At 46.8% G+C, this 70,690-nt stretch overlaps 2 protein-coding genes across 3 annotated transcripts; one reads left to right on the top strand and one right to left on the bottom strand.

Annotated features, from left to right (window-relative positions):
• The first annotated feature begins 11,390 nt into the window (after positions 1–11,390).
• MPO (myeloperoxidase) lies at positions 11,391–22,453 on the top strand. Its single transcript, XM_032162840.1, has 12 exons — positions 11,391–11,721; positions 11,867–11,960; positions 12,316–12,491; positions 12,684–12,807; positions 12,905–13,034; positions 13,117–13,323; positions 14,187–14,505; positions 16,641–16,801; positions 18,638–18,893; positions 19,390–19,560; positions 20,417–20,654; positions 21,446–22,453. The coding sequence occupies exons 1-12, from the start codon at positions 11,568–11,570 to the stop codon at positions 21,651–21,653; spliced, it is 2,238 nt and encodes a 745-aa protein (XP_032018731.1). The 5' UTR covers positions 11,391–11,567; the 3' UTR covers positions 21,654–22,453.
• Positions 22,454–23,788: 1,335 nt separating this feature from the next.
• LPO (lactoperoxidase) lies at positions 23,789–54,143 on the bottom strand. Of its 2 annotated transcripts, XM_032162837.2 has the most exons (13): positions 53,988–54,143; positions 49,687–49,764; positions 48,661–48,748; positions 45,087–45,247; positions 43,545–43,662; positions 43,026–43,155; positions 42,100–42,306; positions 40,210–40,534; positions 37,812–37,972; positions 27,312–27,564; positions 25,977–26,150; positions 24,717–24,954; positions 23,789–24,516 (listed from the first exon to the last, which is right to left on the bottom strand). In XM_032162837.2, exons 2-13 carry the CDS (start codon positions 49,760–49,762, stop codon positions 24,309–24,311), a joined length of 2,139 nt encoding a protein of 712 aa, XP_032018728.1. In that variant the 5' UTR covers positions 49,763–49,764; positions 53,988–54,143; the 3' UTR covers positions 23,789–24,308. The 2 variants fall into 2 exon arrangements, with proteins under 2 accessions (XP_032018728.1, XP_032018730.1); XM_032162839.2 differs by lacking the exons at positions 45,087–45,247; positions 48,661–48,748.
• Positions 54,144–70,690: the final 16,547 nt, after the last annotated feature.

Genomic DNA, 70,690 nt, shown 5'->3' with positions numbered 1-70,690 from the left:
CCATAGATGCCCATATTGGGTTTTGGGCTGCATTGAGTTCAGGTTGGGGGATACCAGAGGAAAAAATACAGTAAACTCACTGCTACTCGGGTGGTATGTTCAAATATATTATTCTTCTCCAATCTGCCTGCGTTGATTTACTTTCAGAGTCTTCATATAGTTGCTCCATGCATTCTGTACAAAATTTATAGCTGCATTCATTGTGAGAGAGACAGACAGTGTGGAATGTGTTTATTCCATCTTACCTAGAACGGGAGCTTCTTATTAATATCTCAATTGCATTGAATTAGAGATCAATTTGGGAAGAATTGACATTTTCACAATATAGAGTCTGTTGACCTATCAAAAAGTATATCCTTCCATTTATTTAGGTCTCCTTTAATTTCTCTTAGCAATGTTTTGTTGTTTTCAGTATTAATCTTGTGTATCTTTTGTCAGATTTATCCCTAAGTGTTTCATATTTTCGATGCTTAATTGAAAGTGGTATTGTTATTTTTATTTCAATTTCTGATTGTTTGTTGCTAGTATATAGAAACACAGCTAATTTTTGTATTTTGGCCCTGTATAGTGCAACCTTCCTAAACTCACTTACTGATTCTACTAGATTTTACGTAGATTCCTTAGAATCATATATATATGTGTGTGTGTGTATCTCTGTGTGTGTATGTATATATGTGATCATATTGTATATAAGCAAAGACAGAATTCAAATTCTGATCCCTTTAATTTCCTTTTCTTGTCTCATTGTACAGCACAGACTCTCCAATACAATGCTGAATAGAAACGGCAGAAGCAGACATCCTTGCCTCATTCCCTGTCTAAGGGAGAATGCATTCAGTCTTTCACCATTAAGTATCATGCTAGTGATATCTTTGTTTGTAGATATCCTTTGTCAGGCTTGAGGAAGTTCCTTTTCTTCTTAGTTTGCAAAGAATGTTTTTGTTTGTTTGTTTTTGATTTCCATTTTTTGAGACAGAGTCTTACTCTGTCACCCAGGCTGGAGTGCAGTGGTTCAATTTCGGCTCACTGCAACCTCTGCCTTCCAGATTCAAGCAATTCTCATGCCTCAACCTCCTGAGTAGCTAGGATTACAAGTGTGCGCCAGCATGCCTGGCTAATTTTTATATTTTTAGTAAAGACAGAGGTCCGGGCATGGTGGCTCTTGCCTGTAATCCCAGCACTTTGGGAGGCCTAGATGGGCGGATCACCTGAGGTTGGGAGTTCGAGACCAGCCTGACCAACATGGAGAAACCCCATCTCTACTAAAAATACAGAAAAATTGGCCGGGCGTGGTGGTATGTGCCTGTAATCCCAGCTACTCGGGAGGCTGAGGCAGGAGAACCACTTGAATCCGGGAGGAGGAGGTTGTGGTGAGCCGAGATCGCACCATTGCACTCCAGCAGGGGCAACAAGAACGAAACTCTGTCTCAAAAAAAAAAAAAAAAAAGACGGAGGTTTGTCATATTGGCCAGGCTGGTCTCAAACTCCTGACCTCAAGTGATCCTCCTGCCTTGGCCTCCCAAAGTGCTGGGATTACAGGAGTGAGCCACCGCACCTGGCCCAATGCTACCACTTCAATCTTTGTTAGTGTCTGGCTTCATATTAGTAAGCCAATGTAAAAGTAATCCAAACCTACTGATTAAGTAAAACCAAAGTTTGCTACTTTGAGGGATTGTGGTGACGGAGAGATTTTTAGTTCTTTCATGATAAAATTATTATATTTTCCTTGTAAAACTTGGAGAAGAGCAATGAGTATGAAGCAAAAAGGTCTTGTTCCTCAGCCCCTTCAGCTTATTCCCCGGATGTAACCACTGTAAATAGGCTTTTGTGCCTGCTCTCGGAATCTTCATGTGTATGTAAACACTTCTGTGTGCATGTGTGTGGTGCCTATGCATGTATGTATGTCTGTGTGTTTTGTATGAATTGCAACATGCTGTATATAATGTTTTGTAACTAGTTATTTTCTTTTGGCAACGTTTCTTGCCATTTTGTTCTTTTTCTTCATTTTTTTTCCCAATCAATTTTCTCAGGTTGAATCTTGCCATTTTGCTACAAAGAGATGTCCCTCTGTTTTAAAGGCTGCATAAAACACATTTACCAGGATATACCACAACCTGGCAAAACTTTTCTGATGGACATTTGGCTTGCTTCCAGTCTTTTGGTTGTTGCAAATGAGGCGGAAATGAACACACTTGGGTAGGTATCTTTATGCTTTCCTAAGAATGTGTCTGAAAGATAAATTCCTACCTGGAAGTGGAATTGCTGAGTCAGAGCACTTTGGAGTTTGACTTACATTGTCAGATTGCCATCCCATGGCATAGGGCCAAGCTATGCTTTTTTTTTTTTCCACATCCTGACTGGCACTGGGTTTATCAGTCTTTTCTATTTTAACTAATCTTATTGGTGAAGATGCTGTTTAATTCTTGTTCTTTGAGTTTAATGTTTCTTATTTTTAGTGTCTTTTGTAGAACTTTGACTCATGGAAGCTTACCCCCTCCCCAAATAACCACAAGTATAAAGGGTGGAGTAACTGAAAAACCATTAAGCATTTGTAAAAATCACAGAATTTAACTTGTCTTAACTTTTACAGTATTGACCTAAACATATTTGAAAACCAAATTTGAAACTAAAAAATTTTTTAAATTAACTCTTTTTTTTTTTTTTTTTTTTTTGAGACGGAGTCTTGCTCTGTTGCCCAGGCTGGAGTGCAGTGGCGCAATCTCAGCTCAATGCAACCTCCGCCTCCTGGGTTCAAGCAATTCTCCTGCCTCAGCCTCCTAGGTAGCTGGGATTGCAGGTGCACACCACCATGCCAGGCTAATTTTTGTATTTTTTTTAGTAGAGAAGGGGTTTCGCCATGTTGGCCAGGCTGGTCTCAAACTCCTGACCTTGTGATCAGCCTGCCTCAGCCTCCCAAAGTGCTGGGATTACAGGTGTGAGCCACCATGCCAGCAAAAATTCACTCTTTAAAAAAATTATACCTTGGCCGGGCGCAGTGGCTTATGCCTGTAATCCCAGCACTTTGGGAGGCTGAGGCGGGTGGATCACAAGGTCAGGAGTTCGAGACCAGACTGACCAACATGGTGAAACCCTGCCTCTACTAAAAACACAAAAATTAGCATGGCATGGTGGGACATGCTTGTAATCCCAGCTACTTGGGAGGCTGAGGCAGGAGAATTGCTTGAACCCGGGAGATGGAGGTTGCAGTGAGCTGAGATCATGCCATTGTACTCCAGCCTAGGTGACAGAGGGAAACTCAGTCTCAAAACAAACAAACAAAACATTGTATCTTCATCAGATAGAGACTCTAACCTTTGTAGAAAGGTCGGTTAGAAATGTAGTGCTTTTCAGATAAATGAATCTACCTTCTATAGAAAATTAAAAGAGTAGAATCCCATTACCTTTCGTTTTCTTTAAGAATACTTACCTTTGCTGGGAACAGTGCACACACCTGTAGTCTCAGCTACTCAGGAGGCTGAAGCAGGAAGATCGCTTGAGCTAAGGAGTTCAAGGTTGTAGTGTGCAATGGCTGTGCCTGTGAATAGCCACTGTACCTCCAGCCTGGGCAACATAGTGAGATCCCGTCTCTATAAAAAAAAAAAAAAAGGGCCAGGCGCAGTGGCTCACGCCTGTAATCCCAGCACTTTGGGAGGCCGAGGTGGGTGGATCACGAAGTCAGGAGATCGAGACCATCTTAGCTAACATGGTGAAACCCCGTTTCTACTAAAAATACAAAAAATTGCTGGGCGTGGTGGCGGGTGCCTGTAGTCCCAGATACCTGGGAGGCTGAGGCAGGAGAATGGTGTGAGCCCGGGAGGCGGAGCTTGCAGTGAGCCGAGATCACGCCACTGCACTCCAGCCTGGGTGACAGAGCGAGACTCCATCTCAAAAAAAAAAAAAAAGAAAAGAAAAAAAGCTTACTTTGAATGTTTTTAAGGTTAAAAAAATACTTGTAAGATGTTGCAAGTTCTGTAGAGAAACTTAATGACCAAATTTACATTTTTCAAAAAGGAAGTGCTTAGGAACAAACCTAACAAGAAACAAACCTAACAGGAAACAAGCAAGCCCTATATGGGTAAAACAATAACATTTAAAGGAAAGATACGAAAGAAGACAAATGGAATGACACACTGAATTACTCAAGAATGTAAACTCCATGGGAACAAGTAATTGGTTAACTGCTGTATCCCCAGGACCCAGAACAGTGCTGGCGCATGGTAGGTGCTCAGTACATATATGTTGAGTGAATGAATGAATGTACAGGGATAGGAAGACAATATCATACAGATATCAATTGTTACCAAATTTATGTATAAATTGAATGCAATATCATTAAAAAACTCAACAGGATTTTTTATGGAACTAGACAAACATTCGGAAATTCTTAAGCAAGAGTAAATATGCTAAAATGCTAAAGATTATTTTTAAAAAGAATGAGGAAGGATAATTTATCTCACCAGTAATGAAAACATATTAGAAAGTTATAGTAATTGTAAGGATTGGGTATTGACGTAGGAATAGATAGACTACTAGGAAGGTAGAGTAGAACAATCAGAAATACACACACATTTATGGTAAGTGACAAAACTAGTATCTGAATTCAATGGAGACATGACAGATTATTCAATTAAAGGCATTGGGACAACTGATTATCTGTTTGGGAAAAAAAAAAAAAAGATGGCTCCCCACCTCATACCATTCACACACACAAAATTTCAGATGGATTTGAGACCTAAGTGTAAAAAGCAAAGTGTTAAAGTATTATAAGGATATACAGGAAAATATGTTTATAATCTTGAAGAAAGGAAGAGCCCCTTTAAAAAAAAAATCTGAAAGAGCGAAATCCAAAATAAATACATAAAACAAAAAGCAAAATCCATAAAAAAATTGATAAATTTGACCACCTTGAAATTAAGACACTATAAAAAACATAAATGAAAAGCGATGTACTAAAACGAAATTTGGAACATACATAACAACTGAAGGACTTTAGTGCTTACCCAGAATATAGAATACTTGTTACAAATCAATAAAAAGAGTGACAACACCATAGAAAAATTAACAAAACAAAACACAGGAAAGCTGCAGAAGATATAATTCAAATAAAAATATGCTCGACCTCACTATTAACCAAAGAAATAAAAGTTGAACCAATAATATGATTCCGTTCTTTGCTCAAGAGATTTTTACAAAGCTTGGAGGACAGTTTAGCAATATGTATCTGTTAAGATTTTATTTATTAGACACAGGGTCTTGCTCTGTCGCCCAGGCTGGAGTGCACTGGTGTGATCATAGCTCACTGTAACCCTGAACTCCTGGGCTGAAGTGATCCTCCTGCCTCAATCTCCCAAGTCGTTGGGACTACAGGAGCGTCGCTGCACTCAGCTAATTTTTTTTTTTTTTTTTTTGTAGAGACAGAGTCTCGTTATGTTGCTCAGGTTGATCCCAAACTACTGAGCTCAAGTGATCCTCCCACCTCAGCTTCCCAAAATATTGGGATTATAGGTGTGAGCTACTGTGCCAGGACTTAAATTTTTTTTTTTTTTTTTTTGAGATGGAGTCTTACACTATCATCCAAGCTGGAGTGCAGTGGTGCCATCTTAGCTCACTGCAACCTCCACCTCCCGAGTTCAAGCGATTCTTGTGCCTCAGCCTCCCAAGTAAACTGGGATTACAGGTGTGCACCACCACACCTGGCCAATTTTTGTATTTTTAGTAGAGATGGGGTTTCATCATGTTGGCCAGGCTGGTATCGAACTCCTGACCTCAGGTGATCTGCCCACCTCAGCCTCCCAAAGGGCTGGGATTATAGGAGTGAGCCACAGCACCCAATGTTTTTATTTTTATTTTTTTTTGAGAAAGAGTCTCGCTCTGTCACCCAGGCTGGAGTGCAGTCATGCAATCTCAGCTCACTGCAGCCTCGACCTCCCAGATTCAAATGATTTTCCCACCTCAGCCCCATGAGTAGCTGAGACTACAGGCATGTACCACCATGCCCAGCTAATTTTTGTATTTTTTGTAGAGATGGGGTTTCACCATGTTGCCCAGGCTGGTCTTGAACTCCTGACTTCAGGTGATCTGCCCGCCTTGGCCTCCCAAAGTGCCGGGGTTACAGGCATGAGCCACTGCATCTGGCCTTAAAAATTGTAAATGAACAAAACCTGTGGTCCACTTCTTCATTTGTACCACGGAGAACACTTGTGTGTATGTACAACAAGGCCTCTCAAGGTATTTTGTTTTGTTTGTTTGTTTGTTTGTTTGTTTGTTTGTTTTGAGATGGAGTTTCGCTCTTTGTTGCCCAGGCTGGAGTGCAGTGGCAGTGACATGATCTCAGCTCACTGCAACCTCCGCCTCCCAGGTTTGAGCGACTCTCCTGTCTCAGCCTTGGGATTACAGATGCCTGCCACCATGCCTGGCTAATTTTTTTATTTTTATAGAGACGGGGTTTCACCATGTTGGCCAGGCTGGTCTCAAACTCCTGACCTCAGGTGATTTGCCTGCCTTGGCCTCCCAAAACGTTGGGATTACAGGCATGAGCCACCGTGCCTGGCTGAGGGATTGTTTTTAATAGTGAAAAAAAATGTTAAAATGTCAGCTTCCATTAATAGAAGAATGGTCACAAAATGGAGAGACAGGCCAACTAAAGAATATCATGTAAGTTAAAAAAGTGTGATCCTACCCAGGAGGCTGAGTCAGGAGGATGGCTTGAGTCCAAGAGTTCCAGGCTGCAGTGTGTCACTGCACTCCAGCCTGGGCAGCAGAGTGAGGCCCTGTCTCTAAAAAATACCAAAAACCAAAAAACTTAAAAAAAAAAAAGTGACATCACGCTCTAAGATCACTTAGATCACAGATCTAAAGATGTGCTGAGTGAAAGAAACACATTGCAGAACAATACGTATAATGTTCATGTATGGAGAAAAACCAGGAAACAGAATATTTCTCACAGATCCATAAATATGAATGAATGTAAAGTATTACTAAAAGATTTGGAAGGTCAAATACAAAAATGTCAACAGTGTTTACATCTAAAGAGTGGAGGAAGGGGACTGGAACTGAGGATGATGCAACAACCTAATCTAAAAGGAGCTTTAGCCTGGCCTGTAATTTTAAATTTTATTCCAAATATATCCAGATATTACCTATAGAATTCAAAATTAATTAAAACAGTTGTACAGAGAGATAAAACAAGATCTATGGACTGGGTAAAACTGGTTTGTCTAAGCAGCCACTGCCTCTGCCATCTCCCCAGCTTCCATAGCCTTCTGGGGGTGCCTCTTTCTCTCCAACGACACACAGGAAATCTGGCTGAAATCCCAACTGAATTGTTTCCTAAACAGCATTAAGAAAGAACACGCTGTTTTGCAAGCAGTAGCAGAGAGGGTCCGTTATCCCACCAGCAGCTGGGCTTCACCCTGGGGGTGGGGATATTTGGGAAATCTAAGTGGGCAGAAGAGATGGCAGTGGGGTGTGAGTGTGTTGGAGGCGGGGAGCTCTCTCAAATGACTATAGTCTTGAGATGTAGCAGTTCCAGCAGTGCCCTCCAGAGGCTACCCCCAGGAAGGGGAGCTGGCGGGTAACTCACATGGGACAAGGCTTATTTGAAATCCCTCCCACCCCCTAGAGCTGCATTCTCCTGGTTACTCTGCATGCTGAGAAGCACTTTGAGCCTCAAACACACCTGGCCCGACAAATAGGGCCTAGATGAGGGAAGGACAGAGGTGCAGACAGGAGAGGCTGACCTCCTTGGGGTAACCTCAGGTGGGTCATTATTAATTGGTTGGAAACATGTCAAGTCATAGAACATCTCTAGCCCTGGCACACACATGTACACCCCCAGACTCACCCCAGGGCCAAAGGCAGGGGCTTTGGGGAATCCACATCTTGAGAGTGCTCTCACCTCTGTGTGGGTGGAGCACTCAGGGAGTTTAAACGTCATTCTTGGAAAAGTATTTTCAAACATTCCTGGCCTGATTGCTGCCTGTGAGGAAGCAGAGCAAGCTTCTTAACAGGTGAATTGCTGACATGCTGCCTGCCAGGTCTCCATGTCCGGGCCAGCCTTTCCAGCTCACTCTCCACACTGCAACTGGAGCAGGTGAGCTCTCTAAAGTAACTTGGACCATGCACTTCCACTTCACAGACCTCATGACTCCCTGGGGCTTCGGGACAATAATTTCTCAGTAGGTCTGTGAGAATGTTGCATCCTGGGCCTCTGCTTGGCCCACCAGCCTCACCCTGTCCACCCTCTCCCTGTGTTGGAACTGAGTGAAGCTGACAGTGTCATTCTCTGGGCCCAGAATGCTCTTCCTCTCTGTGTCTACTTGGTCAGCTTTGAGACATTCTTCGAGACAGTCTCCAGAATCAATTCCTCAAGAAAGCCTTCGTTGACCTCCCCCAGTTGATCCAAGTGCTGCTCTTCGCTGCTCCCTAAGGTCCCTGCATTGGTTCTGGGGGTGCCATTTGTTTGCCTTTCTGCTCCCCTCTGTGAGCTCCTTGAGGATAAGGCTCATGCTTTGCTTAGTGGAGAATGCCCAGTGCCCAGCGCAGCACCTGACAAGGGCTCAGTAAATACTTGCTGAAGGAATCATTGAATGACAAGCGCTCAGTAAATACTTGTTGAAGAAATCATTGAATGAAAGGTCAGGAACAGGTGTCCAGAGGCTACTGGGTAAAGAGCGCTGGTTTGGAAGTCAGGAGACTGGGCATGGAGATTATTCTGAACTGTGCCGCCCTGCTGACCTTGGTCAAGTCGTTTTCTTCCCTGGGCTCCTTCTTTCTCAGCTCTGCAATAAGGGGCTTGCATTAAATGTCTCTCCCCTGTTGAGCCTTGACAATTCCCTTAAGAGAGCAAAAGGACACTCAAGCATACTCAAGGTTGACAAGGGTGACAGGGGACAGGCGCTCTCATACATGGCTGATGGGAGGATGAGGTACAATCTTCAGCAGGCCATTTGACTATCAATATTAAAAAGCCCTAAAACACGCATACCCAAATATGCAGGAATTTTACTTCTTGCCTAAGGAAATAATTGATGATGTGGTGAGAGATTTAACTCCATGGATGCTTATCCTAGTACTACTTATAATAATGAAAATCAGAAACAACTCTAAGTATCTAATGAGATAGAATTAGTTAATAAATCATATAAAATAGTTATATGAAATATTATACAGACATAAAAATGAAGTAAACCTATATTTATTGACACAGGGAGATGCCCAGACTAGAATTGTTAAGTACTGAAAGTAGACGGTAAAACAATATTTAAAGTTCTTCTTATCAATATTTAAAAAGATATATTATTATGTCTACATATAGGATATCAAATTCTTAAATGAGGTATTGGTGAGTGGTGGGATTATGGGCAATTATTTTCCTTCCTACTCTTTATTTATGTGAAGACAATGATAAACCTTGAAAGAAAAAAGTACCCACAATCTCAATTGATGATGAGTAATTTTGATTTATTTTTATTTTTGCATACTCGTGTTCTCAAACTTTTCATCAATGAAAATTATATTACTTAAAGGATTGAAAAATCATTTCCGAAAGCCTCTAAAATTCTAGAGCCTGATTCACAAAGAGCCACTTGACCAACTTCACACATAGCAAGTCACTGGCAGGGCAAAAGCTTGTTCCCCTTCTCAGCAGGGGACAGAATCCCTGGACACACTGGGAAGATGTTCTGGGTGTTGCTGTCCCTTGTCCCTTGGCCGAGAGGTGGTCTGGGCATAGAAGACAAGAGTGGACTGGGCGCGGTGGCTCACGTGTGTAATCCCAACAGCCGGTGGATCAGGAGGAGGTCAGGAGTTTGAGACCAGCCTGGCCAACATGTTAAAACCCCATCTCTACTAAAAATACAAAATATTAGCTGGGTGTGGTGGTGGGTGCCTGTAATCCCAGCTACTCGGGAGGCTGAGGCAGGAGAATTGCTTGAACCCAGGAGGCAGAGGTTGCAGTGAGCCGAGATTGCACCACTGTACCCCAGCTCCACCAACAGTGAGAGACTCTATCTCAAAAAAAAAAAAAAAAAAAAAAAAAAAAGAGTGGGTGGCAGGAAGGTGGCTGAAGGTAGGAGGGGGAACCTAAATGGGACATGGGAGGCATGGTTGGCACGAGCTCAGCCTGACCAGGGCCTAGAGAGGTAGACTGATTCAGTCGAAAGTCGTAGTACTTTTCCTGCTGAGATTGGTGGCCCTTTTGCTGGGCTTTCTCAAGCAACAAATATCCTCTTCTATTTCAGAATGATTCTGAATCACTAACCCAAGCCCTCCCAACTGCACTGATCTTGTCCCAGAGAGGCCCTGGGCTGTGTCACCTAACTGATCACTAACCACAACCAGCTCTGCTCTCTCCTGGTTCCTGAAATCCAGGAGCAGATGGTGGTGGGGAGGAGGAGTTTGGAGACAGCCCTCTACCAGAAGCCAAGAAGAAAGGGGAGTGAGGAGGGATAGAGGAACTTATCTTGGTCCTGCGCCCACAGCCCCCAGGGTCTTCCTTCCTGTGAAGCCCAACGGTCTCCAGCCAGATTTCCTGTCCCCTTAGCCCCACCAAGAACCAGAGGCTGCCCATCGGGTGGCTGTAGGATGCAGGTTACTGTTGGAGTGGGGGATGGCCACCTGAGGCCAATTGGGTCATCTTTACTCCAGGTCTCCCTTTCATCCTCCTGTCTTCCCTGGGGGCACTCTATTCCCTGCAATTCCTTGGGATACCAGTTCCTGACTTTTGCTCCTTTCAAAGGAACCCTGGATAACCAGTGTAACCAGAACTTCAGAGGGGTTAGTTGTGTATCCCCTGAGGACAGCACTGGCATAGGCACACAATGGTGAGCTGAGAAATCTTGGGCTGGAAGTGCTAAATTCAAAGGGTGGGGACAGGCTGGGGCCAGTGGCTCATGCCTGTAATCCCAGCACTTTGGGAGGCTGAGGTGGGTGGATCGCTTGAGATCAGGAGTTCAAGACCAGCCTGGCCAACATGGTGAAACCCTGTATCTACTAAAAATACAAAAGTTAGCTTCTTGCCTAAGGAAAAATACAAAAATTACTTCTTGCCTAAGGAAATAATTGATGAAGTGGCTGGAGGCTAGGGCGTGGTGGCAGGCACCTGTAATCCCAGCTACTTGGGAGGTTGAGGCAGGAGAATTGCTTGAACCATTGCACATCAGCCTGGGCAACAGAGCAAGATAACATCTCAAAAAAAAAAAAAAAGGCTGGGGACAATGCTGGCCCCTCCTTTCCTGCCCCGTCCCCCCATTTCAGGGGCCCCTCTATGTGTACCTTCCAACCCCAGTGGGGGAGGAGAAAGAGTTCAGTCTCCAGGATCAGACCTTCCTCTGCCTCACCCCGCCCCCAGCTTAGAGGACATAAAAGCACAGATTGAGCTAAGAGGAGCTGACAGTATCAGGTGAGCTGTGGAGGTGGGGTCCTTGGAGGCTGGATGACAGCAGCTGGCAAGGGGATAAGGGTGCAGTGAGCCCCTCCCTCAAGGAGGTCTGGCTTTATCCATAGACAGGGCCCTCTGAGGTGGGGCTGAGGTACAAAGGGGGATTGAGCAGCCCAGGAGAAGAGAGATGGGGGTTCCCTTCTTCCCTTCTCTCAGATGCATGGTGGACTTAGGACCTTGCTGGGCTGGGGGTCTCACTGAAGAGATGAAGCTGCTTCTGGCCTTAGCAGGGCTCCTGGCCACTCTGGCCATGCCCCAGCCCTCTGAAGGTGCTGCTCCAGGTAACAGTTCCCAAGGTGGGAGAAGATGGTGTGTTGGGATGGTTGTGTTCCAGAGACCCCTTTTCTCAGAGCAGGGCTTCCTAGCTCTGGGGCCTGATAGGGGGTTGGGGCCCATTCCTGACTTTGTGATCCTTGCTCTGGGCAGCTGTCCTGGGGGAAGTGGACACCTCGTTGGTGCTGAGCTGCATGGAGGAGGCCAAGCAGCTGGTGGACAAGGCCTACAAGGAGCGGCGGGAAAGGTGGGGCACGAGGCACTGTCCCGCTCTGGGCAAGGATATCCCAGGCTTTTCAGAGAAGGAGCAGGTGGCAGGGAGCTTGAAGGTGGGAGAGGGGGACTACGGGGACCCATGTGGACTCCCTTTCTATCTATCTGTCTGTCCCTGTGTCTCTGGACGGGAGAGCAGCTTAAAAGCCATCCTTCCCAAAGCCTTGCCTCTGTCTGGACACCCAGGTCCATATCCTTTTTATAAAAGGAAGCCTTCCTCCCACCTGTGGGCCTGCCTGCATGGTCCTGCATGTCTGCCCCTGGGCTGGGACTCTGCTGGGTGGGTCTGCATCCCTTCTCTGGCCCTCACTCCTCCTTTCTCCAAGCAGCATCAAGCAGCGGCTTCGCAGTGGCTCAGCCAGCCCCATGGAACTCCTATCCTACTTCAAGCAGCCGGTGGCAGCCACCAGGACGGCGGTAAGGGCTGCTGACTACCTGCACGTGGCTCTAGACCTGCTGGAGAGGAAGCTGCGGTCCCTGTGGCGAGGGCCATTCAATGTCACTGGTACTGTTGCCCATCCCACGCCAGGTCCCTGCTCCACTAGTGACTCCTCCTAGGGACCCCAGCCGTCTCTCAGTGATCCCCTCAACTTCTTCTTCCAGGGAGTCTCAGGGGTCTCCAGGGCTCCTCAGCCTCAGGTTGCCTAGGATAGGAAGTGAAGCGGCTCAGCTCCCCCATTGTTCTTTCCCCCGGCAGATGTGCTGACGCCCGCCCAGCTGAATGTGTTGTCCAAGTCAAGCGGCTGCGCCTACCAGGACGTGGGGGTGACTTGCCCGGAGCAGGACAAATACCGCACCATCACCGGGATGTGCAACAACAGGTGCGGCTGGCGGGGAGTGGCTGCAGGAACCGGGCTCAGAGAGGCGTCCCGGGCGCCACAAGCCTCCAGGTATCAGCGCCCTGTCCTCCCCTTGCAGACGCAGCGCCACGCTGGGGGCCTCCAACCGTGCCTTTGTGCGCTGGCTGCCGGCAGAGTATGAGGACGGCTTCTCGCTTCCCTACGGCTGGACGCCCGGGGTCAAGCGCAACGGCTTCCCGGTGGCTCTGGTGAGCGCCGGCGGGCAGAGGGGTCGAGGCCCGGCCACGCGGTGCCCGGACCCAGGCGCCAGCTGACCTCCGTGTCCCGCAGGCTCGCGCGGTCTCCAACGCGATCGTGCGCTTCCCCACGGATCAGCTGACTCCAGACCAGGAGCGCTCGCTCATGTTCATGCAATGGGGCCAGCTGTTGGACCACGACCTCGACTTCACCCCTGAGCCGGCCGCCCGGGCCTCCTTCGTCACTGGCGTCAACTGCGAGACCAGCTGCGTGCAGCAGCCGCCCTGCTTCCCGCTCAAGGTGGCCCTGCTTCCCGCCCACTGCCTGGGTGGGGAGAGGGGAGATTGTTTCTGGAAGGGGCCATCTCCCTTCTGTGCCCAGGTTTCCTTTCCCAGCCGCTGAGGAAGGCTGGCCCTGCCTCCCTTGTGTCCAGAGGTACTGGCTGCTCAGCTATGACCTGTCTCCTTCCTGCGCCTGGGCTCAGCCAGCTGGCAGCCAGGGCCGTGCATTTGCTCACTGCCTCTCGCAGGCCAGGGGAGAGAGGGTTGTTCCTCCTTGGCTGACAGGAGTCCTGTTGGTGGAATCACTGGCTCTTTGTTAGGTTGGGAGAGGGTTCTGGGAGGAGACCTTTCCAGTGCCCCCCAAACCTCCATGCTCAGTCCTGTTCCCTCCCCACTGAGGGGGCAGCCCCAACCCCCATCACACAGAAAGAGAGAGCCTGGGGGTCTGGTGGGTGCCGTGGGACAGGGCTGGGAGTGGGCAGGGTGGTCGAGGCACTGCTGAGTAGGGAAGGAGGAGGAGAGACAGGAGAGAGCGCCTGAGAGAGGGAGAGACCGACAGGAGAATGTCAGGGCCAGAGGGAAAGCAGGCACAGAAGAGAGAAGGGGAGAGAGACAGGCGACGCTTTAGTGAGGAGGGGTCCGAGGCCTGGCAGTGCCCAGACCCAGGGGTTGCCCAGGTTCCCAGTTCAGTGTTCTGCTCATTAACCCTGCACCTCAGAGGCTGCTGCTGATGGCGCTCTAGGCAGCGATCTCGTTCGGGCCTCCAGACGCCTCTCTGCAGGTTGAGGGTACCAGAGGTCCTGAGGGCAGGGGGAGAGCCAGTTCTGCCTGGGCACCTTCCCCGCCCTCGGTGAGCCAGTCTAGCCTCTCTCTGTGCCTCAGATCCCGCCCAACGACCCCCGCATCAAGAACCAAGCCGACTGCATCCCGTTCTTCCGCTCCTGCCCGGCCTGCCCCGGGAGCAACATTACCATCCGCAACCAGATCAACGCGCTCACCTCCTTCGTGGACGCCAGCATGGTGTACGGCAGCGAGGAGCCCCTGGCCAGGAACCTGCGCAACATGTCCAACCAGCTGGGGCTGCTGGCCGTCAACCAGCGCTTCCAAGACAACGGGCGGGCCCTGCTGCCCTTCGACAACCTGCACGATGACCCCTGTCTCCTCACCAACCGCTCAGCGCGCATCCCCTGCTTCCTGGCAGGTCAGCTTTGGGGTGGGGACCAGGGGGTGGCATAGGAGGTGTTTCGTGTTGGAGCCACAGTGAGTCTGTTTGTGAGCAGCTTGTCGGTTTGTACAGAGACTGTCCTCACCAGCCATTACTATCAACTTCATGATATTAATCCAGTTGCCTTGGTAACAAGTCAGATGGAGCCAGAAAAGCAGAAAAGCAAACAACCTCTCCAGCCCTAAGATGGAGACCCAGGCATGGCCAAGGAGCCTCTGTCCATCAGTCCATTGCTTTCTCTGTCCCTCTTTTCCCTTCTGGACTCTGGAAGAGAGGAGAGTCGAATCCCTCAGGGGCGGGGAACTAAAGGACAGAGAGCGCTGTGGTGCCCTCACACTCTAGAGCGACACTATCCAACGTGGTAGCCTCTAGCTGCATGTGGCTATTTTAATTTTAGTTATTTTAAATTAAATAAACCCAGTTTCTCAGCAGTGCTAACCACATTTCAAATGCTCAATTGCCTTACAGTCTAGTGGCTCCCCCTATTGGGTGGCACAGATGTAAAATATTTTCATCATCTCGGAAGGTTGAGTTGGACCACACTGCTCCAAAATATCCCCTCCTGCGCATCTTAATTGCCCATAATAAGAGATGATGGGATTTTAAATGTAAACAATTGGCAGTTTTGGAGACACAATGGGGGCAGTGATGGCAGCCATGACCAGACATTTTCCAGTGTTTTTTTTTTTTTTTTTTTTTTTTTTTCTAAGACGGAGTCTCACTCTGTCACCCAGGCTGGAGCACAGTGGCACAGTCTCGGCTCACTGAAACCTCTGCCTCCTGGGTTTAAGCGATTCTTCTGCCTCAGCCTCCTGAGTAGCAGGGACTACAGGCGCCTGCCACCATGCTTGGCTAATTTTTTGTATTTTTAGTAGAGACGGGGTTTCACCATGTTGGCCAGGCTGGTCTCAAACTCCTGACCTCGTGATCTGCCCACCTTAGCCTCCCAAAGTGCTGGGATTACAGGTGTCAGCCACCACACCCAGCCATTTTCCAGTGTTTTTAAATGTAAACCCAATAGTGGACCTCAGGCCCTTTCCTCTGGCCTCCCTCTGTCTCCTCCTGATGGTTCCTGCTGGTCTCTCCCTGGCTGGGACCCTGGGAGGAGGATCCAGGTTGGACTTTCTGCAAGAGATGCCCGACCTCTTCTGGGCTGGTTAGGCAAGGGCAGCCCTCCTTCGCCAGACTCAGCTGCCCCCAGCCTAGCTTTGATGAGCCCCATGTCCCAAGCCTGGGTCATTATGACCTCTAGCTGCTCATGGATGGAGATGCTGCTCTCAGAGAATTTCCTTTCCACCAGCTTCTAGAGCTGGCAAGGACTGACCCTAGTGTCTTGACCCTAGCCCTCTGGTCCCTGCAGAGAAGGGTTGTGGGAGGCCTAGGGGAACCAGGGGGAATCTGCTTAGTTTTCTTGAACGGTCTCAGGTGTGGACTCCACACATCTCATGTCCTAACCCCCTGCCCTGGGGCAGGCTGCACCACTGGCATGTAGTAAAAGGCAGGGCTGACAACTCTGTTCAAATGGTAGTGGCTTTCTGGAGTCCTGTGTTGAGAAGGATTCCAAGGTTGCATCCAATTTTAGCAGGAAAGAGTGCTGTGATCATTAGCTGCATCAGACATGGGTGTGGATGTAGGCTGTGCTGACATGCATGCTTCTTCCCAGACACTCCTTGGAATCAAGAGAATCAATGAACCAAGCAGTGTTCATAAGTCTCATACTTTGCACCAGGCATCTGTTAAGCCCCATGTATCCCTATGTGTGGTAGGAGGGAGGGTAAAATATAAAAAGGCACAAGCCTCGGTCCTGTGCTCAAGGAGCTCCCAGTTTCAGGTACAGGAAAGTGGCATGTCATGTGTTGGAAGTGATACCTATTGAATGAGCATCCCCAACCAGCAGTGGCCCTGAGCTGAGGCAGAAGCTATTATTGTGGACTGGGGCATCAGGGCAGGCCTCCTAGAGCAGTGTAAATTGGGGATGGTTTGAAAAGATAGATGGGGAGGAGGGATGAGTAGGAGGCATTTCAGGCCTTGGCTGGGGAGGGGGTTTCAGTGGAGCAAACCTTTTCTGGGATGGAGGCCTTAAGAATGACAGTGGCTTTTGCCTCCCCAAGGGGACACCCGTTCCAGTGAGATGCCCGAGCTCACCTCCATGCACACCCTCTTACTTCGGGAGCACAACCGGCTGGCTACAGAGCTCAAGAGACTGAACCCTAGGTGGGATGGGGAGAGGCTCTACCAGGAAGCCCGGAAGATCGTGGGGGCCATGGTCCAGGTAGGCAGTCTTGAGCAGCCGGCACACGGGATCCAGATGTGCCCCTGCAACATCCTAGCTGTGTGACCTTGGGCAAGTTCCTAACCCTCCTGAGCCTTGCCTTCTTCATCCATAAGGCTGTAAGGATTATAATACATATACGAAAACATCTTTCAGACAGTAAGTGCTTGACAAAGCCTCCTTCCCTTCCCTCTCCTTCTTCGCTGGTTTGCTCCCTGCAGTCTTCTTTCCTGTGGGTCTGTTATTGGTGTTGGGAGGGTTGAATGTTTGGTTTAGTGCCTGAGTAGCTGTTCAGTAAATTCTTCTTCCCTCCATCTCACTGTCGCTCTTAGCTCCTTTACCCACTCACCTCTTCTTTTTAAAATTAAAAAAATTATAGGGCTGGGCGCGGTGGCTCATGCCTGTAATCCCAGCACTTTGGGAGGCCGAGGCGGGTGGATCATAAGGTCAGGAGATCGAGACCATGCTGGCTAACACGGTGAAACCTCATCTCTACTAAAAATACAAAAATTAGTCGGGCGTGGTGGCGGGCACCTGTAGTCCCAGCTACTTGGGAGGCCGAGGCAGGAGAACGGCGTGAACCCAGGAGGCAGAGATTGCAGTGAGCTGAGGTGGCGCCACTGCACTCCAGCCTGGGTGACAGAGCAAGACTCCATCTCAAAATAAATAAATAAATAAAATAAAATTTAAAAAATATTATTATTATTTTATCTTTATTTTTTGATACAGTTGCCCAGGCTGGAGTGCAGTGGTGCGATCTTGGCTCACTGCAACCTCCACCTTTCAGGCTCAAGCCATTCTCCCATCTCAGCCTTCTGAGTAGCTGGGATTTCAAGCACAGGCCACCATGCCCGGCTAATTTTTGTATTTTTTGTAGAGATGGGGTTTCTCCATGTTACCCAGTGTGGTCTCAAACTCCTGGGCTCAAGTGATCCACCCTCCTCGACCTCCCAAATCCCTGGGATTACAGGCGCGAGTCACTGTGTTCGGCCCACTCACCTCTTCCTTTTGGCTCTGTCATAATCCACCCAATGTCCTTAGCCTCATTTACTCCTGGGGCAATGTTCCTGGTTCTGTCTCTCAACATCTGGTGCTTCATTGCCCCCACCCTCTCCCTCAGAGGCAGACGCAGACACACACACACACACACACACTCCTAGATTCTGGAGGAGAGAGTTTTCGGTGCCAAGGGTGAGTTTTTGATTTGCACTAAGAACTCAAGTGAAATTTATTTACACTCCAAAATAACTTCTAGAATCTAGAATGTAGAGTGAGACTGTTCCATGTCTTCACTTTTCACAGGGAAAATCATGCCAGAATGGCTCTTCATTCCTTCCTGCTTCTCTGCTTTCCACAAACCTCAACTGAGCCCTACTGTGGGCAGGCACTTGGTGGGCACTGTGAAGTATTTCAGCAACTTCAATTTCCCTTGCTCTCAAAGACTTTATAAGATAGTTGCAGAAATGAGACATTGATAACTTGAGGACAAGGAAGTTATCACAATGACTAAAAAAGTGATTTGCTATTTAGTCCTCTAAGGCAGAGGGCAATATAATTATCCTTAATGTACATTTGAGGAACTCAGGCTCAGAGAGGTTAATAACTGGTCCAAGGTCACCCAGCCAGCAAGCAGTAGAACTCTATTTATGCCTCTCAGTGCCACTCTGTTAGGCCCAGGTCCGGTATTGTAGGAGGCTATTCCCTGACCATAGCGGGATGGGAGGGGTCCCCCAAGCCAAGAGCAGGCAGAGACTCTGGCCCTCCTGTGCTGCCTGCCAGGTGGCATTTGCTGTGGAGGAGTGGGTGGAGAGGCCATTCCAAATGACTTGTCTTTAGATCATCACTTACCGGGACTACCTGCCCCTGGTGCTGGGGCCAGCGGCCATGAGGAAGTACCTGCCCACGTACCGTTCCTACAATGACTCAGTGGACCCGCGCATCGCCAACGTCTTCACCAATGCCTTCCGCTACGGCCACACCCTCATCCAACCCTTCATGTTCCGCCTGGACGATCGGTACCAGCCCATGGAACCCAACCCCCGTGTCCCCCTCAGCAGGGTCTTTTTTGCCTCCTGGAGGGTTGTACTGGAAGGTAAGCAGGACCTAGGCCAGGAGCGAGTGGGCTGACAGCTAAAGGTGGGGTAGGGGTCACCTTGGCTCTAGAGAGCTAGGGTGGGGAGCAATCTGCTTTCCTCCCATCTTGGAGATCTGGTCTGACTCTCCAGCCTCAGTTCCTCTGGCTCTGCTTCCATATCTGATAATAAACAGTGGGGTGGGGATGGCCCTCAGAGGGAAATGGCTACTTCCTATGTGTTGTGGGCTCACTGTGACCCACGAAGCCATGGCCTGGGAGCACCCCAATCTTGCAAGTCTGAATGGCATAATCTCCCGAGACCTATATGCCCCTGGGGTCACGTAGTGACTGGTGAGGACCTGCTCACTGGGGCCACCACCTTGGCACCAGGCACTGCATTTGCCCAGCCCTCTTCTCAAATCCTCCTGACCCTACCTGGACTTGTCCCTGACTCCAATCTGAGCTCTGATACTGAGCCAGATACTTCCCCTGACTTGGCTCCTCTGGTCCCCAGGTGGCATTGACCCCATCCTCCGGGGCCTCATGGCCACCCCTGCCAAGCTGAATCGTCAGAACCAAATTGCAGTGGATGAGATCCGGGAGCGATTGTTTGAGCAGGTCATGAGGATTGGGCTGGACCTGCCTGCCCTGAACATGCAGCGCAGCAGGGACCACGGCCTCCCAGGTGAGGGGCTGCAGGAGTCTGCCCTGACGCTCCCCTCCCTTGAGCTGCCTCCCAGGTAGCCTATCACCCCCCTTCCCACTCTAGGGCCCCTGCCCTCTCCAAAGCATATTAGAGGCACTTTGCTCTCAGGAAGTAGTCTGAGGCCAGGCCCCTGCCTTTCCCCGGACCCACCTGATAAATTTCCAGCTCCTCTCAACCTCCTTTGCATGCTGTAATTCTCATATTAGGGGCATCATCATCATAATGATAACCCACAGTCTGAAAATCTGTCTCTGTCATCATTCCATTTTGCTTCATTGTACGTTAACTCTGGGGGAAGAGATTATTGTTGCCTTCATTTTACTGATGAGGAAACTGAGGCTTGATGAGATTCAGAACCTGGCCAGGTTCTCTAGCCAAGTCAGTGGGAAAGCTGAAATTTGAAGCCAGATTAACCTAACCCCAAAGCCTGTGCCTATGTTATGGGGTAGCCCATGTGGCTGAGGCTCCTAGATACATTTCACCTCTCATGGGCCAGAGACAGACACCTTGGGCTGCTCTGGAGGGGGACAAGGAGATGTCCCTATTCTTGGACCCAGCAGGAACTGTGGCAGTTTAGAGTTTGCCTTATGGTAGGAGGGTAAGAGAAAGACAGAGAGGGTCCCAGAGAGGCCCAGTTGTGCCCCTTGGTCTAAGCCAAAGGTTCAGGGTTCCCTGAGGTGAGGTCCTTCCTCCCCTCTGTGACCTTGGTTGTGTTGGGAAGGTGGGTTTTCTGATCTGCTGGCAGGTATGTGAATCTTCCCTGCTGTCTCCAGTGACCTCCCCACCTGGAAGCAGAGGGACCTGCCCGTAGCCACCTGTCCCCTCCCCCATGCAGGATACAATGCCTGGAGGCGCTTCTGTGGGCTCCCGCAGCCTGACACGGTGGGCGAGCTGGGCACGGTGCTGAGGAACCTGCAATTGGCGAGGAAACTGATGGAGCAGTATGGCACGCCCAACAACATCGATATATGGATGGGCGGCGTGTCCGAGCCTCTGGAGCATAACGGCCGCGTGGGCCCACTCCTCGCCTGCATCATCGGTACCCAGTTCAGGAAGCTCCGGGATGGTGATCGGTGAGGAGGGGCAGGTGCCACGGGCCGCTGGGTGGCTGTGGGCCCATCCCTGACTCTCTTGGAGCCCAAATTTCCTCCCATCAGTTGAACAACTGGAGGGAGTCAGTGATTTTCCACTGTGTTCCAGGAATCCTCCAGATGCCCTGGAGTGCCCCTAACGTGCCCTGAACCTGTTGGGGGTGCAGCAAGGAGAGACCTGGACCCCTGGTTGTAAAGGGAGGAAGATAGAAAAATGCCACCATTAGCTACTTCTTCCCATGGGTTTCACTGTGCAACCACGTGGGTGTCAATCACCAGTGGGCAGTCCCCTCTCAGCTTTCCCACAGCTCCCCTTAGTGTCATTTCCTTGTGGTCCTGACGTCTTCATGTCTAGTTCTTGCTTAGCCTGTATTGCACCTTTGGGAAAATTAGAAAAAGGTGCCCCTCTCTGGGTGGACGAATTATAAACCACCCCCAAGATTCTCTTCCACTCCTGTGGATGCAGCTCCTGGCCAGGGCACAGGACTTGAGGAGTGTGTGTGGGCCCGGGTCCCCCTCCAGCATGGTGCCCTGGAGGCCGCCGGGCTAGGGGTAAGGGAAAGGCCACTGGGCAGCCGTGCTTTACTCTGCACGATGAGTGGAGCATCTCTTGTGTGAAAGCCCCTGGGCTGCCCAAGAGCCTGGGGCCCTCCTGTGCTGCCAGGTGGCATTTGTTGTGGCTTTGTTATATCCAGGGAGCAGCACAAGCCCGTCGATGCCCTGCCGGCCCAGAATATCCTCGGGCACAGTGTCCATGGGTGTTCCCTATGCAGGTTTTGGTGGGAGAATGAGGGTGTGTTCAGCGCGCAGCAGCGACAGGCCCTGGCCCAGATCTCATTGCCCCGGATCATCTGCGACAACACAGGCATCACCATTGTGTCTAAGAACAACATCTTCATGTCCAACTCATATCCCCGGGACTTTGTCAACTGCCGTACACTTCCCGCATTGAACCTGGCTTCCTGGAGGGAAGCCTCCTAGAGGCTAGGTAAGGGGGTGCAGCAGTGAGGGGTATATCTGGGCTGGCCGTTGGAACCACGGAGATCTCCTTGCCCTAGGTGAGCTCAGCCCTGTTCTGGGTGCAGCTGAGAAAATGAGTGACTAGACGTTCATTTGTGTGCTCATGTATGTGCGAAGTATATAAATTGGCATTTCATGTGTGTGTGTTGTCTGAACATGGGGAGTGTTTCATAGGTTATGTGTATGTGCCATTTATGTGAGTGTGTGTTTGTGCTGATGACAATACTGAGTATGTGGAAGGCAGCAGAGCAGACTGGTGAGGAGCACAGCTCAGGAACTAGACTGCCTGAGTTCCAATCCTGGCTCTGTGGCTTGCTAGCTATGTGACCTTGAGCAAATTACCCTCCTTAAACAAGAGTTTTCTTCCTTGTAAATTACATCTGTCACGGTTTCTTGGAGGGCCCACTTGTATCCTCTGGTTCTTCATTTATTGAGCACCTACGACATGCAAGGCACTGTACTAGGCATGAGAAGCATATAGAGGCAAGAAAGAGATACCAAGATGCCATCTGTGTCCTGGTTAGCAGAGCTGGACCAGTGGTGTCTTGGAGGGATGAGCCAGCCGCAGCTGGGCTGTGTGGTTGACTTATGGGCCCAGCTAGCCAGGCTCAGGCCATGGCTCCCCTTTTCCTTCCTCACCCCGATTTCTTGCTTATTTACTGAAGTCCTCCTGAAGAGGATCTGGGCCTGTTGCCCTTTCTGTACCATTTATTTGCTCCCAATGTTTATGATAATAAAGGCACCGCCGATGGGGACCTCCACTCGGTCTGTGTCTGAGGAGGAACTGGCGCTTTTGCAGAGGCTTACTCTGGGCTCTGAACTTGAACCAGTGTGGTCTGTGCTCAGGGCCCTGTGTTTCTGAACTGAGGGTGAGGGTGTTGGGGAGTTTTCCTTTGAGATCCATACGTGGAGGGCAGTCATCTCTTGGAAGCCTGGGGGCCAGGGCATGCAGTGCAGACCCTCCTCCCTCACCTTCTGCCCCTGCCACCCTGCAGGGAACTGTGGTCACCAAGCCCTCATGTTTGTTCATTGCTCTAGCAAACGTTTGCTGTGTGTTCACTCTATGTCAGGCCTGTGCCAGGGGCTAGGAAGTGGAGGGGACAAAATGCTGTGTGGTAGGAGAGAAAGTACAGAGACCTGGTGAGGAGGCAGGCCCTTCCCCGACGAGAGGGGCCTCTGCATCCTGCATCCCAGCAGCCTGGCACAGGGGTTCAGAAGCCCTCAAGAAATGGACTCCTTCTCATTCATGTTGCACATGGCTCCTGGAGCAGCGACAGCAGATGTCTGGGCCCAGAGGACAGGGCCAGCACTGAGGGAGGGAATGGAGTCTATATCCCTAGTTGTCTTGCCTGGAGCTCGAACCTTGAGTCTGACCGGCAGACTCCCTCCCTCTCCCCTTCTTTTTCAAATATGGGGAGGTGGCCAGAAGTGGTGTAGGATGGTGGGGTCTACCGTACTCATGGGGCCCCTGGTAATGTGAGGACCTCACTATGGTAAGCAGCAGCATAAATACTGCTTGTCCTCATTTCCATGATGAGGAGATGGCTGCTCAGAGGAGTGAAGCGACTCGTCCGAGGCCTTAAAGAAGTGGGTGGCAGTGCCAGGCTGCTGCCGTGGTCATCTGGCTCCTGGGCTCTTCCCACAGGATGACTGGGTGTCTCCCACTCCCACCCCACCAGTTGGGGGATCTGGAGGCCCTGGCTGGGCTAATCTTTCCCAGGGGGTCATTTAAAAGAAGAACATATGAATATGTACTGGGCAGAAGCTCAAGGAATGTTCTGGAAGTGCCCCTTCAGAGGCATCACAGGATCTAAGGACCACTCTAGAAGAGGGCATTTCTCAGAAGGGCCACTGGAAGGGATATTAGCTTCAGCTGTGGGGGACCCAGGCTTGGTTTTCCTTCCTGTTTTATCCCTTGGCACCACCACCTACCATCCCCCCCAATGCCCTCTCTCTTGCTACTCCACGGCCAGTGCTTCTTTTCCCCAGGAGCCCGCTGCCCCTCCCCTTTCTTTGAGAACTCTTGGAAATCCCACCAAACCATCCCCTCTCACCTCAAGACCCATGCACGCGCCATCTCAGTGGTAAGACATGTATGGCCTGTAAACGTCTAGTTACTTATTTGGCAGTGATTCCAAGGTCTGCTTTTGGAGGGAACAGTGTCACGGCTAGCATCTTTAGTCAGTCATCAGATGTTTTTGAGCACTTCTAATGTGCTGTGCACCATGCTAGGTGCCACAGGGGACCCTTGGAGGCAGGCTGAAGTCCTGGTCCAGGGAGCTTACGATCTAGGAGAGGACAGGAGAAAGATAAAGTTAAGGGCCAAGACTTGTGGAGGGAAGAGGACAGGTAACATCCAGCAAGCTGGAGCAGAAGGGCATCTCAGAATGACTAAGTCTTGACAGAAAGGAGAAGCCACAGGAGCCGAGTGTAAGAGCTGGGAGGGCCGAGGCAGCCACCCTGGGGCCCGAGCAAGCTGTTCACCCAGGGGTGTAGAGAGGCCCAGCTGCAAAGAAGTGTTGGGACTGCGGTATGGAGATCTAAGGGACCAGGTCATTGAACTTGCTTGAAATGGCCCTGTGGACCAAAGGGAACTTTCCTGTGCAGCGCGGGCCCCTAATTCTTCACTGAGGCCCAGGGTGACAGGTCCAGCTTGTCGATGGCTGAGCAATCCACGAAGTCATAGGGGTAGCTCTTGGCCCGGAATGGGTCCCGTGGGACCTTGGTGATGCGGGTGTTGTCACAGACAAGGCGTGAGAAGGACATTTTCCGTAGAGAGTCCTTCTGCTCCTTCGTGAAGACCCCAGGGTTTTCCCACCAGAACCTGCAGAGACAGAAGGAGAGTCACTCCACAGTCTGGCCGCTGGCCCCTCCCCACTCTGTTACAGGGGAAGGAAAGGGTCACAGGGACCATGAAAAGCCCTACTCACACTGAGATCCAGAGTCAGCGCTCATGCAGGACGTTGGGACACCCCTCTTGGAGAAGGGCCCTGCCCTTCCCTCCCTGGCTGAGGACGCACTTGCCTGTCTCCATCACGGATCTGCTGGAACTGCTTGCCCAAGAGGCAGGCCAGGAGAGGCCCCACCCGACCCCTTTCCACCAGCGGCTCAGCAATGGCCCCTATCCAAATGTCAATGTTGTCAGGGGTCCCGTAGAGACCCAGTAACTTCTTGGCCAGCATCTTGTTCTTCAGCACTGTGTTCAACTCCTCTAGTGTCTGCGGCTGTGAGAGGTCACAGAAGGCTCTCCAGGAATTGTACCCTAGGGTGGAGAGACTGAAGCTGTCTCATCCCGGGGACTTCCTGTTCACAGCCCCCTTTGGGGCCATGTCCACTCCAGCTCTATCAGCCCTAGAAAGTCTGGGCTTACAGCCTTTGGGATGGGGAAGGAGGGAATCCATTGTTTTTTATCTGCACTTCAATCTTAAGGGGGCTAGTTGGTTAAGTCCTATGTAACCACTAAGCAATCACGAACGTTATGTGGTACGTACTATGAGTCCAGGCACTATTCTAAGCACTGTGCAAATAGGTAACTGACGAATAGAAATGTTAAGTAATTTGCCCAAAGTCTTATAACTAGTAAATGGCATAGGTGGGATTTGAACTCAGGCAGTCTGGTTCTTAATTAAATTGCCTTTCATGGGGACAAAAGAAAGATCCAACAGTCATTGGTTTCTCTCTATTGTTTTCTTAATGTTTTCAGGGCTTTTAAACTGTTTTTAAAGTTAGTTGGTGACCTCTTTTTCATTTAAGGTATGCCAAGATAGTACCAGATATATGCTCTTTTCTCTGTGTTAGGGGAAATGGGACATTCTGTTTCATAGATGAACAAAGTGGGTTTTAAAAATGGCCTGGGGCTGGACATGGTGGCTTGCACCTGTAATGCCAGTGCTTTGGGAGGCCAAGGTGGGAGATTGCTTGAGGCCAGGAGTTCGAGACCAGCCTGGGCAACATAGCAAGACTATGTCTATATTTAAAAAAAAAGAAAGCTGGGCATGTGGCACACCTGTAGTCCCACCTACTTGGTAGGCTTAAACAGGAGGATTACTTGAAGCTAGGAGTTTGAGGCTGCTGTGAGCTGTGATCGCACCACTGTACTCTAGCCTAGGCAACAGAGCAAGACCCTGTTTCAAAAAAAGACCTCAAACAAAAAAAGCTGGCCTGTCTTTTGTTTCAGAACTGATCAGATGATCAGATCCTCAGGGTTATAGAAGAGAGTCTCCAGGAGCCCTAGAAAGTTAGCTAAAATTTCCCCAGTGCAGGCCAGACTTCAGACCCACTCACCAGGTTGCCCATGGTCCCGGCAACGCTGTATGTTGATGGCAGCCAGGTCAAAGCCATGGATCCTGTGAGTTGGCTGGAAAAGCTTGTTGCGCAGCTCTCCAGTCATCATTTTATTCTGTTTCATCAGCTTGGATTGCTTGGCCAGCAGGCCTCGCACCAGAGGATCAATTCCACCTGCCAGGGGAGACCCAGAAGCCATGCTTAGGATGGGGGAAGAGTGGGAACATCATCCATGGCTTGCCTCTGCCTCCACCAGCCATTTTCTCTCGGTTGAATGTGGGTCAGCTGGACATCCCAGGCTGAAGGAGGGAGAGAAGAGCACAGTGCAGCCTGAAGGGTGTGCTCAGGGAGACAGGGGCATCCAGATTGTCTGCTCTGGGGGTGGGCAAAAAAGGGCAGTCATGGGATGATGGCATGAATATAAACATTGAGATATTTTTTGGCCATGCATAGTGGCTCATGCCTGTAATCCTAACACTTTGGGAAGCCAAGGTGGGAAGACTGCTTCAGCCCAGAAGTTTGGGACCAGCCTGGACAACATGGCAAAACGCCGCCTCTGAAAAAAAGGCAAAAAAATTAGCCGGGTATGGGGGTGTGTGCCTTGTAGTCCCAGCTACAAGGGAGGCTGAGGTAGGAGGATTACGTGAGCCCAGGAGGTCAAGGCCGCAGTGAGCCGAGATTCGCCATTGCACTCCAGCCTGGGTGACAGAGTGAGACCCTGTCTCAAAAAAAAAGGTGTTTTTAAAGCTCTAGTTCACGGAGTCAGCTTTTTCTTCCATATGTTCGCTGAGGAACGTTGCATAATGGGAAGAGGTTGCATAAATCTCAAGGAAATGTCCTTGACTTGCTAGGCTTTAAGGAAAGCTAATTTCAACACAACACAGCCTAGGGATAAAGGACGTTGGGTCCAACATCTGGCACCTCTATGAAGCGAAAAACTCTAGAGGAGATCAGAAGAGAGCAATTTATTTATCAAACCCTGTAGGAGTCAGAGAAGCCTAGGGCAGGGAAAGGAGGTAGGGAAATCCCAGTCACCTTAGAAGCCAAGAGGAAAGAAAGAGTAACTAATACTTACTGATCACCTCCTGTGTGTCAGGAACCCTACGATGTGGGGTGCTCCACATGTATATCTCATTTAATGTTTTGGATAGCCTCGTGTGATGGGTACTATTATTGTCCCCATTTTATAAATGAGGAAACTGAGGCTCGGTGAGGTGAATTCACTTGCCCAAGGTCATGTAGAAGTGCTTGGAATCTGACTTCCAACCCAGATTTCCCTACGACAGGCTGCAGAGTGGGAGACCCAGGTGACAGCACTTCCCTGAAAGGACATACCATCTTTGACCATCCTCCAAGTGTTGAAGAAGAGGGTGTGGAGGGGGAGTTCTGGTTCTGGCCCCCATGGCTGATAATTCTCATCCAGGCGGAACATACTAGAGGGGACCTCCAAGTGGCCAAAGCGGAAGGCGAAGGTGAAGACATTGGAAATTCTGGGATCCACAGATTCATTGTAGCCTTGATATGGGGGTATCCACTTCTGCATGTGGTCACCTAGCAAAATGGGTAGGTAGTCCCTAAAGGTGATAATCTGGAGGGAGAATAAAATCAAGAGGACAGGATGTAAGAAGGTTTAAACCTCTGCAGAGGGAGGCTGTGAAAGAGCTGCAGCCAAGAGTGATGAGCTGTTGAAAACCAAGGATGACAAATGGATAGCATGTGTGCCCAGTTCCCATTCCTATGACCATAGCAGACATTGCTAATAAACCATGCCGTTTTTTCTGCTGATCTCTTACGATTTGTCTCCATATAGGCTCTACTAATCAGTCATTTGAATTTGGCATATGAAACGTACTATCTTTGTCATCTTTGTGCTAAGTTTATGACCTTGATGCTAAAGTGACAGTCTTTGTGTGTCACTTTAATGTAACAATGTCAGGGCAAGAGGAATGATAAACCACAGGAATGATTCAGGGGCAACTGAGGAAAGTTCATCCAATCTCCAGTCCTGAAAGAAATACAGAAGAATGGAAACACTGGTTTCTGGTTTTCTTTTACATAAAAACACAATGAACTAACACCAAAAATTTTCAGAAAAGAAAAATGCCTCCACATAACCTAATAATTATATTAATTTTTATTCTTGTAGTCTTTGTCTATATGTTACTGACTTTTACATAGTTATAATCCTACAGAATGCATCCTGTGCATTCTGCTTTTTCGCTTCACATTTTCCACATTTCTATCTAGCTTTCACAGTGAAGCCCTGTGTCTCTTTGCTCTTAACCCAGTGCCATAAGGAGCTCAGGTGCAGTGGTTCCTGTTCCCCTAGAAGGTTGCTCAGCAACAGCAGGCAGCCAGGGAAGTACTTTCCTGCCTTGCAGACAGCACCAGCAGGGATTGAGTGGGAAGCCCCCAAACACCAGAAGAGTGAAGTAGACCAGAATAGCATTGCAAGGCTCAGGAAACTAAGCTTTGGCGGACCTAAAGCCCACAAAAGTAGTCCAGAACCTACATGCTAAACCTAAACAAGGTAACTATGTGCTAAAATAAAAGTGCTTTTTTTTTTTTCTTTTTTTGACAGGGTCTCACTTTGTCACCCAGGCTGGAATGCAGTGGTGCCATCTTGGCTCACTGTCACCCTGACCTCCCTGGTTTAAGTGTTCCTCTTGCCTCAGCACCCCCAAGTAGCTGACACCACAGGTGCATGCCACCAAGTCCGGCTAGTTTTTGTATTTTTAGTAGAGACGGGGTTTCACCATGTTAGCCAAGCTGGTCTTGAACTCCCGACTTCAGGTGATCCACCTGCCTTGGCCTCCCAAAGTGCTAGAATTACAGGCGTGAGCCACTGCACCCGGCCTAAAATAAAAAATTTAAATAGGATCAAGGGTCTCCTAATATAGCAACCAAAATGTCTAAGATACAACTGAAAATCACTCATAATACCAAGAGCCAGAAATGCCACGTTTTGAGTAAAAAGACAATCAACTGATGCCAAGGATGACATGAATCAGATGCTATAATTATCTGATAAAAATTTTAAAAGCAGCCATTATACAAATGCTTCAATAATCAATTAGATTCTCCTGAAACAAATATCATATCAAAGAAGTAGAAATTATAAAAAAGAAACAAATCAAAATTACAGAACTGAAAATACACTAACTGAAATTTTAAAAAAGCTTGAATAGACTCAATAACAGAGTGGGAATGACAGAGGATAGAACTGGAGACAGATCAATAGAATTCACTCAATCTGAACAACAGAAAGAAAATAGACTTTAAAAATGGCTCAGACAACCCAGAGCCTCCGGGTTCTGTGAGACCATAACAAAAGATCTGGCATTCATATCAATGGAGTCCCAGAAACAGAAGAGAAAGGGGGTGAAACTGAAAAAGCATTTGAATAAATAATGCCCTAAAATTTCTCAAAATTGGTGAGAGGAACACATTTACAGATTCAAGCAGATGAATGAATCCCAAACAGGATAAACAGCGAAATTCACTCCAAGGCATATCATAATTAAATTTCTGAAAACTAAACATAAAGTATTAAAATAGTCAAAGAGAAATGACGCATTACCTATAAAGAAACACCAATTCAAGTAATGGTAAAGGGCTGGGTGTGGTGGCTCACGCCTGCAATCCCAGCACTTTGGGAGGCTGAGGCGGGCGGATCACCTGAGGTCAGGAGTTTGAGACTAACCTGGCCAACATGGCGAAATCCTGTCTCTACTAGAAATACAAAAGGAATTATCCAGGTGTGGTGGTGCGCATCTGTAATGCCAGCTACTCGGGAGGCTGAGGCAGGAGAATCACTTGAGCCCAGGAGGCAGAGGTTGCCGTGAGTCGAGATGTCACCACTGCACTCCAGGCTGAGCAACAGAGCAAGACTCTGTCTCAAACAAACAAACAAACAAACAAACAAACAAACAAACAAACAAGATATCAGTGAAGCTCTCATCTGAAACCACAGAAGCCAGGGGAAGTGTCGCCACATTTTTCATGTGCTGAAAGACAAGAACTGTCAACCCTGAATCCAATAGCTGGTGAAATGATTCTTCAGGAATAAAGGGGAAATAAAGACGTTCTCACACAAAGGAAGATTCAGAATTTGCTGCACACAGACCTATCCTTAAACAATGGCTAAAGGAAACTCTGTAAACACGAAGAATGGTAACAGAAGAAGGACAGGACCTTCAGAAAGGAAAGAACAATGTAATGGGTAAAAATAGAAGTAAACATCAATTCTTTTCCACCTCATGAATTTTTTCATTATATTTTATGGTTGATGCACCATCTGATGTGCTGTAAAATGTATATAGAAGAAATGCTTCAGACAATTATATTTCAAAAGTGGGGAAGGTGAAGGGACCAAATGGAAGTAAGTTTTCTACATGTCACTTGAAATGATAAAGCACTGACACCAATAGGTTGTGATACGTCGTAAATCCATATCTCTATCTCTATCTCTATCTTTATTTCTATATCTATCTACCTATCTATCCTGAGAACAACCACTAAGAAAATTATACAAAGCAATATGTGATCAAATGGACCCCTAAAAAATGTTCAATTAACCCACAGGAAGGCAAGAAAAACAATATTAGAGGAAGAAGAAACAGAAGGAACAAACAGAAAACAAATAATAAAATGAGAGATATGGGAGATTTAATCTCTAACATGTTAATAATTACTTTAAAGATAATTTAAAAGTAATAATTACTAAAGGTCAGAGATTGGCAGAGTATATTTCTTTTCCTTTTTTTTTTTAAGTGACCCAACCATATGCTGTCTAAAAGAAACTCGCTTCAAACTTAATGACATAGGTAGGTTGAAATTGATGGAATAAGAAAGATCATGCAGACATAAATTTTTAAAAGCAGGGGTGACTATATTAATATCAGATAAAGTTGACTTCAGAGGACAAAAGTAGACATTACATAATGATAAAAGGATCTATCCATCAAGAAGATGAAGCAATCCTAAATGATATGGATCAAACAACAGAACTTTAAAGCTTTAAAATACATGAAGCAAAACCTGACAGGACTGGAAGAAGAAATAGGCAAATTCTCATTTATTTATAGTTAGGGATTTCAACACCCGACTCTCAGTAAGTGGGAGAATTACTAGACAGAAAATTAGCTGGAGTACAGAACTGAATAGCACCATCAGCCAACAGATCCAATTGACATTTACAGAACATTGCATTCAACAAAGCAGAAAACACATTCTTTTTAAGAACTCATAGATTATTCAACAAGATAGTCCCACAGCAGGGTTATAAAACAAATCTTAACAAATTTAAAATAATTGAAATCATACAGAGTATAGTTTCTGATCATGATGGAATCAAACTAGAAATCAATAACAGGAAGGCAACAGGCAAATCTACAAACACTTGGAAATTAAATAACACACTTCTAAATTATACATCGGTTAAAGATGAAGTCTGAAAGGAAACTTAAAAAATACCTACTGAATGAAAATGAAAACACAACATATCAAAATTTGTGGAAGGTAGTCAACTCAGTGCTAAGAGGGAAATTTATAGCACTAAATACATTAGAAAATAGAAAAGGTTGCAAATCAGTCATCTAAGTTTCTACTTCAAGAAACTTGAAAAATAAGAGCAAAATAAATCCAAAGCAAGCAGGATAAAGGATAAAAATCATATGAGCCTATCAATTGATGCAGAAAAACCATTTGACAAAGTTCCACACCTATTCATGATAAAAACTCTCACTACACTAGGAATGAAGCAGAACTTCCTCAACCTCATAAAGGGCAACTATAAAACATTTATAACTAATATTATACTTAATGGTGAAAGATTGAATACTTTCTCAATTGGGAAGACAAGGATGCCTGCTTTCTTACCATGCGCATTTAATATAGTATTGGAAGTTTGAGCCACTAGGAAGTTCTAGGAATTGCCACGTAATAAGGCAAGAAAAAGAAGAAAAATCATATAGATTAGAAAAGAAGAAACACAACTGTCTTTATTGGCATATTACATGATTACCTGTGTAGAAAATCCAAGTAATCTACAGCAGAATGCCTAGAACTAATTGAATTTAGCAAGGTCACAGGATACAAAATCAACACATTAAAAAAATCAATTATATTTTCATACACTGATAAAATAAGTAGAAACTGCAATAAAGCTGTAATACCATTTATAATTCCTCCAAAGAAAATGAAATACTGGGCTGGGCATGGTGGCTCATGCCTGTAATCCCAGCACTTCGGGAGGCTGAGGTGGGCGGATCATGAGGTCAAGAGATTGAGACCATTCTGGCCAACATGGTGAAACTCTGTCTGTACTAAAAATACAGAAATTAGTTGGGTGTGGTGGCGGGCGCCTGTAATCCCAGCTACTCAGGAGGCTGAGGCAGGAGAATCACTTCAACCCAGGAGGTTGCAGTGAGCCGAGATCGCACTACTGCACTCCAGCCTGGTGACAGAGCAAGACTCCGTCTCAAAACAAAACAAAACGAAAAGGAAATACTGAGGTATAAATCTAACAAAACATGTACAGAATCTGTGTGATAAAACTACAAAATGTTGATTAAAGAAATAAAAAATCTAAAGATTGGGGAGACATACTGAGTTTATGGATTGGAAAAATCAACATTGTAAAGATGTCAACTCTCTCTGAATTTATATATAATTTTAACGCAATTTCTATCAAAATTTCCATAAGGTTTTTTGATAGACATACACAAACTTATTTAATAATATGTATGGAAAGGGAAAGATCCTAGAATATCCAAAACAATTTTGAAAAAGAAGAATAAAGTGTTTTAAGTCTTACTGTATAGCTACAGTAATTGAGCACTGTGGTATTAGAGGAATAGACATAAATACAAACCAATGGAAGAGAACAGACAACCCAGAAATAGATCCATGTAAATATGCCCAAATATTTTTTGCCAAAGAAACAAAAGGAATTCAATGGAGAAACAATAGCCTTTCAATAAGTGGTGCTGGAGCAATTTAACATCCATAGCCAGAAAAAATTAAAAAAAGCATCTTGACCTAAACCTCACACTTTATGCAAAAATTTACCCAAAATGGATCATAGACTTAAATGTAAAACATAAAACTATAAAACTTCTAGAAGGAAAAAGCAGGAGAAAGTCTTTGGGACCTAGGACTAGGAAAAAAGTTCTGAGACTTGACACCACATGCACAATCCAGGAAAGGAAAATTTGATTAAAAGGATACAAAAAATTAGCCGGGCGTGGTGGCGGGCGCCTGTAGTCCCAGCTACTCGGAGAGGCTGAGGCAGGAGAATGGCATGAACCTGGGAGGCGGAGCTTGCAGTGAGCCGAGATCGCGCCACTGCACTCCAGCCTGGGTGACAGAGCGAGACTCTGTCTCAAAAAAAAAAAAAAAAAAAAAAAAAAAAATTAAAAGCTTTTGCTCTACAAAAGACCTTCTTAAGAGGATGAAAAAAAAACCCCACAAAATTATAGACTGGGAGAAAATCTCTGCAAATCACATATCTGACAAAGGACTTGTGTCTAGAATACATAAAGAACTCTCAAAACTCAACATTACAAGTCAAATAGTCCAATTTGAAAATAGGCAAAATATATGAACAAGTATTTTATTGAAGAGGATACACAAGTGGCAAATGAGCACAGGAAAAGATGTTCAACGTTACCAGCCATTACAGAAATGCAAATTAAAACAATGAGCTATTACTACACACCTATCAGAAAGGATAAAACAAAAAATGGCGATGACACCATCAGAATGCTAAGAAATTGGATCATGCATACATTGCTGATAGGAATGAAAATGGTACAGCCACTCTAAAAAATAGTTTGGCAGTTCCTTTTAAAACTAAAAGTAGAAGACTCAGAGTAGCCAAAGCTGTCCTAAGCAAAAAGAACAAAACCAGAGGAATCACATTACCTGACTTCAAGTTATACTACAGAGCTATAGTAACCAAAACAGCATGGTACTGGCATAGAAACAGACACAAAGACCAATGTAACAGAATAGAGAACCCAGAAACAAATCCACACATCTACAGTTAACTCATTTTCAACAAAGATGCCAAGAACATACACTGGGGAAAAGACAGTCTCTTCAATAAATGGTGCTGGGAAAACTGAATATCCATATGCAGGAGAATAAAACTAGACCCCTATCTTTTACCCATATATAAAAATCAAATCAAAATAGATTAAAGACAAATCTAAGACCTCAAACTGTGAAACTACTGCAAGAAAACATTGGGGAAAATCTCCAGGACATTGGTCTGGGCAAAAATGTCTTGAGCACTATCCCACAAGCATAGGCCACCAAAGCAAAAATGGACAAATGGGATCACATCAAGTTAAAAAGCTTCTGCACAACAAAGGATACAATCAACAAAGTGAAGAGATAACCCACGGAATGGGAGAAAATATTAATATTTGCAAACTACCCTTCTGACAGGGGATTAAAAACCAGAATATATAAGAAGCTCAAACAACTCTATAGGAAAAAAAACTAATAATCCAATCAAAAGATAGGCAAAAGATTTGAATAGACATTTCTCAAAAGAAGACGTACAAATGGCAAACAGGCATATGAAAAGGTGCTCAACGTCATTGATCATCAGAGAAATGCAAATCAAAACTACAATGAGATATTATGCCATCCCAGTTAAAATAACATATAAAAAAGCCAGGCAATAACAAATGCTGGCAAGAATGTTGAGAACAGGGAATCCTTGTACACTGTTGGCAGGAATGTAAATTAGTACAACCACTATGGAGAACAGTTTGGAGATTCCTCAGAAAACTAAAAATTGAGCTGCCATATGATCCAGCAATCTCACTACTGGGTGTATACCCAAAAGAAATAAAATCAGTATATCAAAGAGATATCCGCACTCTTAGATTTGTTACAGCACTCTTTACAATAGCTAAGATTTGAAAGCAACTTGTGTCCATCAACAGATGAATGGATAAAGAAAATGTGATACATATACACAATGGTGTACTATTCAGCCATAAAAAAGAATGAAATCTAGTCAATTGCAACAACATGGATGGAAGTGGAAATCATTATGTTACGTGAAATATGCCAGGCACAGAAAGACAAACATGGCATGTTCTCACTTATTTGTGGGATTTAAATACCAAAACAATGGAACTCATGGACATAGAAAGTAGAAAGATGGTTACCAGAGCCTGGGAAGGGTAATGAGGGGCTGTGGGGGGCAGAGGTGGAGATGGTTAGTGGGTACCAAAAAATAGAATGATGGCCGGGCGCGGTGGCTCATGTCTGCAATCTCAGCACTTTGGGAGGCCAAGGCGGGTGGATCACTTAAGGTCAGGAGTTTGAGACCAGCCTGGCCAACATGGTGAAACCCTATCTCTACTAAAAATACAAAAATCAGCAGGACGTGGTGGCAGATGCCTGAAACCCCAGCTACTCAGGAGGCTGAGGAAGCCTGGGTGACAGAGCAAGACTCTATCTCAAAAAAAAAAAAAAAAAAGTAAGACCTACTATTTGATAGCACAACAGGACAACAGGGTGACTATAGTTAATAATAACTTCACTTAATTGTACATTTTAAAATAAGAGTGTAACAGGATTGTTTGCAACTCAATGTATAAATGCTTGAGAGCATGGATACCTCATTCTTTTTTTTTTTTTTTGAAAGGGAGTCTCACTCTGTCGCCCAGGCTGGAGTGCAGTGGTGTGATCCTGGCTCACTGCAATCTCTTCCTCCTGGGTTCAAGCGATTCTCCTGCCTCATCCTCCAAGTAGCTGGGACTACAGGTGCATGCCACCACGCCCAGCTAATTTTTGTATTTTTAGTAGAGACAAGGTTTCACCATGTTGGCCGGGATGGTCTCGATCTCTTGACCTTATGATCTGCCCACCTCGGCCTCCCAAAGTGCTGGGATTACAGGCGTGAGCCACCGTGCCCAGCAGGATACCCCATTCTTCATGACGTGCTTATTTCACATTGTATGCCCTTATCAAGCCATCTAATGTACCCCATACATATAGACACCTACTACGTACCCACAAAATTAAAAAATTTAAAAAAAATTAAAAAAAAAACCTAAAAATGGACTTACCATGTGACCTAGCAATTGCACTCTTAGGCATGTATCTCAAAGAAATAAACATTTCTTTTCATGCAGAAACTTATGTTTGAATGTTTATAGTAGCTTTATTCATAATAATCTCAAACTGGAAACTATCCAAATGCCCTTCAAAAGTTGAATGGTTAAACAAATTGTAGTTCATTCATACCATGGAATACTACTCAGCAACAAAAAGTAATGAACTATTGATATACACAACAGCATGGATGAGCCTCAAAGATATTATGCTTAGTGAAAAAAGCCCATCTCGGCCGGGCGCGGTGGCTCACGCTTATAATCCCAGCACTTTGGGAGGCCGAGGCGGGCGGATCACGAGGTCAGGAGATCGAGACCACAGTGAAACCCTGTCTCTACTAAAAATACAAAAAATTAGCCGGGCGTGGTGGCGGGCGCCTGTAGTCCCAGCTACTCGGAGAGGCTGAGGCAGGAGAATGGCGTGAACCCGGGAGGCGGAGCTTGCAGTGAGCCGAGATCGGGCCACTGCACTCCAGCCTGGGTGACAGAGCAAGACTCCGTCTCAAAAAAAAAAAAAGAAAAAAAAGAAAAAAAAAAAAAGAAAAAAGCCCATCTCAGCTGGATACATGTTGCATAATTCCATGTATATAACATCTGTGAAATAACATAGAGGTGGAGAACAGATCAGTGCTTGTCAGGGGTTAGGGATATAGGGGTGAGGGTGGATGTGGCTATGAAGAGATAGCATGAGGGAGTTTTAGGGGACAGTACAGTTAAGAGTCTTTATTGTGGTAGTACTTGAAGCTACATATGTGATAAAACTGCATGGAGCTATGCAGACACATACACACACACAGATGATTGCATTTATAACTGGAGAGATCTGAGTAAGCTCTATGGTTTCTATCAATGTTAACTTCCTGGTTTTGCCATTGTATCTTGGTTATGTAAGACATTAGCACTTACATGCTAATGTAAGGAGGAGACTGGGTGAGGGGTGCATGGGACCTCCTTGTACATTTTTTAAAATTTCCTGTACAATTCTTAGAATCTAATAATCTGCAGGGAGGGAGGCCCAAGAGCCCTGCCACCAGGGCCCACCTGGCTCCCACTCCTGGCTCTGCCCTCTGCTCGCTGCTGCGCCTCCAGCTACCTTCTCTGTTCCCAAACCTGTTTCCCCCGGCCTCTCTGCTGCTTCTCTCCTGTTGTCTCATCTTTTGAAACTCCCCTCCTATTGCAATATATTAGAATCAATAATTATTTCAAAATAAAATGTTTAAAAAATATGTGCATGGTTAATATCAACACATCAACCTTTGTAAGTCTCTTCTAGTTAGTTGATCAGCCAATCAACAGTATCCGTTGAGTATGCCCATGAGATGGGCTTAGATGTAGAGAATTAAAAAGGAAGAGAATCAAATCAAAATAACCCAAATCACTGCGATGTAGCAGTCCCAGGAGTGAAGGAGCCTACAGTCCCAGTAATGGCACCCGAGCAGGCACACTGAAGGGACCAATGCACAAGTGACTTTCCAACACTCCAAATCCAGAGATTCATTTTGAGACAGAGAAGGTGAAGAAATGAAAGGAAGGGTATTTCAAAGAATGAGACAACAAGAGAGAAGCAGCAGAGGGGCCGGGGGAAACGGAGGTGTGGGAATAGAAGAGAGAGCCTGAGGCACAGCAGCGAGCAGAGGGCAGAACCAGGAGTGGGAGCCAGGTGGGACCAGGTGACTGTGCTCCTGGGACTCCCTACCTGCACGAAGGCTCCCAGGATTTTCCGGGCTTCCTGGTAGAGCTTCTCTCCATCCCACTGAGGGTTGAGTCTCTTTAGTTCTCTGGCCAGCCGGTTATGCTCGCGGAGAAAGAGGGTGTGGGACGCGGCCAGCAAAATATGCTCTGAGGCTCGAGAATCTCCTGAAAGCCCAGAAGGCAGGAAGTTAGATTCTCCCTAACAGCCCCAGGACCCAGTAACCTGCACAAAGAAATGATGGTGCCCCACAGGACCCCCCCCCCCCGCCCCATCAACAAGCCCTCCTTCCCATCAGGTGAAGAGGGATGGGGAGGGGGTGCTGAATCATAGGTTTGACTCTCAGTTCTGTATACACACTTTTTAGCTGTGTGACCTTGGACAAGTTACTTAACACTTCTGAGCCTCGGTCTCCTTACCTATGAAAATGAGAATAAAGCCTATCACAGCACTGTGACAAAGGCTAGTGGTGACAAACTACAGAGTAACATTTTGCTAATTATAACCCAGCCGCCTTCTAGGAAGGGGGGCTTCGAATGAATGAGGAGCTTTTTACTTCACAGAGCAAATTTGAAGGTTTTAGGAATGTGGGTTTGAGATGGGCAGCTTGGGTAGGGCTGAGTTCCTTTGGGTAATAAAGGGAGAATAATCTGGCGATGGGGGTCTATAGTGGGAGGGAGAGAGGAGTAAGGATGGGGGAGCAGTTAAATGGCCAAAGACCAGGTGTCTCATAAGGGGATAAGGGACTTCTCCCTGTGCCCTCTAATCTTTAGGGGAGTCTGTCTATCTATCTATCTATCTATCATCTATCTATCTATCTGGACAGTGTTGCTCTGTTGCCCAGGCTGGAGTGCAATGGCATTATCTTGGCTAACTGCAGCCTCAACCTCGTGGGCTCAAGTGATCCTCCTGCTTCAGCCTCCAGAGTAGCTGGGACTACAGGCATGTGCCACCATGTGTTGCTAGTTTTTAAATTTTTTGTACAGACAGGGGTCTTGCTATGTTGCCCAGGCTGGTCTTGAACTTGTGGCCTCAAACAATCCTCCCACCTAAGCCTCCCAAAGTGTTGGGATTACAGGCGTGAGCCACTGCACCAGGCCAGGGAAATCTATTTAAAATTGCAAATTCTTGGTGTGAGTGCATATTTTTATGAAAAACAAAAAAGAACTCAGTTTTGTGTCTGGATTGATGTAGGGTATATGTGAACACAAAATCCAAAAGATCTATAAAGGTATCTTGGCCTATGAGCTGGCCTTCTGCAATGTCAGGGTGGCCAGGGGGTTTGTCCAAAGAGAGAGGATGTTTGAAGCTGGAATGGCCTCTAGAAGCCGGAGACAGAGAGGACCAGGAGGGCACCTGGAGTGAACAGAATTGGCAGGGCTTTGGTCATGCATAGGCTGAATGGAGTGAGGATTTTGCCCCCAGGTTACAAAAAGCTTTAAAAATATACATTCCTCTTCATCTAGAACTTCCTCTTCTGGGAAATTATCTTAATAAATGTATTAAAAATGAGAACAAAGATTTATCAGTGAAGATGTTCATTACCTAAACAACAGCAACAGAACACAGAAAAACTGGAAATAACTAAATTCCCCAAGTAGGGTTGAGAAAATAAATGATGGTAATATGTGTCATGAAATACCAGGCAGTCATTAAAAATCATGTCATAGAAGAACAGTTAATGGCATGGAATAGATTAAGTGAAGACGTCAGGTTTTGGAGCATTACTTATAGTAAGACCTGATTATGTAAAACAATGTAGAACTGTATCTGTGATAGAAAAAATACTGGAAAATAAGCATGAAAATGTTAACGATGATTATTGGTGGGTAGTGGGATTGTGTGAATTTTCTTTTTCTTTTCTTTTTTTTTTTTTTTTTTTTTTTTTGAGACGGAGTCTTGCTCTGTTGCCCAGGCTGGAGTGCAGTGGCGTGATCTCGGCTCACTGCAACCTCCGCCTCCTGGGTTCAGGTGATTCTTCTACCTCAGCCTCCCGAGTAGCTGGGACTACAGGGGTGTGCCACCACGCCTGGCTAATTTTTTGTATTTTTAGAAGAGACAGGGTTTCACCGTGTTAGCCAGGATGGTCTCGATCTCCTGACCTCATGATCTGCCTGCCTCAGCCTCCCAAAGTGCTGGGATTACAGGTGTGAGCCACCATGCCTGGCACTTTCTTTTTATTTTCTTCGTTACTTTTCTGGACTTCCTGATTTTGTTTTACAGTGAACACATGTTCTTGAATTCTTTATTCATCTGGGCCCTTCTGCTAGTCCTGGACCAGTGCTAGGGACAGCAATGGCTCAGTGTGCATTTTTCCAGAAAGACGACAAGAAGGGGGCAATGGTAAAGCTTCCCTGGATAATCCCCTTGTCCTTGGGCCCTTCTCTTCCCAGGCTAGACTCACCTGCCAGGAAGCAGGGCACACGGGCAGTGGTGTTGATGAACTCACAGGGGCTTGGCTTCTTGCTGTCATAGGGCAGGTAGGGTAGTCCATGGTCTGAGACCTCCTGGTTGACAGCCATGAGGCCCAGGGGGCTGCTGAGGTTGCGGAGGCGGCTGGCCAGGCTTGGCTCGGAGCTGTACACAAAGCTGGCATCCAGGAAGGAGGTCAGAGCGTTGATCTGCTCTCGGGCCAGGGACTTGTAGGGTGGAGTGGGGCAGACGAACCCGGCTCGGAAGAAAGGCATGCATTTCCCTTGAGTCCTCGCCTTGGGGTCATAGGGTGGGAACTGCAGAGAGAGTGGGCATAAGTGACTGGGCAGGGGTGGAACAGCTGGGCCCTGGCAACCTCTCCCCAGGGCAAGTCTGGATGCAAAGATGCTGGTGGCGCCCTGCTGGGAACCTGGTACCAGACACTGACCCCAGACACTTCTTGCTAACATTACACACCCTGGGTTCATAATATCCTGAAGTTCCTTACATCCTGTTGTGTGAAAGAGCTGAGGGTAATCATTCAGTCCTCACGGTGACAGCTCCAAATTTCTGGTGGGGAGGGAGTCCTGAGCTCCCTGGACAGGAAAGCAGGACACGAGGTGGGAACAGGTTTGTTAATAATTACTACTAACGACAGCTGCCATGTATTTATTTTGGACTTACCATGTGCCAGGAATTAGGCATACTTTAACTCATCTCAGTCCTCAAAAAAACCCTGTAAGGTGGACAATTCAGTTCCATCTTATAGATGAGAAAACTGGGGCTCAGAAAAGTTAAGTAAGTTGCCTAAGAACTTATACACTGGAAGGGAAAGATGTAGGATTCAGATCATTGTCTTCATTCCACAGTTTATGCTCTTTATACCACAGCACATAGCCTCGATTCATTCTTTGAGTGAATAAATGACTCTCCAACTGTAATACCCACGAATAATAAGAAAAGATGCATTGCTGCAAGCTCCTCTCCCTTCGGCTGGAAATCCCTACAGATCCCTGCTGCTCACTCAGATTCATCCAGGTTTCAGGTCCTTCTGAGTGGAGTTGAAGTCATCCTCCACAATGATGTACAGCAGTATAAACTTTATCATGTACAAAATGAATCTCTGGTGATCTTAGTAAAAATGTAGAATCGATTTCCTAACGTCTTGGGTGAGACTTGAGATTTTGCATTTCTTTTTTTTTCTTTTTCTTTTTTCTTTTTTGGGTTGGAGTCTCGCTCTGTTGCCCAGGCTGGAGTGCAGTGGCGTGATCTCGGCTCACTGCAACCTCCGCCTCCCAGGTTCAAGTGGTTCTCCTGCCTCAACCTCCTGAGTAGCTGGGACCACAGGCATGTGCCACCTCACCAGGCTAATTTTTGTATTTTTAGTAGAGACGGGGTTTCACCATGTTGGCCAGGCTGGTCTCAAACTCTTGACCTCAGGTGATCTGTCCACCTCAGCCCCCCCAAGTGCTGGGATTATAGGCGTGAGCCACCTCGCCCAACTGAGATTTTACATTTCTAATAAGCTCCCAGGTGTTACCAATGCTGCTGGGTCGGAATGTAGACAACCTTCTCCAGTGTTCCCATTCTGCTATCAGTAGTTTACTTGTCCAATTCCCACACTGGCCCTTTGTTCTTGAGAGCAGGAGCAGTGTCCTGTTCACTTTGGAATCCTCAGCGCTTAGTGCACTGCCTGGTATGGGGTGGTCAATGTCTATTTACTGAATAAACGGATGAGTGAATGAATGGACACGTGAGGCGTGGGAAACTACCAAATCAGTATCCAAGATCTATCCAGAGATCCTAGCTGATGAGCTGGGAATGTCTGCTACATCAGGGTGGGCAAGGGGCTAGTCAGAGACGCCCAGCTGCAGGACCCTACCATAATGGGGAAGCAGTTGTCTCCCTGAATACAGTACTCATCACACTGGGCTTTGGAGTACTCGCTACTCCCCAGCTCGGTGTCAGGGGCAAAGTCCAGGTCGTGATCCACAATCTGACCCCACTGCATGAAGAGCAGGGACCTGTTTTGGTCCAGAACACCCTCCTCATTCAGATAGCCAACAATCTTGTTAGATACCTCCCGGGCCTACAGATGGAGAGAGAAGGGGAGGGCAGATTAGAGGAAAAAGTGCTTTGAGGATTCAGATGCAACTACAGCTTATTAACTACCTACCATGTTGCCAGTACACTTAATTCCTACGAGGAGTTTGTGAGGTGGGTGGCATTAACCTATTCGGTATCGGGGGAGATTGAATCCTGGACAGGTGAAGTCAGTTCTCCAAGGTCGTGCCGCTACAAAGGGACAGGGATGGGATTGAACCCAGATCCGTATGACTTGATGACTTGCCAAGCCAGTGCCCTTTCCACTAAGAGAGGGAAAACAAAGACAGGCTGCCTCTGAAATGCGAGCTAGGGAGGTGCCAGGTGTCCAGGAATAGGAGAGGGGCTCTGGGTAGGGGCTGCCAACTCGATAAGGCCAACAAATAGGACCTCCAGGCAAACAACAGCTGATGCACTCCAGGGGCGGGGGCTGGGGTAAGCGCGAGCGGGATGGGGCAGGGAGGCCATCTGCCCGGGAGACCCCAGGGTATCTGGCCTGCGGCGGCCGGGACGTGACCACCACGTGGCCGGGCTCCGGGCTCCGAGCTCTGCTGCCCTCTAGCGGAAGGTGGGGGTCTGTGCAGATCTCCTTCGCGCACCCCTGCTGCCCCCACCGATCCCTCCTCCTCCTTTCCCCGCGTGTTTGGACAGTGCATCCTGTCCCCTCTGGCTCCCATCCTTCACCCCCGCCCGGTCTGCCCTCACCAGCGGGAGAGGGAAGCCGTTGCGCGTCTTCCCCGGCGTCCAGCCGAAGGGCAGGGAGAGCCCGTCCTCGTACTCCGCGGGCAGCCAGCGCGCCAGAGCCCTGTTGGCGGCGCCTAGCGCAGGCTTCCTCCTGCAACCAGCACGATCCTCGCTGAGTTTCGGCAGGGCCGGTTCCGGGGCTCCAAAGCCCAGGACCCCATGGGGGAAGGAGCCTCTGCCCGAGGCGGAGGGGACGCAGAGAAGGGGGCCTCTCAAATGTGGGGTCTCTGAACTGCGCCCACCCCTTGAAGGCGCGGGGCTCCCCCGCCCCGGGGAAAGGTGCCGCTTCTAGAGACACACAGTGGGCTGGAGGGAGAGGGCTGGAGACGCGCGATCTTGAGAAGGTGGGGAAGGTGGGAACGCCAGCCCAGGTGGGCAAGGCAGTGGCAGATCTGCCTGAAGTGCCCAAGGGACAAAGGCCTTGGCGGGGCGGGGCGGGGTGGCTGGAAGTGTCGGCCCCCACACCCCAAGCCGCGCCACCTGTTGTTGCAGTCTCCCGTAATGGTGCGGTAAGGGCTGCACTGGTCGCATCTCACCACGGGAGCAGGAGCACCACAGCCCACCTCCAGAGACAGTGAAGTCAAGTCCAGGCTGGGATCTGAAACAGAAGGGACCCCAAAGGGACTGAGTTCTTTCTCCATTCACAGGCACCCGTGGGAGGCAGGAAATGGAGACCAGAGGTGAACCTGCATGTTTTGGAATGCATTCCGTTCTAAGTAAGCGTTTCTCTAGTGGTTTCTCAATTAATCTGACAGCACATTAAGGTAATACATTTTATTCCCATTCTACAGGGAAGAAAATGAGAACACAATGTTCAAGAGACTTGCCCAAGGCCACACAGAGTAACTGGGAAGGTCCCCGGAATTGCTAGTCATTCCTGGTATACCAGGTCCAGATTCATTTGAATTGACAGACCTTTCTTTTAGAATGGAAATACCCCGGGAGGTTAAGCATATGTCAGTATGAGTTAGTGTGTAAAGACTGCTTTCTTCTAAAGCTTCGTTTACATCTAAAGTACCAAGCAAGCAGCGACATAGCTAGGACAGAGGTTGGGAAGGGACAGGTAATTTTTCAGTGAGGGGCAAGGGTTGTGGGAGGAGTGACAGAGTAGGGGGGCTTTAGGCATCAGAGTGTTCAGTGTGGGCACAGAGTGGAGAGAGATGCCCACTTCTGAACGCATACCCTCATGCACACTGGTGTCTGCAAGGACAGGGAGGTGAGGGAATCTGGCTCATGGGGGCTTCTTCCGGGGGTGGGGGGCATCTCTGGAAGGTGGCAGGATTTCAGCCCTCAGAACCTTTTGTATTTCAGAGGTCAAAGTGCTTCCTACTTCTTACCTTGTTCCAGTTTCCTTCTTTTGGAGCTTTGGAATTTGCCCAACTCCTGGGCCAGGTATCCCCCCTCACTTGATGTTTTCCCAGGGAGAACCTGCAGCCTTTTTCTCCTGTCAGGACCAAACCCCTTCCTCATGACCCTCTGTGGGCTGTGGCATTTGGTTGGGGGTGAGAGTGGAGGGGATGGAGGAAGCCATGACCAAGCCATCAGTTAAGTTCATTTACTGAAAGCTCCATCTTACCCAGAACAAGGTGGAAATCTTAGCTCCTGTGACATTATCCCAGTAAATCCCCCTCACACATGTGGCTTAAATTCCCCTCTACTAGAGGAAGTGGTGACACTGCGGTTTAGGACAAGGAACCCATGTTTATTGACTTTAGCACTTCCTTTGGGCAGAGGCCTTTCAGACAGTGTTATACAAAGAGCACCAAAGTCCCCTCACTTGGAGTCGGCAATGTGAGCTTGCTAGGTCTCACTTCCTTCCTCTGCTAAAATGGCATTGCCCTAGCTGTCCTCTAAGCCCCTCTTTGCTCTGCCAGTCTCGTCTACGGGTCTAAGAAGGGAGAGACAGGAGTGTTCCTCTGAGGAGATAGCTCTCAACAGGAAGTGCAGCTTTGGGTGGCCTCTGCTCTCTCCTGTGGGGAGATGACCCCTTCCTGCCACAGAGGGCTGGTGGGTTTTCTGTACCTGTGACATTGGTCAAGGACGTCTTCTGCCTCAGTCTCTTTAGAGACTCCTCCCACACCTGTCCATTGCGGATGGCTGTGCGCGTCCGGCCTTTGGCGTGCTTGAGGTATTCTGAGAGCTGTCGGCTGGTGGGAGTCTCAGAACTCATGGCGGTCTTCAGCCTACAGTGGAGGGAGATGGGGATCATGGTCTGGACCCTGTAGGAAGGGGGCTGGGGGCCGCTGGAGGGGTGGGAGGGGGTGTGTACAACATGGCCTCATAACCCAGGCTGCTGCACTGTCCAATACAGTAGCCACTAACCACATGTGGCTATTTAAATTGAAACTTATTAAAATTAAAATTAAAAATTCAGTTCCTCAGCAGCACTAGGCACACCTCAAGTGCTCAATAGCCAGGTGTGGTTAGTGATGACAATGTTGGACAGTGCAGATATAGAACATTTCATCATCCTAGAAAGTTATCTTGGACCCTGCTAGCCTAAGTGGGATTAGAGCTGGACAGACACAGGGGTGGATCTGGGTTCCACCAGGATTGGTTTAATTATATGACCTCTGAGTGACTTCCCCTCATTTATGAACTGGGAATCACAATTTTCTCCCATCAGAGACTTCTGTGTGGACTTTGGGATAGACTGACTGGGATTGGCTCCTGACTGCCACTTTCTAGTTGTGTGCCCTTGAGGCAAATTACTTAAGCTCTTTGTACTCAGTTTCCTTATTGGTATAATGAAAATAATGATAGTAACCTTAGGTTGAACCATGTTGTTTCATCATTTTTGACCTTAAAAACAGCTGTTTTCTACAGTTCGATTCAGTACTTCCTAGGATTTTGGGGAAGAATGAATGTAGGGCCCCCAGAGCTGTATCTGCACAGAGCACACTTTCGCATGTGTGAGCAAAACTGTCACCATCAGCCGGGTCCCAGAGGGGCGGCTGCAAGGTATTTTAGAGTCCCCACTTCACACCATGAACAAAGGCAGGCAGGCCACTGGGCCTCTCTGGGCTTAGCCTGTAAGCTCCCATCCAAGGTTCCAGATGTTCCTTCCTTTCCTGCCCCGCCCTGGGCTCTGCATGCTTCCTCTGCCTGAACACAGATTCACCAGGGACTCACCTCCTGCTCTGCCCTGGGGCTGGGCTCTGTTGGGGGCAGGCAGGGTCTTGGAAGGACCTCTTTGCCATCTCCACAGTCTCCACCCTGGTCTTAGCCGTCATCCTCTCCCATCTAGACAGCTGTTACTTCCACTCCTGTCCTCTTCCCATTCGTTCTCCACAGGGCTGCTGGAGTGATCTTTTTAGCATAAAAATCAGACCATGCCACCGCTGATTGAAGTGTTCTAATGGCTTACCCTGGGGTGACACACCTCCCTGCTCTCACCTTATGCGTGATCCTCCTTGCCTCCTGCCTCCACTGGCCTTCCTTTTCCTGAGCACCCACGGTCTTTCCTGCCTCAGACTCTATGCTGTTGCAGTGCCTGGAATGTCACCCCCATGCCCTCTGCCTGGGTGGCTCCTTCCCGTTCTCCAACAGGCTTCCCTGATCCCTGTGCCTAGAGTGGCATCCCTTGCCCTGTTTATTTCCTTCATTTTCCTTATCATAAATTGTGAGTCACTGCACTGTGTGTGTACTTGGGTAACAGAATGTTTAAATGTGACTCGTTCTGTCTCTGTGAGGCCCCTGAGTCCAAGGACTGACCAGCGGGGAAGGGCTCCTCCACATTTCAAAGCAGGGCGCTGGTTGGCCTGTGCAGGACTTGCAAAGGAGGTGTATGAACACCGGTTTTGTGGCTTTTATGCTGTTCCCCATCTTGAGGCTATAAAGGGATTGAATTTGAGGAGGGAGAGAGAATTTTCCTTTGGAGACATTTGCAGAAATACTGGGCACTTCCCTCCCAACACCATGGGGCTCCTCCTTTGCTAGTTTAATTCTAGGGAAAAAGGTCTTAGGAGGAGGGCTTGACTGTGTGTCCTGGAGTCATGGCTGGGGTTTGACACCTGCCTGAAGAACAGTGTCCTGAGAGCACAGAGAGAGGGGCGGAATCTGGAATCTGCACCGCCTCAACAGCAGGGCGAAGCTGCTAGTCTTCTGGAGGCTGCTTAAAAGGGACCTGCCCCAAGACAGCGTGGGGAGGGGTGAAGGAGTGGGCCGGATGGTCCCAGGCAGAGAGGGTTAGAGCTGGGAGCCACTGGCCAGAGAATTTTCCAGATCACAGAGTTGGCAGCAGAATCTCTCTCTGAATTTTCCAGATCACAGAGTTGGCAGCAGAAGCTCCAAGGGAAAGCACCCAAGGGGAGAGAGAGAGCTTCCGGCCCCTTGAGGACTGAACTGTTCAGGGGATGTAGACTCACCACCCCTTTTTCCTTCCTCCCTCAGCTTAACCCCCAAGGAGCAGAAACCCAGGCTGGGAAGGAGGAGCCCCAGAAAGAGGGAGAAGGAGACTGCACTCTCTTCTCCCGCCAGAGGCCTCAAGCAGTTCTGAGCTGAAGGAAGAGAGCAGGTCTGGCTTTATCTTCTTATGCTGACACTTTAATTCCTGAGATAATCCTGGTCTGGGGACTAGAAGCGTCCAGAGCGTGTTTTATCATCTAAGTCACCAAAAAATTTATCTGACGCCTTGAGAGTTCATTCAAGGGCTGAGGAGGAGTGAGTGGAGGCCCAGGTCCAGTGTAAAGGGACAGCGAGAGGAAAGAATAAGGTTACCTTTTTTCTCAATGTCTACCCTCTCCCTAGAGTGTGCATTTCCTGAGGGAAGCCGCCCACGTTGCCCCTGTACAGGATTGGAGGGCAGTTGACTCCACTGGTGCCCTGTGGGCCCTGGGCTCTTCCCCTTGCTGCCACGGATGCATCTGCTACAGGCTCACTCCAGTAACCTTGTTGGGCTCCTGCTTCTGAGCCACTGGAGTGGCCTGGCTGGGGGTGCCCGGGGATTCCACAGGTGTGCTGCAACACCTCTCAGCCACCTGCAAGCCTGTAGCCATGTCTGACTGATGTGGGCAGATGAGGGCTCTGCTCCCTCGCTCCAAGACGGGACAGGCTCTGAGGAGCAACTTCTGCTCCAGGTCTCCCCGTGGGGTCAGGCTGAGGCTAGACCTGAAGCCACTTGATTTGTCTAACCTCTCCCTTCACTTCTCCTGCTTCTTCACCCCGTCACAGCTTCCTTGTGAGCATTCCCCTAATACGTCACCTGCACCTGAATGCAGGGCTCAGATTCGGCTTCTGGTGGACCTGGCTGAATCAGTCAATATCAGCTGGATGAATGAAGAACTTTTACTGAGAGGCTTTCTGGGACTCTGGAATGCATGGTCCAAGGAAACACTGGGCCACGTGGAAGAAAGTCCTTCTAGGGTTAGATTAGATGTCCTCTTTCAGGTGATGTACAGGCTGAGGACTTTAGGATTTGTGGGCTATTGCTCCTACTTGTCATGTACTTGGAGGGCTAGGAGGATGGAAGGGTAAGTTTCATCATCGTTCGCCTCATTGGCTCCTCCGGGCTGGCCTAGATGTGCTTATCATGAACAGGAAGCCTGTGAAGGGAAGTGTGTGTGTGTGTGTGTGTGTGTGTGTGTGTCTCACGTACCTGGTTCGGGAGTCCAGGAAGGCCTTGTTGACTTGGACCTTGGCCTGACTCACAGTATCGGAGATGGCAGAGGTTCTGGTAGTCTGCGCTTGGGGTTGGAGTGAGGAGCAGGAAGCAGGGTGTCAGACACCACTCCTTTACGATGTCTTCTGCTTTTATCTCCCTCTTTCTCAGCCATTACCCCCACCCCTCAAATCTGGGCAGGCAGGAGATCAAGATTAGGAAAGTTTCATAAGAGTCCTTAAGGGGAAAAAGCACAGAATGGGAAGAATACTCTTGGATCTTCAACAAGATGTCAAAATTGCTCTTTGAGATCTCAGTAGAATGCCCAGAGATGGGATGAAGAGGGAGTGTGGCCACTCAGGGTGGCTTGGGCTACTGGACTGTGGGGATTTCTCTGGTTCCTGGTGAGATGGTCTTGTGGACTATCTCAAGTTCATCAAAGAGGACCCACTGATCACCAGGACTCTGACATAGAGAAGGGGATGGCATGAGAGTAATGGTGGGATTCCCTGTTACCTCTTGTATTGGGGTCTGGAGCATGGAGGACAGGATCTGTTTTCTCAACAAGGAGAGTGTAGCGGGTTAAATAATGGCCCTCCCAAAATTCACATCTGCATGGAACCTCAGAATGTGACCTTATTTGGAAGTAGGGTCTTTGTAGATGTTATGAATTAAAATGAGGTCATACTGCCTTAGCATCAGCCCTAAATCCAATAAATCGTGGTTTTATGAGAAGAGGAGAGGACACACAAAGAAAAAGGCCATGCAAAGACTGGGGCTGAGATTGGAGTGTTGCAGCTACAAGCCAGGGAACACCAAGGACACCAGGGCCACCAGAAGCTGGAAGAAGAAAGGAAGCATTCTTCCCTAGAGCCTTCAGAGGGAGCACAGCCCTGCCAACACCTTGATTTTGGACTTCTATCCTCCCGGACTGTGAGAGAATACATTTCTGTTGTCTTAGGCCATCCAGTTGGTGTGCTTTGTGACAGCAGCCCCAGAAAACCCGTAAAGGGAGACACTCACCTCTTGTGGCAGATGCTGCAGCCTGAAGCAAGACGAGGGAAGCCAGGAGGGCTGGGAGATGGAGAAGGACCCTCATCACTGAAATGAGATGCAAGATCACACCATGAGCCTCTCTAGAGCCCAAGTGGGAGGTTTGAATCACAGAAAGCAGGGGAAGCCCAAGGAGCACCAGACACCCTAACATTGGAACAGGAAAGGAGAGACCACATTAACGAATGAAGCATCTACCATACACACAAGCCTGTGCTAGGTACTGGGAGAGAAGGAAAGAGGAGAAGCCATGGTGGAAGGGAAAGAACTCAGGCTTCAGGATCTAAGGCCCTGAGTTATCATTCTGCATTTGCTCCAAATAGCTCTGTGACCTTGGGCAGGTTACTTAACATTTCTGGGGTCCTGGCTTTCTATGGGAGGAAGTGGGACCAAGTGATCCAGAATGTTCAATTCTGCCCTGACAGCCTGTGGTCCGGAGATGCTGCACCTGTCTTGTCACAGGTGTGAGAAACGCTGTTACCAAGGCTGGAGCCTGTCCTTGAGTTCCCCTCCCTCCTTCCCTCCAGGATGCATTGCTCCCTGCAAGCCAGTTTCCTCTGGCCCAGCCCCAGGGGAGAATGCCTGAGGGGCAGACACTCATCGCCTCCCTTTGGAAACCTGGCAGGGGCTTCCCCTTCCCTCAAAGTGCCAACTTGATGGCAATACTGAAAGAAAGTTATGACGAAGCTCAGAGCTTCCCTGAGCCCACAGCTGTGCCCCAGCCTGCCTGGAAAGATTCCAGCTCATGGATTAACCCCTTCGCCATGAGCTTTAACTCTGAATGCAAGTCTTTAGACTGAAATTTGTGAAGCTTTGTTTTCTGATGAGGGTCTTCACTGGGCTTAGTGGAGCAGACCCCATACATCTTCTGAGGAGATTCTGGCTCTAGCCTGGGGAGGCAGATGGAATGATTGTGTGTTTAGACCATGGTCCTGAGAGGCTCCTCAGCTTTCACAAGAGTGCCTGGGCTCTCCCTGCAGCACGGCGTTCGCTGGTGGAATCCAGAAGCACACCAGGGAGAGCAGCCTCAGGTTGCCCCCCAGCCATGTCTCCCCAGGGCTCAGCCCCCAGAGAGAAATCGCAGTTCTGGATCTTTGCCTGACAGACTTCCCCGCCTGTCTTGCAGACCCTCTCCAAATCATCTCCCTTTGGAATAGGCCAGACCAGGAGAACTCTGTATCTGGATCAGGTCATTTCAGCCTCCTTCACCCCTGCCCACCTCCAATTTTTCCCTCTGCCCTTTTGTGGTCCCCCTAATAATTTGTATCTTGTTGTATTTTTTGCCAGCTAACTCTAGAGAAAGGGCAAGGCATGAATAAATACCTCTCTGGCCAAGATTCTCTCTGTTACTTCCCCCCACCCCAAGATGAGTTCTCAAACAGCTTGACCTCTCAGTGGGCTCTTGTCCTTATACTTGTATGGCCCCAAGGAGGAAGAAATTCTGTGACCTCCTTCCCTCTGTCACCATATTTTGCAACTTCAGGGAACCCATTGCAGGGTTCATTGAGTTAGCAGAAATCTGCCCTTCAGACAAACAGAGATGATGGTTTTGGAGGAAAAGGTATCATTGACTTTAAAAAACAAACTATGGTAAAAAAACATGGCCAGGTGTGGTGGCTCACGCCTGTAATCCCAGCACTTTGGGAGGCCGAGGTGGGCGGATCACTTGAGGTCAGGGGTTGGAGACCAGCCTGGCCAACATGGTAAAACCCTGTCTCTACTAAAAATACAAGAATTAGCCAGGCGTGGTGGCAGACACTGGCAATTCCAGCTACTCGGGAGACTGAGGCAGGAGAATCGCTTGAACCTGGGAGGTGGAGGTTGCAGTGAGCCAAGACTGCACCACTGCACTCCAGCCTGGGCGACAGAGTGAGACTCTGCCTCAAAAAAAAAAAGAAAAGAAAAGAACAACAACAAAAAAAATCCACATAGCATAAAATTTAGCATCCTAGTCATTTAAACTATACAGTACCGTAATGTTAGGTATATTCACATGTTGCACAATGGATCCTAGAATATTTTCATCCTGTAAAAGCTGAAACCTTATACCCATTGAACACCAACTCCCTATTTCCCCTTCCCCGCAGCTCCCGGCAACCACCATATCATTGATTTTTTTTAAAGAGGGCTGTGGGCACAAGAATTCATTATATTGTTCTTTGAACAACTAACGCATTTCATAATAAATGACAAACACAAAGTAAAAAATTAGTCCATTTTCTAAAAAGACGTCATCTGAGACAGCCTGAGGAAGACAAAATCGTAGAAGACATGAAAGTTGAGAAATTTGAACGGGAAACAATACTTAAATACTCAATTCTCCTCTCCTCTTCTTTGGGACCCCCTTCATGCTTTCCTCACTGGAAAGTGGAGGAGGGGGGACTTCAAGGCCAGAAATAAATTATTTTCCCATGTCTCGGGCAATGTTCCTGGTGGGTGTGAAGGAAGGTTGTGAACAAAAATCAGAGCCAGGTAAATACAAGGTCATGTCACCAAAAACGGGGTGTGCAAAAAGATTCTAGAGGGACACTCTGCAGCCAGAACCACACAGGGCAAGAGGGCATGGGGCTTTAGAGTGTAAGAGGCCAACAAGAGGCTTCTGTGATGTGTAGATATTTATCCATATTCTTATCAACATGGTGAGTGCAGAAACCATTTCCCAAGCCCTTTGGTTTGCAGCAAAGCCTGGAGCCTTCCCTGGGACATGAAGCACTATCTGGAGACAGAGCCACAGCCTTTGCCCCTCAAATGCCAGGCTGGTCCACAATCCCATGCCTCTACTCATGCTCTTCCCTATACAATACCCTCTCTGTCTAATAAACTCCTATTCATTCTTCAAAACCCAGACCAAATGCCACCTCCTCTGTGAAGTTTACCAGTTTTCTCCAGGAAAAGTTAAATCGTCCCTTTTTCTGTCCTCCCACGGTATTTCATCCATATCTCATATTACTGTCTTCACATCTGTTTCCCCTATCAGACCATGAACTCCTCAAGAGCTCCATCTTATTTATTTGTTTTCCCAGGACCTAAGCATGTCAATACATAATAAGTGTTGGGTGCATGCTGAATGAATAAAACTCCTAGAGCAGAGAAGTTCAGCATCTGGAGGTCGCAGAGGGAGAGGGCAGAGATGGTCCCTTGGCAAGCCCCTCACACTGTAATGTGCCTACTAATCATGTAGGGATTGTGGTAAATGCAGATTCTGACTCAGAAGGTCACAGAAGGGGCCTGAAAGTCTGCACTTCCAGTAAGTTCCAGGTGATGATGATGTTGCTGGTCTGCAGACCACACTCTGAGTACCAAGGCCTTCCAGACTTTGGTTCTCAATGTCGCTGAGCAGTCACCAAGGAGATAGGGGGAAGGCCTGAGAAGGGATGAAGTCAGAGAGATTCTCTTCCATGACTGTAAAGAGCCCTGTGGAGGGTGGTGGAGTGAGCCAGTAGGAAAGCCATAATTCTTGCCCCATCCCCTGCAGGAACACTCTCTTGATCTTTTGAGTGACTCCAAGATCAGGATGAGAATGAAGAGATAGCTCTTATCAAGCCCTCTAGAGCAGAAATAATCTACTTCAACCAAAAGATTTGAGGCACACGATTGCATAAAAAACAAATATGATTTAACCACCCCATTCTCCCAAAATGAAGCCTGCCTACTACTGCTGCATACAGGTCACACACCTGCTTGAGAGCCAGGTGTCCACAGGGCACTCAAGACAGCTAGGACTAGACATTGAGGGCAAACCAGATGGTTGGATCTGCTGCAGATGGCAGGCATGAGATGCTGGAAATGAGATGAAGACCTGACACCTCTGGCTTAGGGAACCCCTTAAAATACTGCAAAATCTCCACTATAGTGGAGAGGCCAGATTTCACCACACTGTCTCAAGAACAGTACGGGGAGCACCATTCTGTCACTGTTTTCCCCCAAGTTCCTGTGTGACTCTGGACCCATTAAATTGCTTAGGTCTCAGTTCCTAAACAAGGTAGATAAGAGAGGTCTATGGTACCTTCCAGTCCTAAGAGTTCATGATTCTCTGACATAGTTTTCAGACACAGAAAAGCCTTTTTCCCCCACAGTGGTGGGGGGAGGCTTAATTACATTCTGTCTTATACCAAACAAGGGGAGTGTGCCATGGGGTGGCTAAAGCTGGCACCAGAAAGTGCCTGATAGAGACAAGTCCAAATCCAGTGTTAAGCTTTCTGAGAAGACGTTAGGAAATTTCATCATCAACTTTGCAGAAACCAGGAAAGATGAAAGTTGACGAGTCTTACCTGCCCAGTGCCTTGTCTTTTCACAGCAGCCAGGGAGTTGCTCTGCTTGGAGGAGCTGGTCTTTTATACCTTCCAGCAAGAATTTATTTCTGGGAAAGGCCCAGAAAGAAAGATTTTGATGTGGCTTGGAGGAGACGCTGAGGCTTAGCAGGAAAGACCGTGTGACTCCGGGCAGATGCACCAGGAAACTGCAGAACGGCAGGGATTGGTTGATGCAATACCACTGACTGTGGGTGAAGCAACTCCTCTTTCCATTTTCCAGCTTAAATGCATGATCCTGATCTAGTCCCGGAAAGCAAAACCTCACGCCCTGAGCACATTTGTCCCTCTTAAGCTCCTAATGGGATCCGAATAGCTTTTAGAATTATGGACAATTATTAGGTTGGTGCAAAAGTAATTGCAAAAACTGCAATTATTTTTGCACCTAGCTAAATGGTTCTCCTCCCCATTCATATATTCGCTGCCCTTTGATCCCTCTCTTACTTTCCACCCAATTTACTATGGAATCCAGTGGATTCATCTTTTGGATTTAAAATGATTAATAAACATTAATTTTTTTGGTCAAAATTTCAAAATACTTTTGGCCACCAAAAGGTGAGAAGAGCCCTAAGCTTGTCATTAGGATAGTGGGTTGCAGTCCCTGCCTCTGCCATTGTATGGCTCTAGGCAAGTCACTTCACCTTCTGGTGTCTCAAATTTTCTAGTATTGAAATCAATGGTTGGTTTTGGTGATTATTAGATTCTATGACTTCCTGCCTTCTAAAGGGTGACCCATTAAAAAAACTCCAGTATCTGGGAGGCTGAGGTGGGTGGATGACTAGAGGTCAGGAGTTTGAGATGAGCCTGGCCAACATGGTGAAGCCCTGTCTCTACTAAAAACACAAAAATTAGCCAGGCATGGCGGTGCATGCCTGTAATCCCAGCTACCTGGGAGGCTGAGGTGGGAGAATCACTTGAACCTGGGAGGCAGGGATTGCAGTGAGCCAAGATTATCCCATTGCACTCCAGCCTGGGTGACAGGATGAGACTCTGTCTCAACAAAACAAAACAAAACAAAACAAAACCACCACTATCCTATAAATTATTGACCTAAAGCTCAAGTATAATGTTACATACCTTTCCTACGTCAATGACTTTGGAAATTCAAGTTCATTAGATTCATAGAAGAAGGAAAAAGGAAGATTCCGAGAAAACAAAATTTCATGAAAGTATATTTTACAGACAGACAATTTAAAACATAATAAGCCTCTTTATGAAATTATACTTTGAGTTGAAAATACTCTGGGAGCAACTGTCAGAAATTTACCAACCCCAAACCAGACTTCTTGGTTTGCCTTCAAAAAAGTGATGTTTCCTTTCTCTAGAAGATGGAATATTTCTAAAAACTACTTCTTTCGTGATGAATCCAGGCAAATGAGCTGGGCATCTCGGAAGAAGGCAGCTGTCCAGGAGAGGTGAATGAGACATCAGGCCCTTCTTGTTTTCTTTGAAACACACTTCAGCTCCTTAGCCAAGCATTGTTTTTCTTTGTCTGACCATTCCGTGAACTTTGGCACATGTTTCTCAAGGTTCTTGCCTCTGAGTTTTATGCTTAATATGTTCAGGAAGCTGTGTTGTTAGGCAGATCTTGACCTAGTTGGTTCTGAATAATTTGAAGATGGAACTTCCTTTTAGAAGACCCTATGGGATAACATTGCTTCCTATGTACAAAATACAGTGAGTTACTGGTCAGGATAACAGCAAAATACAGGTCTGGTCATTCCTGGGTTTTATCATATTATGACATGATATGATATGTCCTAGATTTGGTCTTTCTGTAATAGGTCAAATAGGATGGGGCAGTGTCAGCTCCAGCCCAGTAAGGTCCTTCCTTGATATTGGCCATGAAGCACACCTGGAGGCAGTCAATCTGACAGTGACATGCCTATTGTTCTATAGCTAATTTTTATTTGAGAGCTTTGCGGACATGTGATGACATGTTTTCATGGGTTTATCTCAGTCTAGTCAAATCTGTAGCACAGGTAGACGTCTTCCCATGTGGGAATGGCAAATTGGTCTGAGAAATGGAGAGTGGAAGGCAGAAAGTCCAGGAGAAAGCTAAAAAGGCCAATAGCTTCTCATATGTCAGTGCAGAGTCCAAGATATTTTAGCAAAAGCAGCAGCAGCAGGGAGTACCCAATGAAGATAAGGTCTATCGCTGGCACATGGCAGTACACACACCCACACACATACACAAACATGCACGCACACTTCCCAGGAACACACAGTTTATAAATGAGACTGATTTTGGACATAGCTGGCTCACCTCTGTCGCCTTCTAGAATTAGAATGCTGCATGCTGCATATACAACCTTTGGTTGATCCAAAGGATACTCATGGTCAGTAACACAGTGACCATTCTGTTTGTGTAAGGTGATTGTAGCTCTCACACTGGGCCCGTTTCAGGTGCTGTCTCCCATGGGCACATAGCTAGTCCCTTCCTTAGCTGTCTGTTTTCACCCTTGTCCGCTGGCTTGGCTGTCATTCATAGCTGGGCAGGGTTTTTTTTTTTTTCTTTCCTGGCTAAAATGCATTTCCTTTTGTTAGTTTCCTAGAACACCAAACAAACAGACTTCTTGTCCCAAGGATGGCTCTATACGCCCATGTTTACCCCTTTTGGGATTCATCCACTAGTTCTACCCCAGAGAAGGGAGGAACCCAGGCACTCTGGCTTAAGCTGTCCCTGGCCTCTGGAGGGGTGTACAGATGGCAGAGCTTCTCTGAATGGTGTCCCAGGGCGGCATGAGCTGTTGGAAGGGATGGGGACATTGCCAGGCAGCCCCCTTTGGAGAGAGGAGGGATTTGTAGATGAGAAAAAGAAATACTTGGGATGGGTTGTATGTCTCCCTAGCAGACAGGAGGAGGCTCCGTTATCTTCTCCTAGCAACTTTTTTTTTTTGAGACAAGATCTCACTCTGTCACCCAGGCTGGAGTGCAGTGGTGCGATCACCAGTCAGTGCAAGGGCTCAAGCCATCCTCCCACCTCATCCTCCCAAGTAGCTGGGACGACAGGTATGCACCACCGATCCCTACTAGCTTTTAATTTTTTGTAGAGACAGGGTTTCCCTATGTTGCCCAGACTAGTCTTGAACTCCTGAGCTCAAGTGATCCTCCTGCCTTGGCTTCCCAAAGTGCTAGGATTACAGGCATGAGCCACTGAGCCCGGCCTCCTAGTATTTTTTAGTGGGAGAATTGATCTGATGCTTGGTGGCTTCTGAGATTGGCATAACACAAAGGTTCCAACTGGAAAACCTATGATCAATGAATTTTTCCAATTAGCCACAGCATGCTGAGACTGAAGGGCTTCCCTGGGAACCGGCCTGGTGGGCGGGCAGAATGCTGTGTCTTCCTTCTCTTCATTAATGGAAAATCTTTTTTTTTTTTTTTTTTTCAGTTAATGCCATTCACCCATTTCCCCTCGGTGTTGTCTTTCCTTTCCTCCCTCTTTCCCCGTTCGTCTTAAATATTCACTGAGCACCTAATAGTATGTGCTTCTGGTTTTTTTCTTACTCCTAATCCTCTCTCTTCCTAATTAGTTGACAAATTATGAATTTTAATAAGTTTGCTTAAGCAAAAAAGCTGTCAGATCGGTTCCCTGCCTTGGCAGGGTAATGTAGGCATAGGGCTGGGGAAGGAGACAGACCTCAATGGAGCAAGACAATCTGACCCTGAATAAATCCTGAGTTGCTCAGGGTACAGATGGGGCAATAAACCAATTCCCACTTAAGCCACAAATAAAGAAACACAGGATTTTAAACAAAAAACAATCTTGAATTGCTATTGTTATTCCGTGAGCAGTCTGATGATATGCTTTGTGGTAAGTCCATAAAGAAAATATCATGCCAATAAAATGCCCTGTTTCTCAAGCAAGCAAGCATGTGTATGTGTGTGTGTGTATGTTTGCACATGCACATGCATACAGATGTGAAAAAGCAACTAGGGAAAATGCAAGGAGCACTGGATCTAGTCCTAGCTTGCTAGTCAGCAGCATGTGACATTGGGAAAATTACTCTTTATTCAGAGGTCTCAGTTTCCTTCTCTGGAAAGAGAAATGGGTCCACTAAGTAATTGTATTGGCTCCCTTGGGCTGTGATGTTCAGAATTCAATTGTGAATCAGTAGATCTTGTAGGTCCCAGTGCCAGTGAGCTTCTGCCTCATTGTACAGTCTTGTACACATTACATACCCTCAGGTTCTCTTTATATAAAAGGGGGATGAGAATCCTATGTTCTTACTCTTAGGACCAGCTGGGATGGGGTAGGGGGACAACTATCCCAAAGGCTGTTTCTCCTTAGTTCGAGGGACAACCAGAAACAAAAGAACAGGAAGAATCTTGTTGAGAAAGAAGAAAAATTCTGCTGGGAATGTGATCATTCTCTGTCACTCAAGTTGGAAACCAGGGAGACACCCTGAGCACTTTTCTTTTTTCTTTCCCTCTTTTCTCTTCCTCCCCTTCCTCCCATCTTCTTGGTCACCGAATCCTGTCCATTTGTCCTTCATAAATCTCTTACCTCTGTGGCTTGACTTCCCCATATTCTGGTTCTGTCCTGCCCTGAATTACCTCCCCCATTTTATTTTATTTTATTTTATTTTTTTGAGACAGAGTCTCACTCCATTGCCCAGGCTGGAGTGCAGTGGAATTATCTTGGCTCACTGCAGCCTCTGCCTCCTGAGTTCAAGTGATTCTCCTGCCTCAGCCTCCCAAGTAGGTGGGACTACAGACTTGCACCACCATGCCTGGCTAATTTTTTCTATTTTTAGTAGAAACAGTGTTTTACCATGTTGGCCAGGCTGGTCTCGAATTCCTGACCTCAACTGACCCACCCACCTCAGCCTCCCAAAGTGCTCGGATTACAGGTGTGAGCCATTGCGCCCGGCCCCAGTTTCTGTAATTGCAAAAAAATTACAATTATTTTGCTCCAATGTCATAGCCTTCTCCCTGGTCTTCCTGACTCTGCCCCAAAACTGCATGCCCCTTTACGCTAAAGTTTTCTGTACACAGCACCCCACTACCCATAGGACAAGGTCTATACTGCCTAAGCCCGTATCTATCCCAGCCTATCACATATTGTGTCTTTATCCAAGCTCTTTGTTGCAGCCAAGTAAACTATTCATTCCCTGACATGCCATGCACATTCCTGATCCTCTGTTTGTTCGTCTGCCATTCTCCATACCTGACTCATTCTCTCCCTTCTTGTCCAAGTCCAATATCTAGCTCAAGCCTTGTCTTCTCCGTGAAGCTATCCCTGTCTGCCAAGCTCCAGAAAGCATTGCACACTAATTCTTTTCCTCCCCTTTGCTTTTCCTATTTATTGTCTCTTTATGCATCTTTCCTCTTGCCCAAATTAAATCAGAAACTTCTCAAGAGCTATAAATTACATTGTACCATCAATAAGATTTGCTTTGATGATAAAGATGATGACACTGGTGTAAAAATTACCTTGGCTTAATTCAGTCATTCAAGTCCAAGTTCTTAACTGTCAGTTCTAAAGCTGTCTCTGAAGACCGTTTTCTAGCCTGAATGAAATACTGCACTAAAGTGTAGCTAGGGCTGGGTGTGGTGGCTCATACCTATAATCCCAGCACTTTCAGAGGCTGAGGCAGGAGGATCCCTTGAGGCCAGGAGTTCAAGGTTACAGTGGGCCATGATAGTGCCACTATACTCCAGCCTGGGTGACAGAGTAATACCCTGTCTCTCAAAAAACCTTAAAAATAAAATTTAAAAAAACGTAGCTAGAAGGAATAATTTCTGAAGTTTTCTCTTTTCTCTTCCATTTTCCTTGATTTAGAGCCCCCACTGCCCATCAGAAGCTGGAAAGAAACAGAGAGAGCAAGAGATCGTAACGAATGACTAAATCTTGGCTCATTTACAGTTGGGAGAAAATAGCAGTTCAAGCCTCCTTTTCCAGCCTTAAGACAGAACTTCAATGCCTATTTCCCAGATGCTGAAAGAATCTTTCAGAAGCAACAGAACCCATGCTTGCTTCGTGCCCAGGCTTGCGAAGCTGCCTTCTTCGGTGTCTATGCTGGAGGGAGGCTGGGGTCCTGAGTAGGTGCCCTGAGAAGGCGTCCTGCCCTGCTTGCTGACTAACCCACAGGGTGGGGCAGCGTGCAGGGTGTGTGCTCCCCAGGACTTACTGTAAATGGTTGAATTCTCACTACTTCCTTCCTGGGGCTCTGCCCTGATGATTTGGGGGTACATGAGGATAACAGATGCTCTGGAAGATTGTGGTGGAGGCCGGAATGGGGTGAAATGCTCAAATAGTCTGTCTGTGATGGAATCCCTTCCACTCTGGTGGGAACCTGGGGAGGGTGAAGTGGTTATTGCCTCTCACTCTTCTCACAGTGCTAAGAAGGGGACAGAGGCCGGGGAGAGGAAGTGAAAGAATCTTCATGTCCCACTCTCTTTTTCTTCTCTTAATGAATACAGGCTTTTCAAGAGGCTGTAAGCGTGCACTGTAGAATGTCCTTCTACTCAGCGAGCAACATGGCCTCTGATATGCCTCTAACAAAAGATAATCATGACCAGGTACCCCTGAAGGAAACTGAGATTCTAAAATTTATTTGATATCTTACTTTTTTAAAGAGAAAAGTTTTTATTTGGGAACAATTTTAGATTTACCATATTATTACAAAGATAATACAGAGTTCCTGTACACTCCACACCCAGCTTTCATCATGATCATCTTATTTTACAATGATACATTTGTCACAGTTAATAAAGCAATATTGTTACATTATTATTAAGTAAAAGGTCAATATCTTACATTTTAACTTTCGAATTCATGCTTTTATGTCACGCTCAAGAAATTATCTGTTTGTTTTTATATAAAAATTTAAAATTTACTTCACAGCAACCTACAATGGACACACCAGGAATGTGAGCCAAATGTAACCTGCGCTCTGTGTTTTCTGGGCCACTACAGTGTTCCCTGGGGGAGGCGCCCAGCTTGGGCCTACGAGAGTGAGTTCAGAGCGGAGTCGGAAGGAAATCTCATAGGGCCCTGATGACCCTGCTCGGTGGCTGCGTAACCCCAAGGGTTACTCAGTCTCTGAGCCTCGGCTTCCTCTTCTGGCGAGTGGGAGTAGGAGCAGCAGCCTGCCTCACAGGGTGCCATGAGGGTAAGCTCGGCTCAGGCATGCAGACATGTACAGCATGATTCACATGAAGTCAGTAGCATCAGGAGCATCCCTGAGACAGGAAGGTGAGCAGCGACTTCAGCAAGAGCTGGTTCTTGAGACGTCATGCTTTCACCCTCCCAGCCTCTGAATCTCCACTTCCAATCCTGAGGAGGGTCAGAAGCTGAAACTGAAAAAGGAAATGGCTTCAACCCCACGTCGTCATAGCTGGGTTGCATGCCGCAGACAGGGGAGACAGAAAGGGAAAGTTTCTTTTTTTGGCTTCTGCTGCTGGACATTCTCTCTGTCCTGGTGACTGTGTGGCTCCCCAATGAGCTGCTTGCTATCTGATGGGAAGAAAAAAGGAGATGATGGGGGCCATGGCACCACCCTGTCCCCAAGAAGCCAGCTCTAGTTTTGCCCTCTTTTGGTCACATGGATGTGAAACAGTCCATCTTCAGCTTGAGGACAGCAGCTGGCCCAGGCAGGGTTTCTGCTCTTGAACTCGGCAACCTAGGCTAGTTGCTCCCACCTCTCTGAAGTCCCTGTGGACCTGGATACTGCATAGCTGATGAAGTCTGTCTGCTGAAATAAAGCCTAGCAGAATTTCCTAGCCTAACAGCTGAAAACCGGCCTGCATTGCTTATAGTAACTCGTGTTTTCTCTTTTCCCTTCTTGCTACAGATTTCAGGAGGCCCATTTTGACTTCAGTACCTGGCCCCCCATGAGGTGATGGCCCCACTGTTAGCTTTCCATGTCTAAACTCTGAAATTTTGCCCTGAATTTTGATCCAGTACCCGAGGTGCTGCCACTCCTGGCAATTTAATCCTGGTCCTTACTGGATTTCACATCCTACAAATTCAACTGGCCCTTCTAACCCCTGCAATGGGGTAAAAGTCCAGCCTCTCCCTCCAGCCCCAAGTTCTAAAACCTGGCGCCGGCCCACCTTCATGAACCCTCCCATTTGTGGCCATGTCAAAAGAGAAAATGATGAATGAGAAAGAAAAACAGAAATTGATCAAATCAGTCTGAGATTCTGCCCTCCTAGAACTTATCAAATCTGTAGCAATAAAACTTTACAGCCTCAGATTAGGGATCTGCAATTCCCTGCTCACAGCTGCAATGAGAGCAAGAGACCATGACCTAACAGACTCAATTGGGACGATTCCCGTTTGTGGGATGTTTTCAATGTGTCACACAATTCTAGATTTCCTTGCTATTTTTATCTTTTGAAACATTCTCCAAGAAACCTAATGTGGAAGTTCTCTTTTTTAACATAATTATGTTGTTTCACTACAAGTTGATGGGGTTCAAGAAATCATTAATTGGGCTACTTTAAGAGCACAACGTAATTCCATTCTGCAAAAATATAGGAAATGTGATATTCTCTAGAAATGGAGTTAAGCATAGATCTAGGACTCATAAATAATAGGGCAGTGTTTTGACCCTGGTGATATTTGCCAAGTAAATACAGCAAGGGGATTTTAGTCAGCCTGGCTTTGCCTCATCCTGATTTATATTTGTCTGATTCTTTTAAAAAGTAAGCTTAGAGTTTCAACAACATTTAACAAAGCCTCTGGTTCAGTGATTCCCAAAGGCTGCATCTGAATCAGTGGAAAGCTTGGGAAAAATACAGGCATCCAGACTCTGCTCCTGGTCTACAGAATTCCAGCTCTGGCATTGGAGTTGGAGAACCTTTATTTCTAATAAACCTCCTGGGTGAGTCTGACATGCAGGCAGATTTGGAAACTACTAATCTAGCTGAACTTTCTACCCTCTGTAGGATTCCCCACTACATCCTTGCTCCTCAAGGTATGATCCAAAGTCTTACAGCATTGGACTCTTCTGGGAGCTACTCAGAAATACAGAATCTCAGGCCCCATCCAGATGTACCAAATCAGAATCTGCATTTTCACAAAATCCCCAGGTCATATTTATTTACATTAAAGCTGACAGATGGTCATCAAGTCACTGCTTGAACACTTCTGGGGTTGGGGAGCTCAGTATTTACATGGCAACCTGCTTCATTGCTGGGAGGCTCTAATTGTCTAGCTCTTTCTTATAGCAAGTTCACTCACTCATTCATGCATTCATTCTACAAATATGGGCAGACTCTAAAAAGTTGACCAAGATGACATAGTCACGTGATCACATTTCAGCCATTTTTAAATTGCAGTTCATAGGCAGAGAGAACCTCGTTTTTTTTTTTTTTTTTTTATAGAGTCTCACTCTGTCACCCAGGCTGGAGTGCAGTGGCGCAACCTTGGCTCACTGCAACCTCCGCCCCTGGGTTCAAGCAATTCCCCTGCCTCAGCCTCCCGAGTAGCTGGGATTACAGGCACCTGCCACCATGTCCAGCTAATATTTGTATTTTTAGTAGAGACGGGGTTTCACCATCTTGGACAGGCTGGTCTTGAACTCCTGACCTTGTGACTCACCTGCCCCGGCCTCCCAAAGTGCTGGCATGAGCCACCGTGCCCCGCCAAGAGAGAACCTCTCTTAACAGAGATGTATTTTCTTGTTTTCACATAGGCCAGTGTGAAACTAAGGGCCTGTCTCTTGTAGAACCTTACTGAGGGCTGTAAGAAGTTGGTAACACAATCCAACATCCTGAATTTTCCCCACCACCCTCCTAATGCAACAGCCTGCATAGTATGTGGTCCCCATTCCCAGACACATCAGTGTAACTCCTTCCTATCCAAAGTGTTGTCCATGGCTCAGCAGCAGTGGCATCACCCGGGAGCTTGTTAGGAATGCAGACTCTCAGTTCCCACCAAATCAGGATCTTCATTTGAACAAGATCCCCAGGTGATTTTTTTTTGCACATTAAACTTCAACACGCAGAGAAACCAGTTCTATTTCACAATCCCTTAAATAGGACTGCTAACTTTCTAGCTCAGGATCGAGCCCTATCTCTTCAGCCAATTCCATCAAGTATAAGCCTGTTAATTGCAGCATGCCTACTTCCAGGCACACATTCTGTATTACTTAGCATGCGTTTGCTGGGTCCAGGTCACCAACAAACTAGCTCAAATTGGCTTAACTAACAAGGCAAATTTCAAATTGAATGCTGGGCACATGGATGGTGATTATACGATTTGTTCCATATTTGTGTTGCTGTTGTTGGTGTAATTTTTTTTAGTTGTGGTAAAATACACATAATATAAAATTTACCATCTTAACCATGTTTAAGTGTACTGTTCAGTTTTGTCAAGTATTCACATTGCTATGCAACCAATAATTGTTCCGTATTTTTTGATCATTTGGAAAAAAAAACCTCTAACAAGAATCCAGGGATAGGGTTGACTTCAGGGTTGACTTACTTCAGTGGGTCTGGCTTCCTTCACCCTGCAGTTCTCCTGGCTTTGCCTCCTCTCAGCTTCAACTCCATCCTTCCCTTGCAGGCAAAATGGCACACAGTCCCCTGCAGGGGAAGGCAGAGAATCTCACAGAAGAGAAAGAATAGCTTTCCCAGAAATCCTGGCAAGCCTTTTCTTACATCTCACTGGCTTGAATTGGAACATGTGCCTGTTCCTTAATTGGCAAAGACATTTTAAGGGTCATCAGATTATTGCTCTAGAAAGATCACTTGGCTTTAGGGTGGGGAAGAGGTGGAGGGTAGGACTGGAGAGAGGAAGGTCAGGAGGCACCCTATTGCAATGATGAAGGTAGGAACTAATGGTATCCTGGAAAGAGGTAGTGCCTGGTGGTCCTGGAGGTGGAGAGCGGGGAAAGGATTCCAGAGATGTTAATGCGATTGAAATCTTAATTTTCTTCTGTTCAAAGACTAAAAATACCTTTCCCTTCACCCTCTCTCAAGAGAGCAATTAAAGCTTTGTGTCCTGGAGGGCAGAATTTTCTTTGGGAAGATTAACAAGCCTTTGTTGTGAAAAAACAAAATAAACAACAAGCAAATAAACAATAGACCAAACTAACCAAACAAATAACAACAAACAAAAACACAAGTGACAAACAAACATAGCTCACAGGGCTAGGGAGCTCAATTGAGGTATGGTGGGGGGCGGTGGGGGGGAGGAGGGAGAATGGAGAGGAAACTGGTAGGTGGCTGAAGCCTACAGGGTTGGAGGGATTGGTAGTCACCTTGGAGATGCAGGACCAAGAAACAGGGAATTTCAGCTCTCTTGCAGCATTCCTGCATGGGGCAGGACCTCTGACAGGGTGGCACATGGATATCTGCGACTGGACTCTATAGGCTTTGGTCTTTGGAGGCCAAGTTAGTCGCAAGGAGGAAGATGGACATGGTAAGCAGAGAGCAGCCTGCTCAGCTGGGAGCTTGGGGCATGACCACCCCAGCACTGACCAGCATGGATTGGAGGCCCCTTTCTGGGACATAGGAACTCTGCACTGAGTCCAGGAAGTGGAAGGGGCCACAATAACAACATTGAACATCGCATCAGCTCTGCTGAGGGGGAGCTTGGAGACAGGTTTAATTTAACAATATAAACTATTCTAACTATGCATATATAATGATAGTGACAGGAGGTAGCCAAATGCCTGCCAGACAGGGTTGGGTACCCACCTCCAAATCAAAGACAATTTAAAGCCTGAAAGCCAAGCTACAAGTTAAATCCTTGGACTGGATTGAGAAGTTGTCCTCCTGTTTGATGTGCTTTCCTCTGATTGATCCCCATCCTTCACCTATTTCACATATATCTAGCTTTTCCTAATTGGTTTTCTACACAGTCATGCCCACCTTTGAGTGGTGTTTTCACTTTAACTTTTTTTGCATACCCACAAACCAATCAGCACGCACTCCCCATCTTGTGCCTATAAAGACCCCAGGCTCAGTTGGTAGAAGAGGAGACTCCTGACTTTGTGAAGAGACAACCTGACTTTGGGGAAGATGACCTGCCCTTCTCATTGCCTCTCCTGTTCCCCTCTCCACTGAGCCATTTTTATCACTCACTAAAATTCTCCACCTTTGCCATCCTTCAACTGTCCGTGTGACTTCATTTTTCTTGGACTTGGGACACTTTACCCGGAAAGGTTGTCACACTGGCCCTTTGCCCTCGCTGGTGGAGGGCAGCTGCCCCACGTGATGAGGCAAGGGGCCAACTGAACTGTTAACACACTGCTATTCGTGGACAGTGGAACTAAAGGAGCACTGTAACAACCCCTCTGGGCCTTTGGGATTTCGGGCACCCTTAGCTGGGTGCCTCTGCAGGCCCTGCATGGAGGTTGCTCCTGTGTTGGCACTAGGAGTGGCTGGTTGGACCCCACACTCACTCGCTCATGTGCTCCCTCCTGCAAGGGGTTGAGCATGGTGGGCTGAGTGGAGGGGGTACACCTGCTGTAAGTCCAGTGAAGGGGCTGAGAAAAATCTTGCATCAGTTGTAAGACAGTTGAGACAAAATACACCCATGCCCCAGCACCCAGCTTTGCATTCGCTGTTTCATCCGCCTGGAATGCTCATTCTCCAGATATCCACATGGCTCATTTCCTCACCATCTTTGAGTACTTGCTTAAATATCAGTCTTAGTGTTTCCAGATTTCCCTTTTAAAAAATGTCAAACTCTTCTTTTTCTACAATTCTTTTTTTTGCTTTTTTGAGACAGGGTCTCGCTCTGTTGTGCATGCTGGAGTGCAGTGGCATGACCACAGCTCACTGCAGGCTTAAACTCCTGGGCTTAAGCAATACTCCCACCTCAGCCTCCTGAGTAGCTACAACTATAGGCATGCACCACCATGCCTGGCTAATTTTTTTTTAATTTAATTTGTGTAGAGACAAGATCTTGCCATGTTGCCTAGGCTGGTCTTGGCCTCAAGCAGTCCTCTTGCCTGGGCCTCCCAAAGTGCTGGGATTATAGGCGTGAGCTACTGTGTCTGGCCTTCCTCCTGTAATTCTTATTACCTTTGTTTTCTGTTGCTTATAACAGAATGCATGAAACTGGGTATGCCTATAAAGAAAGAGAATTTCTTTCTCACAGTTCTAGAGGCTGAGAAGTCTAAGGTTGAGGGGTCACTCTGGTGAGGGCCTTCTTCCTGGAGAGGACTCTCCTTAGAGTGGTGCAGGGTATCGCACGGCGAGGGGCTGAGTGTGCATGTGCCAGCTCAGGTCCTCACCAGTTCCCCTCCCATGATAACCCATTAATCCATCAGCTCATTAATTCATTAATCCACATTGGGGATTAAGTTTCAACATGAGTTTTGGAAGAGACATTCAAACCATAGCATTATTCGTTCTTGCTTTATTTTTCTTCATGGAACTGACCACGATATATTGTACTATGTTTTACTTTTTCGTTTGTTTACTGTCTACCTACCCCAACCATAATGTAAATTTCATGAGGTCAGAGACTGTTTAGTATAGTACATATTCCAAGACCATCAAAACACAAATTTTTTTAATAAATCAAGTGAATTAATTAATGAATTATGGCACAAACTCTTAACTACCATATCTTGTAGTCTCTGACAGGATTGCTGAAAATTCTTGTTCAAAGCAATTTCAAGGAACTATCTAATTTCAGTTCTAATAGCTGGAGCCAAATGATTCTTTTGAGACAAGAGCCAAAATCTTGACTTAAAATTATTGGGTAAATATGAATGCATACTTTCAAAAGCTCACTGATAATTTGGAAAAAGTCAGTGGGCTATAATGAGATCAAACTTGAAAGAATCTTATAGTTGGTGGAAAGTTCTGGAAAAAGAAAAGGAGAAGACTGGCTTATTAGAATTTGCTGAAGAGATTAATTTCTTTGTGATTTCCAGGAGAATACCAAGAATGGGAGGAGCATGGAAGGTGGACTGTAAAGTCCCTGTATTTCTAAAAAATTGAATCCTCTTCTTGGAGGAGGAAGAGCCATAGGAGCCAATATTATCAGTGTCCTACTGTTTAGAATACTCCTATTGCCCCAAGTCTTGACATGTCACTGGAGACCTGAGCTAACCTGTTGGACACTGTAGGGAAAACAGGGCTGCTCAGGACAAAGCAATTAGTTGTCAGAAGCTTAGTATGTTTCTTTGGAAAAGACATTTAAGATCTGGCTAGGATATACAAGCGACCTGCTTCAGAGGCTCAGCTCCTGGGTAATGCTGAACTATTTTATTCTCCTACTGACTCTGGTAATATCAACATGGTAATACTCATGTAGTCTCACTTGTTCTACCTGTTGGCACACTGCCTGGAAGGGGCCTGGGAAGAGGCGGGGATACTCATGATTTTGGTGCCCTAAGTAAGTTGGCCTGAGTTTAGCCCCACTCCCATCCAATGTTCCCTGGGGTCACCTCCCCAAAACGTACTTGTAGCAGATGCTGTTGGTGTCCTACCAAGATCTTCTTTGCCAGCTGCTAAGTATGTTGACTGTTAACAGTACATACCTATACCCATATCAGGATTGTTCTTGGCTGATGGGAGTTACCCAGCTAAGAAGTGTCTAAGAAGTTTCATTTTGCTGCTTCTCTGGGAATCAGTCAATTCTCCAAGGAGCCCTGATTCCTTTGTAGTGGAGAATGGTCTTTAGAAACCAAGGTCTGGGTACTAGGTATGCTCATTTCTGTTGAGGAGTGACTGCTTCTGGGCTCTCTCAGTAGACAGAGCTAGAAGTTACATGTGTGGATACTAACTCATGCATATACACACACACACACACACACACACACACACACACTTCTGACTCTTTTACATATATTTTTAAAATTCCTTTTTCTTTTTTTTTTTGTGATGGAGTCTTGCTCTGTTGCCCAGGTTGGAGTGCTGTGGTGTGATCTTGGCTCACTGCAACCTCCACCTCCTGGGTTCAAGTGATTCTTGTGCCTCAGCCTCCCCAGTAGCTGGGATTACAGGCATGTACCCCACATCTGGCTAATTTTTGTATTTTTAGTAGAGATGGGGTTTCGCCATGTTGGCCAAGCTGGTCTTGAACTCCTGATCTCAGGTGATCCACCTGCCGCAGCTTCCCAAAGTGCTGGGATTACAGGCATAAGCCACCATGCCTGGTCTATTTATTATTATTATTTTTTATTTCTTAAAATAAAGACTCAACCAAGTGGTATTTATACATATCTTTTTAAACACCCATGAATTTTTACTGCTACCTCCAACTCTGATCCAGCATCACAGGGTCCATTCTTGCCTTCACCCCTTTCCTTATTTATAACTTCCTTCTCAGACATAGAAGTGGTACTCATTATCTACCACATATTTACTTATTTGTTTAGTGATAGTACATACATAAAGTAGCTTTAGAATTGCTAACTCAACTCCTCTGAGGAACAAATTTACCAACTAGAGTATAGTGTCTGTGGACAGATCTCTCTGTCTTCATCCTTCAGCTTTCAGCCCAAATAGTTTTCCAAAGTTACTTAGGTTGGCTCTTTACTTCCTCACCCCCTTCAGTATGGTTAGGTGAGTCATCTATAACAGAGTCATTTGTCATAGTTTGCATTCCATTTTAAGTACCCCTCACAACCTAGTAAATAGCTTAAAATTTACATACAGTAAAATTCGCTCACTGATACACTTCTGTAGGTTTTTAACAAATGCAACAAGTTGTTTAGCATCACCACAGATTTAGAACGGTCTCATCACCCCTAAAATTCCCTCACACTGACTGCCCTTTATACTCAATCCCTATCCCCACACCCAGTCCTTGGCAACCACTGATCTATTTTCCATCTCTATAATTTTTCCTTTTTAAAGAATGCCATATCAAATATATTGTACAGTATATAGTCTTTTGTGTCTGGTTTCTTTCACTGAGCATAATGATTTTGAGATTCATCCATGTGGTTTTATGTATCAGTAGTTACTTTGTTTTTATTATGGAGTAGTATTTCATTGTATAAATATTATACAAATTACACAATGTATTTAAACATTTCCACATTGATGGACATTTGGACTGTTTCCCATTTTTACTATTATAAGTTGTTACGCACATTTACATACAGGCCTTTTTGTGGACACATACTGTCATTTTTCTTGAGTAAATACTTAGGAGTGATATTGCTGGATCATATGGTATGTAAATGTTTCACTTCATAAGAAATTTCCAGTTTCCCAAAGTGGCTGTATTATTTTGCATTCTGATAAGTAATTGTGAGAGTTCCAGTTGCTCCACGTCCTCACTAGCATTTAGTATGATCTAACTTTTAAATCTTAGCCATTGTAATAGGTGTGCTGTGGTATCTTTGTGTTTTTAATATGTAATGTTCTGGTGATTAATGATATCAAGTATCTTTTCCTGGGTTAATGTCATTCATATATATTCTCTGGTAAGTTGTTCAAATCTTTTGACTATTTAAAGAATAAGATTGTTTGTATTATTATTACTGAGGTGTAAGACTATATATTCCAGATATAAGCCCTTTATCAGATAGGTGTTTTGCAAATATTTTTCAGTGTGTCTTGTCTTCTTATTTTCTTGACAGTGTCATTCAAAGAAAAGATGTTTTGCATTTTGATGACAATTGATTTTTTCTTCTGTAGTTTGTAAATTTTGAGTCCTAAGAAAATATTTACCCAACTCAGGATCTCAACGATCTGTCCCTATGTTTCTGTCTAGAAGTTTTATTGTTGTAACT

Source organism: Hylobates moloch, unplaced genomic scaffold, assembly GCF_009828535.3.
Source record: "Hylobates moloch isolate HMO894 unplaced genomic scaffold, HMol_V3 SCAFFOLD_10, whole genome shotgun sequence".
Classification (NCBI taxonomy): domain Eukaryota; kingdom Metazoa; phylum Chordata; class Mammalia; order Primates; family Hylobatidae; genus Hylobates; species Hylobates moloch.
Note: the sequence above shows the minus strand (reverse complement) of the source record. Positions and strands in the feature narration are given on the sequence as shown.

Excerpts from the sequence above, each read along its gene's own strand:
- MPO (XM_032162840.1), top strand. The coding sequence starts at position 11,568 with ATGGGGGTTCCCTTCTTCCCTTCTCTCAGATGCATGGTGGACTTAGGA. Across the intron at positions 12,808-12,904 it reads ACCGGGATGTGCAACAACAG|ACGCAGCGCCACGCTGGGGG; the intron begins GTGCGGCTGGCG and ends CTCCCCTTGCAG. Across the intron at positions 13,035-13,116 it reads ACGGCTTCCCGGTGGCTCTG|GCTCGCGCGGTCTCCAACGC; the intron begins GTGAGCGCCGGC and ends CGTGTCCCGCAG.
- LPO (XM_032162837.2), bottom strand. The coding sequence starts at position 49,762 with ATGAGGGTCCTTCTCCATCTCCCAGCCCTCCTGGCTTCCCTCGTCTTG. Across the intron at positions 45,248-48,660 it reads TTCCTGGACTCCCGAACCAG|GCTGAAGACCGCCATGAGTT; the intron begins GTACGTGAGACA and ends CCTCCACTGTAG. Across the intron at positions 42,307-43,025 it reads ACGGCTTCCCTCTCCCGCTG|GCCCGGGAGGTATCTAACAA; the intron begins GTGAGGGCAGAC and ends CTCCATCTGTAG.